Raw genomic sequence first — 72,089 nt, forward strand, 5'->3', positions numbered from 1 at the left:
AATTCGAAATGATTTTGTTACCGATGTCTTCGTATATATGTTAGTTAAACGGTGAAGAAAGAAAAGAAGGAAAGAGAGAGAAAGAAACCGACAGTCACAGAGAAGAGGGTGGCGACGAACAAAGAAAACGACGGTTGAAGAAAGAAAAGACGACAGAAGAATAAGAGAACAACGGTGAAGAAAGACGAAGAAAGACGGTCGACATCGCAGAGAAGAAGAAAACGACGGTGAAGAAGGAGAAGAAGGAGAAGAAGGTGGCGACGACAGCGACGGTCAAAGGAAAGGAAGCTAAATCGACACAGAAAAGAAGTGGAACGAGGCGACGGCGGTGATGGAGTCCACTGTCGCTGTTGGATCCGCAGAGCTGCGTCCTCTGCAGGACGGTGGCGCCGCCGTTTCTTCGCTGGTGAGTGCTGCGAATTAAGGATGGTTAGTTCTCCCGCTTGGATATACTTTATTTTGTTGTTTGATTGGTTGAAAACGCTAATTGAAATTGAATATGGATTTTTGTGTTAATATCTTCAAAATGACGTGCTACATTTAAAGAAGAGAACGGTGAAGGAGCAGTTAGCAGCAAGTTGATGACACCGGTGAAAAGAACGGTGAGCTTTGATATCCTATCGTCGGCGGTATTACAGAGGTCATTTACTTTTAGGTTAGAATAGCGGTATTACAGAGGTCATTTACTTTTAGGTTAGAATAGCCACACAAAATCAATGTGTCTCTGTGAAATCAATGAAACTAAGGAAGTATTTATTTGACTTTTAAATCTTTTTTTTCAGTGATAGCAGGTAACTAGGAGCTAAAATCATGTTTAATAGATAGACTATAATCAGTTTTGCTTGCCTGTGATGTGTTTTGCTAAAACTATAACCAAAATTTTCATTATTATCTCAAATTGCTTGGGTTGTTGACATTCATGTTGCAATTGGGAATTTAGATATATTTTTCTTTTAGCAATGACAGTGATTGCAAGTAGAAGATAGTTACTTGAAGTTTGTCTTAAGGCTTCTCTTATTGGTAGTGTCTTAAGGTGGGATGTCTTTGGTCTCATATAACCAATTGCAAGTGTTTGCTTCAAAACTTATGGCTACATTAGCATGTCTCAAGCCGTTTCATTTTTCAGTAATTTCAAGCTTGAACACTACATAAAAATCCCCTCAAGATCAATGTCTTGCTGCAGGTATATTCTTTATGAACAATTTCAGTCCCTTCCTCATCAAAAAGTTTTGCAGAGTTTATATATTAGTTTAACTATGATTGTTTATTTACTGTGATCCAATAAGAAAATAAGAAAGAAGAAATGACACTCATAAGGAAAAATGTATGCACATTAGCTGATAATAATTGTCGCATAGGTGGGAGACGTTGTCAGTTCTGCATTGTATTGCCCATATATGTAGTTCTACATTCAAGATAAGAACATACCTGCAATATAATGCTGAACGAGGTCTATTTGGTAAATATTATGATTGGTGTGAATCATTTAGTATATATCCCATGACAAATGATCTCCTTCTTGCTCCCCTATTTTTGAATAGTGCCACAGGTTTGATCAAATTCATTTAAAAAATTTGTAGTCTGCTATGATTATTTCATAATTGCAGCTGGATTATTAGCTAGCTTTCTTTTCCCCATTTTTGTATAGAATGATCCGTTTCTATGTAAGTTAAATGCCTGAAAATACTTTCTTAATATAATTTTATCATTTTGTATTAAAGAAGTTTTCTTTGAGTGATAAATTGGGATACCGTAACTGATATAGCTGCATGCTTGATATTATATTTTTAATAAAATTTAAAAATGGGTTGGTAGGACAAAGGATCTTCCAAAACCAGAAGAGGTAATTGAGTAGGTGAAACGAAGAATAGTTGTTGCATCTCCGTTTAAATATATTTTGAACTTTGAACTGAACTTAACAGCCTGATCTTTTTGCTTTGCATATCATGTCTTTGATGATTGGACTTAACACCCCTTTGGTTGAAATACCACTATCTTTTATTCATTTATAGACTTTTCTGTATCTTTGTGGCCAAACAAAATTGATTTTCTTTTCCTGAATATTTATGTCACCATAATCTTCTTCTACATAGTGTTTCATGTAGGTATATATGATGATAAATGTATTTTGTTTAGTGCAGGATTTGTGAATTTGCCTTGGCCTTTGTTTTCATTTGTTTATTTATGTCGATTTTATACCGATGGTGTTTGAATTTGTTTCGATCACTATGCATATATGAAAGCATGTGGTGTTTTACCTGTGACTTATAGCTGCTGTGTTTTCTGATTTTTTTTAAATTTGTTTAATTTAGGTACTCTTTGTGCTTCTCATAAATCGATAGAAAAAAGTGAGGCTCACAAAGTGGTATGCCGCATGCTCTCGAAAGGAAAGATCCAAGGTATATGGCCATGTGATTAAATACAAAGTTTCACATTTTTAATTAATTATTATATATTATATATTTTATAGAAGAGGATCAGAGTTCTTTTGTTAATTTAAATTATTTGATCTTGAGCTATATATCATCATTTAGGCAAAAAGGTTTTATGAGGGAGTAGGAGATTGTAATTGTGTTTGTTGCAATAAAAATTTGTTACTTAAAATTAATTTGATGAAATCCATTACAAGCTATTGCAAACGGCAATTGCAATATGATACAATTGTAATATAGACTACAGACATAATCAAATTAGTGTAGAAGAAAGCAACCTGTCCTATTCTATAATTGTGATCCTCTAATTTGTTTAAAAAAAAAGTTACATCTGTATTTTATACTGCTTTAAAGCTACATCAAATTAGGACTTTAATTTAGTTTCCATATTGTTCTACTAATAGTTAATATAAAGATAACTATGTGCAATTAAAATATTTGACAATTAGGATCACATTATATAAAGATAACTTATCCCTCACTTTTCTTAAGTAGTTATTTGTAGATTAATAAAGGGGTATACATATCAATAAACATCTAACTCAGATTGATTTCTTTTTAATATAATTATTAGTTTCTATTTTGGGTGTGTTATATATATCAATTAATGTAAAAGAATATAACCTTCATATAATGATGGGAAAAGATCAACCATGGAATGTCACAAGAGTAGATTATGGTATACAGAAGATAGATGATAACAAAATGGAGAAAGTAAATTGTGCTGTAAAGGCAAAAATTTTAGCAAATGAGAAAGATGACCAAATTCGAGAACTAGCTTCTTCATTGATAGAAGAGCAGGCAATCTCTTAGCACATAAGGTAGTTTCTTAGGTTCCTCATTCTATTAGTGATGGGTCTCAGAAACATATTTTTTGCTTTATCTTGCTTCATCATGGAAGTGTTTATTTACTTTTGGTTTTTTGGAAAAGTTTTGTGCTCTTTGGTGTTATTACTTTGTAAGTGTTTTGAGTTTTATTGTTTCACAGTACTAAGTAGTAGTATTACTGATCTGAAGTTGAATCATTCCAATTAAACTGAATTTAGCCCGGAAGGCATGAACTACAAAATGATAACTTTGAAGTTTAGCTATTTAGATAGTAATATACTAATATGTATGTATTGCTTAGGTTCGTTTCATAATATGCGTTTGCAGGACACACCAAAGACAACGACTATGACCTTGCTGGTGAGAAATGATTTTTTATAGTTTTCTTGGTAGTTTTGTCAATAATCCTATAGCATATGTTATTGGAAAAAGTAATAGAAAGTTGAGGACATCTCTTTCATTTTTTATTTCTATGAACGGATGGCTACAGATAACTCATGTATGTACATACCAAAAGCAATGGATTCCATTCATAATTTCATTTTCAATCAAATTTCAATTAAGCAACAAGTCATGTAGCTTTTATTGAGATGCTGATAAATTATGATGAATGTGAAAGCCATGATTTTATAGAATGAATAAATTCTCCGTGTTGGTGCCATTTTAAATTCTCCTTCTATTCTCTTTGGTAATTGTTACAGTATTTATGGAAGAAACTGCATGATGTTATGCTTTTTTTATTATCCAAAGTTATCTTATTCTTTTATAATTGTTATTCGATGGTAGTATAGTTTCTTTATTCTTTTGAAAAATTTGGTTTTAATCATTATAAGTAGTTTGCTGTTAATATTTTTGATGTATTTTGTAAAGTACTTTGTTTACAACTAGAGAAAGTAAATTAAATAAATTGTTATCGGTCTAATTTTAAATGCTGCAAGGAAAAACAATTGTGTATTTTATAAGTAAAAGTAATTTTGAAAGTAGTTGCTATCATTACAAACAATAGATTAAATATTTTTGTTTATTCAAAATTTTGGTGAAAAAAGACATTATAATGCAATATATTAAGTGATTAATTTTTTTTATTCTTGCTATGTATACATATTTTATAATAAACATTGTTTTGCCACGAGTCTTTTTTGAACAATTATATACGTATTTGCTTTTTTTTTTTGGTTAATTAAAAAAAATTTAAAAATGTAATTAATTAGTAACGATTGTATTTTTATGTGTGTCAAAAATGTTTAGTATAGGAATAGTATTTTTTATTTTTTTCATGTGTTTTACATTTTAATTAATATAATTATTTTTATATTTTTCTACTAAAATAATAACCTTTTTTAAAATGATACAATATAGTAAGGTATATATATAGTAATATTTATTTTTTATAAACATATATCTGCTTAATAATGTATACATAGGACTTTAAAAGCTAACTTCATTTATTCAATTTTCACTTATAAATTATAGTATAATATTCATATACATATTAATTAGATATATTTTATATATATATTAAATATTAATTTAAAATGATTAAAAAAGTTGAAATAAATAATTCAAATATAAGTATAGTCTATTAAAGTATACAGAGAAAAATCTCGATAGTTAATTTTATTTTTATATAACAACAAACACATTTACTTATTTATTTTTTTTAATTAATTAAAATGTGCTCAAAACAAATTATTTGAAAAAATTATTAAAAAAATAAAAATTATTAACTACCATAAAATTCATATATACTTATTTTTATAATTAAATTAAATATCAAAATAATAAAAATATATTAACCACTCAATTCGTGTAACATGTAAAAAATGTTGTTATTCATATATGAGATCTTTTGCGCATAAATTAAGAAAATAACAAATAATATAGATGTATGAAATAACATGCACCAATAATGACATACATACTAGAAAAAACATTTGGAATGGTTAATTTATCTAACATTTTTAAAATTTAGTTAAAATATTTTTAAAAGGTTATCATTTAAAAAAATTTTAGAAAGATATAAATTAATCGGATTAAACATAAATAAATTATTTCTATCAATAAATATATATTATTTTTTTTAGTAAACAAACTACACATAATACAATAAAATTGATTAAATTTGGTTCTAATAATATATCTAAACGTCACTTAGATTAATTAATAAAATTGATTAAATATAATATATTTAAATATCACTAATTGATTAAATACGGTTCTAATAATATATTTAAATATCACTAATTGATTAAATACGGTTCTAATAATATATTTAAATATCACTTAAGTTAGTTTTTTTTTTTTTTTTATACCAAAGATAGGAGACTCGAACCCGCAACCTCTTAATTAAGTATGAGGAGTTTATGCCATTTGAGCTATTACTCATTGACAATCACTTAAATTAGTTAATATTCGTTGTGTGAGATTATAATATAAATTATTTTTATTAAAATGTTATTTTTTTAAATTGTATATCAATTAACAAATTATAACATTTATTTAAACATACAAACGTAATAACTTTTGCATTTAAATAGAATCCGTTAATATGAATTAAAAAATATCAGAATTATTTGGCTTCTGAAAAATAAGAATAGAAAAGTCTTATTACTATACAATGAGTTTTATGTATAAAAACTTTTTTAAATTAAAAGTAACACCTATTACTATTGATAGATAAGTACCAATCTATTATTGCGCTACGCGCGGTTTTACACTAGTTTTTATAAAATTTAAAATTTAAATAATTTGATTAAATAATAACTAAAAATGATTATTCACCATATCGTATTTTTAGTATCGTTCTTTGTATGTGTAAATTTGAACATATACAAATTACAAATCTAATATTTTTATTAAAAAATATTAAAAATAAAAATAATTAATTTTATATAAATTTAATAATTAAAAATTATTAAATAATTTAAATAATTTGACTAAACTTTTATTTAACAAAATATCTGCACATGGGCAAGTACGTATCCAAATTAAACCACTCGGACTCCAGCCTCTTTTGTCTTTTACTCTTATTCAAATTGTTAATGGCCTCTATAGTCTACGATGTATCTGACCAAATTACATAGTGTGTTTGGAAAAAATTTTTTAGAAAAAATAATTTTAAATTTATTAAAAAAATTTAATTCTATTTTTAATTTAAATTTATAATTTAAAATGATATATAATTTTGATAGAATTAAATTCTTATTGATTTTGATTTTTATTAATTTATCCTTAATTTAAAAAAATTAAATGTTTTGTAAAGATATTTTAGATTTTTAAATTTTTAAAATTATAACTATAAGAATGGAATTAAAAATCAGACAAAAAAATTATTTGATTTATAAATAAAATAATATAAGAATTATAATTCTTATTAGAACTGAAATTATTAATTTTTGTTTATTCCCAGACATAAAAAAAAAATCTAATTCTAGAATAAATTCTGATTCTTAACTTTCTAAATAAAAAATAATAAAAACAAAGTAAGGTGAAGGAGAAGGAAAATCGAAAATGCCAAAAGGTAAAGAAAGCCACCGCGGAGCTCGAGTTTTCCTGAAAAGATCAAAGCCATATACGGGTTATCATGATTATTTCAGCAAGGCTGTGGATGATTGCATCAACAGTAGTAGTTCTACTGATGCTGCTGCTGCTACCCACTCTGAGCACTCCATGATGAGTCTTAACACCAACAATAGCGGTGAGTTGAATCATGTAAAGTTGAATCATGTGCCGTTAAAGTTCTGAATGTTGATTGTGGATATGTCTATCTAAACATGACAAAAACAGATGAGAAAATTGATCGGATCGTTGACTTGAAGTCAATGGGTCTACAAGCAGCTGAGGAACTATCCAAGAGACCCAAAAATGGTGAAATCTATGCATCGGTAAAAGCAGATTTTGAAAGCATAAACGCACGCTTGAAGAATCTGTCCTTGTCTCTTGGAGAGCCCAGTTCCATCGATGAGGGAATTGAGATACATGATGCTGCTTTATTGTTAAAGCTTTTGGACAAGTCGAACCGTGAGATTGACATGGCTGGGGAAATGGCTCAAAAGGGTGCCCTTTTGATGGTTCATGCACAAATCATGCTTAAGAAAGGTCAGGAACTACTTGACCAGAGCAAACTCAAGTTACGATGTCTTTGACATGAAAGTTTATTTTTGAATAATTAGAAAATAAATAGTTAAATTTGTCTTGAAAGATTTTTTTAATTAAATTCGTCTTTTAAAAATTTTAAATAGATTGCATTAGTTTTTTTGACTTTTTGTCATTTTTGTTGGTGATGGCATTAAAATTTATTGATATAACTTAAGTGACACCACAACACATACATAAATTTTTATAAAATTAGATCAAATTAATTTTAAATTGAGAGATTTTAAAGTCTCAAAGTCCTCCTCAATTTAAGATTAATTTAATCTAATTTATAAACTTGTAATGTTAGCGGCCAATTAGTACCAAGTGTGTTGTGGTTACTGGTTAGTGTGATATCATCACATCTACAAATTTTGACGCCATTCGTAACGAAAGTGATAAAAGAACTAATATGATTAACTTAAAAACTTTGAAAGACGAATTTAATTTTAAAAATAAAATTTTAGAGACTAATTTAAAATACAAATAATCTTTCAAAAACAAATTTTACCATTTATTCATCATTAGAAGTATAGAATTCATGTTAGTTTATCAAAGGTGAAGTATCTTGCTTTACACCTTTATGGTTGGTTCGGTAAGAAGTGCGATAAGTTTTTACCTTTTTATACGTGAAATTCATTTAGGTAAAATTATCTCCTCTTTTATCCTTGACCAAACATGCATACGCTAACTTGAATTCGAAAAGAAAATGACTCAAATATTCAATAATCTCTTGTATTCGTTAGCTCTATTCTTGATCTTTGTGGTATTGAAGAAAAAGGAATTATGCTTAGGAGGCATTTATCATCAATATTGCTTTAGTAAAGCTAGCTAGTAGGGTTTGCCTTACCACGGATCTTATGCTCTTGTATTACTATTTCTATTAAGGGTTTTATTTTTTTTTACTATTATGTGAGGTATCATTAAAAAATTTATCTTGAAATATCTCTTAATTATTGGATAAGTAGGAGTTTTAAAGATAACTTTTATGAGAAAGATCATTTTTCTCATATACCATACATGTGTGATTGCATTATCCTAGCAGCTGATTTTAATTGTGAAAAAACAATTGTAAATAAACAATTCAACAAACTCTAAAATTATTATTGATTAAAAATTTTAAATCAACTTGTATGGATTAAAATCTTCATGAAATATGGTTAAAGAATTGAAGAAGTAAAATTTGAGTTGAAAACAAGAATCATTTATTTACTAGAAGATGTTAAAAATTTAAAGAATTGTCAAAAATGTTTAAGAGAGGTATTTGATTATTAAAAAAATGATGACAAAGCATACAAACTCTACAAGTTTCATGATCATCACCAATGTAGTCTTAGTTGTTAAGAAAAAAATTATTATTTTATTAAGAAGTTTAGTCTATATAAAGTCATACATGCTTTATGTATTACGTGTGTTTATTGAAATGAAAAAAATATGATTATGTGAAGTCCTTCTTTGTTTTATTATTTCATATGAGTATTAGTGAGTTTGAGAGATTAAAAATACAGTAGTATTACTTATGTGAGTGAGTGATCCTGGGGCCAATAAAGTGTGGGTATTTTACTTACATTTGGTATTAGAGCTGGTTAATCCAGCGTCTGGTGTTTGAGAGTTTGTGAGGAGTGAGAAAGTTCTCACATAGTTGTTTATTCATAGAGTCGGTATGGCAAACACTTTCAATATTGTGTGGTGACGAATGGATTTTTGATGGTATAGAATTTCACAAATGAATTCTCGTTGCAAGTATAGTTTCTAAACCAATCACTAATCCTTTCATACAAAAAGTTGTTTGTCACTAGTACAAACCCCTAAAATTTATAAGAGTAAAGTATCATTTTTGTCCCCAACGTTTGGGGTAAGTCCTATTTGTGTCCCTAACGTTTAAATCGTTCTATTTGTATCTTTAACATTTATAAAAGTGATTCAATGTTATCCTACTATCACTTATACAACAAATCAGATTATATTTTTCAATTATTCTCACTTGAATGTATTCATTCTCAATTAGGTCTCACTTGGATGTGTTCAATTTTAATATTATACCTACTATTTGTGTTTAGATTCAATTATGTCCCTAGAAAAGTGAATTATGTAAATGTTGTAGGAATTAGTTTTAACATTTGATGAACTATTTTTCGGCGTAGATCATCGATTCTATCCCAAACATTTGTATTCTAACTTTAAGAAAGATTTTTAAAACTCAAACTAAAGCGCTCATGATGTGTAATTGACAGCAGGATAACATTGAATCACTTTTACAAACGTTAAGGATACAAATAGGACGATTTAAACGTTAGGGACACAAATAGGATTTACCCCAAACGTTGGGGACAAAAACGATACTTTACTCAATTTATAAACCGAAGTATTGGACCTCGGGTCGTTCTCCCTAGGAATTGCAATAAAGTGTCTTGTTATTGGTTATGAGTTATTTTGGGGTTTTGGATAAGAAGCATGAAAAGTAAATGGCAATGAAAATAAACTAACAACTATAAAAGGCTCTTGGTAAGGTGTGAGAACTAGAAGTCCTATCCTAGTTATCCTTCTCAATTGTGATGAGAATTGTTCATTGCTACCACTTAGTTAACCCTTACTAATTAAAGGAAAGTCAAGTGGATGAATTGACTTGAGCCACAAGTCCTAGCCAACTTCCAAGGAAGGACTAGCTTTAGTGCACTCCAAACCAATTAGCAATCTCTCCAATTATCAATCAACAACGGAATTAGATAACTCAAGTGTCACTAATTACTCTACGTACCTAGGCCAAGAGGGACAAAATCTACACTAAAACTAAAAGAGACATTTCAACAAACACATAAAGTGAAAGAGGAGTAAACATTATTAAATGCAAGAATTAAAGGAATCTACAACTACAAAAATAAGAGATCAACAATAGAAAAGCAAAGGAGACACATTTATTATGAATTACCTCTTATTGAATTGGAAGAATGTAGAAGGAACAATACTAAATCTACAACAAGGTAAAAGAACAACATAAAGGAAAATTACAACCAAGGAATAGAAGAAGATTGAATGTAGCAACAAAGAATTGAGAAGATAGAAGTAGAAGAAGATGAATTAAAATCTAGGTCTAAGAACTAAACCTAATCCTAATCCTAATCCTAGAGAGAAGAGAGAGCTTCTCTCTCTAGAAACTAACTCTCACTACTAAACTAAGCTCAAACTAAACTAATGGTGACAAGTATGTCCATCCCTCTTCAATTCTTGGCTTAAATAGGATCAGAAATGAGTTGGATTGGACCCACAAGGCTTGTAAATTCGCTAGCCACGAGTTTGCATGAAGTGAATCACGTGCACCAACGGCGCGTATGCGTACAGTGCGCGTACGCGTCCTTATACGTATAGCAACTATGGCAAATCTTATATCATTTCGAAGCCCCGGATGTTAGCTTTCCAACCCAACTAGAACCGCATCAATTGGACCTCTGTAGCTCAAGTTATGGCCGTTTAAGTGCAAAGAGGTCGGCTTGACAGCTTTCCGGTTCTTTCATTTCTTCATGAGTTCTCCAACTTTTCATGCTTTCTTTCTTCATTCCCTTGATCCAATCTTTGCCTCCTAAACCTTAAATCACTTAACAAACATATCAAGGTATCTAATGGAATCAAGGAGAATTAAATTTAGCTATTTTAAGACCTAAAAAGCATGTTTTCACTCTTAAGCACAATTAAAGGAGAATATACAAAACCATGCTATTTCATGAATAAATATGGGTAAAAGGTGATAAAATCCCCAAAAATCAATACAAGATAAACCGTCAAATTGGGGTTTGTCATGTGGTCCGGTCCTAAGTTAGATGGAAAACTTGATTATAGTTATTGGAAGACTTTGATGTCTACCCATTTGAAAGTCTATAACCTGTGAAATTTCATTGAACCGGGTTTGCAAGAAGGAGCAGATGCTGTCCAACAGAGGAGAGATCAATTGGCGCTATCTCAAATTCATCAAGGAGTAGATTATACGGTGTTTGGCAAAATAGCAAATGCCAAAAGTGCAAAAGAAGCATGGAACACGTTGAAGCTATCATATAAAGGCATAAATTAGGGGTGTTCATAAAAAAACCAAAATGTGGTTAACCGGTTAAAAAACCATAACCACATTTTGGTTAACCTGTTTAATAAAACAATTTTAAAAACCATATCCATATTTTTTAGAATTGGTTAACCAAAACTAAATTAAAAAAAAAACCAGTTTTTAACCGGTTAACCAAAACCAAAACCAAATTAAAATCAAAACCTAATTTCAAAACCAAATTACATACTCTTTCTCTCTCTCTCTCTCTCTCTCTCTCTCTCCCCCTCCTTCTCCCCCTTCCTCTCTCTCTCCCTCCTTCTCCCCCTTCCTCTCTCTTTCTCTCTCCTTCCCTTCTTTCTCTTCTTTTCTCTCTCCCTCCCTTCCTCCCTCTCTCTCTCTCTCTCTCTCTCTCTCTTTCCTCTTTCTCTCCCTTCTCTCTCTCCTCCTATCTCTCTTTTTTCCATCTCTCCTTCCACTTTCTCTCTCATTTTTCTCTTTCTACTTCTCCTCTTTATCCTCTCCTTTTCTCTCTCCCCCTCCTCTCTCTCTCTCTCTCCATTCTCTCTCCCCTTCTCTCTCTTCTTTTCCCCTATTTCTCTCCCATCTCCCTCTCTCTCCCCCTTCCTTCCCCCTCCCTTTCTCCCTTCTCTCTCACTCATTTTTCTCTTTATCTCCCCTCCCCTTCTCTCTCTCCTTTTCCTCTCTTTCCGCTTCTCTCTCTCCCTCTTTCTCCCCCTTCTCTCTCTCTCTCTCTCTCTCTCTCTCTCTCTCTCTCTCTCTCCTTTTTCCCTCTTTCTCTCTCTTATCTCTCTCTTTCCCTTTCTTCCTCTCTTTCTCTCTCTCCCCTCTCCCTCCTCTCTCTCTCTCTCCCTCTCTCTCTCTCTCTCTCCCCTTTCCCTCTTTCTCCACTTTGTCTTTCTTTCTCTCTCCCTTGTCTCTCTATCATTCTCTCCCTCTCTCTCCCCTTCCCTCTTTCTCTCTCTCCTTCTCTTCCCCTCTCTCTGTCTCTCTCTCCTTCTCTCCGCTCTCTCGCTTCTTCTCTCTCTCCTTGCCCTCTTTCTCCACCTCCCTTCTCTCTTTCTTTCTCTCCTCCCCTTCCCCTCTCTAATCATCTCTCCCCTTTTTCTATCTCTCCTCCTCCTCTCGCTCTCCTCTCTTTCTCTCTCTCTCTCTCTCTCTCCTATATCTCTCTCCTTTCTCCTCTCTTTTCCCTTCTCTCTTTCTCTCTCTCTCTCCCTCTCTCTCTCTCTCTCTCCTTTCCCTCCCCTCTCTTTCTCTCTCTCTTTTTTCTTTTCTCTCTTTCTCTCTCTCTCGCTCCTCTCTCTTTCCTTTTCTTCTTTCTCTCTCTCCTCCTCTTTCTCTCTTCCTTTTCTCTCCTCGTCTTTCTTTTCTTACTCTCTATTTTCTCTTTCTCTTTCAACCTTCTCTCAATCTCTATCCCTTTTCTATCTCTTTTCTCCTCTTTTTTCTAAAGCGAGAGAGAAAAGAGAGAGGAAGAGAAGATAGAGGAAGAGAAAGAAAAAAAAGGAGAGAGATAAGAAGAGAGATGAAGGATAGGAGAGAGAGAAGAGAGAGAAAGAGGAAGAGAAAAAGGACAAACAGAGAGAAAGAGAGAGGGGAGAGAGAGAGGATGGGAAGAGAGAAGGAGAGAGAGAGACAGAAAAAGATAAGGAGAGAGAGAAAAGAGAGGAGGGGAGAGAGAAAGAGAGAGAAAAGAGAGGAGGGGAGAGAGAAAGAGGGAAGCGGAGAGAGAGTGAGAGAAGGATAGAGAGAAAGAAAGGGGATGGAGAGAAAGAGGGAAAGAGGAGAGAAAGAGAGATAGATAGAGGGGAGGGGGAGAGAGAGAAAAGAAGGAGAGGAGGAGGGAGAAAAAAGGGAGAGAGAGAGAGAGAGAGAGAGAGAGAGAGAGAGAGAGAAAAGGAAGAGAAGAGGAGAGAGAGGAGGGAGAGAGAGAGAAAAATGGGAGAGAGGGAGGAAGAGAAAGAGAGGGGCGGGGGAGAGAGAGAGAGAGAGAGAGAGAGAGAGAGAGAGAGAGAGAAGAGGAGGTGGAGAGAAAAGGAGAGAGATGGAAATAAGGAGATAAGAAAAAGTTACTCATATCATTTAGAAAGAAAATTATTTATATTAGAAAAAATTATTTATAGAAAATGTTGAAAAGAGATAAGAAAGAAAAAGGAACGAAAGCAATCGAAGGGATTTCATTATTTACAAATGTTATTCGTATCATTTAGAAAGAAAAAAAATTTTAGATTAAAAAAATTCAATTAAAAAAAGGTTTAAAAATTTAGATTTTTGTATGTAAAAATATTAATTTGTGTAAAAATCTATTTTTACATGTAAAAACTAATTTAATGGTATAAAAACTAATTTTTTAGTATAACAACCGATTTTTTAGTATAAAAACCGATTTTTAATGAAAAAACTGGTTTTTTTTTTTATATAAAAATCGATTATTTTTTAAAAACCGGATTTTGCTTTAATAACCGTTTAAAAATCGGTTTTGAATTTCACTAACCGGTTTCATCATGTAAAACCAATTTGGTTAATTAACCAATACTATATTTTTGGTTAACCAAAAAACTGGTTTGGTTTTTGGATTAACCAAACCATGAACACCCCTAGCATAGATAAAGTTCAAAAAGCAAAGCTACAGTCTTTCAAAAAAGAATATGAAAGGTACGAGATGTCTAGCTCAGAAACTGTTGAGCAATATTTTACTCGTATTATAGATCTTGTCAATAAGATGAAAGTCTATGGAGAAGATATTCCCGATAGTAAAGTAGTGGAGAAAATTCTTTGTACCATACCGATGAAGTATGACCATGTGGTGACTACGATACTAGAGTTCCATGATATGGATACCATGAAGATTGCAGAGTTGCAAAGAACTATGAAAAGCCACATCAGTAGAATATTGGAGAAGTCAGAAAAACCAACTGAGGAAGCCCTGAAAAGTCGAGTGAATTTAAACAATATTGCATAATCAAGCCGTACACAAGAAGGACGAGGTTGTGGTTTTAATTTTCAAAGTAGAGGCAGAGGAAGTTTCAGAGGAAGAGGTCGTGGCAATTACAACTAAGAAAGTTACAATAATTCTACACCACCTAATCAAGGTGGAACGAATTTCAGGCCTGTCAACCGAGGAAGAGGTCGAGAAAATTTTTATCAAGAAAGAAGCAATTTTAACTACTTTCATTGTGAAAAATATGGGCACAAAGCAGCAGATTGCAGATTCAAAATGATGAACAATAATCAAGTACATGTTGTAGAAAATCAACATCAAAATACTTATGATAATCTAGGTACTCAAACTTTATTTTTTACAAGTAATTCATGTGCTGAAGATGAAAATATATGGTACTTGGATAATATTTGTAGTAATCATATGTCTGGTAGAAAGGAGTTATTTTTTTCACTAGATGATTTAGTTAAACTATTATTGAAGTTTGGTAATAGTACAAATATCCCTATTGAAGAAAAAGGACACATACCAATTAGATTGAAGGATGATTCTCTGAATTATATTTCTGATGTTTTCTATGCTTGTGAACTTGATTACAATTTACTAAGTATGGGGCAATTATCTAAGAAGGAATATAAGATGATAACTTATCGTGAATATTGCACTGTATTTGACAACAATGGAAGGTTCATAGATAAAGCAAAGATGACTTCAAACAGAATGTTTCCGTTAAAATTTAACATGTTAATCCCTCTTGCTTGAGTTCTGTGATACTTGATGATAACTGGTTGTGGCATATGCGGTTTGGATATTTTCATTTTTCTGGCCTAAACTACCTGTCAAGAAAAGGACTTATTTTTAGTTTGCCACAGATTCATATTTCCAATTGTGTTTGTGAGATTTGTCAACTTGAAAAAAAAAGCATAGAGATCCATTCCCTATAGAAAAATTATGGAGAGCCAGAAGACTAATTGAAATTGTGCATTTAGATATCTGTTTTGTAGAAATTTCAAGCAACAATGGTAGCAGGTACTTTATCACTTTTATTGATGATTTTAGTAGATATACATGTGTATACTTTTTGAAGCAAAAAACAGAAGCATGCGATGTCTTTAAGACATTCAAGACATTTGTCGAAAAATAAAGTGGTTATAAAATCAAAATTCTCATAACAGACAGAGGAACATAATATCTTGTGTGTTCAGATTACTTTAAGCAACACAAAATTCAACACCAACTAACAACTAGATATACTCCTCAACAAAATGGTAGGGGTGTTCGCGATGCGGTATGGATCAGTTTTGAGTAAAAAACTCATCCGATCCGAATACTAATTTTACTTGCGATGCGGTTTGGATTGGATGCTTTTAAAAAAAATCCGATCCGATCAGATCCGATCCAATTTCAAGCGGTTTGAATTGAATTGAATTTGCGGTTTTATAAATTAAAAAAATTAAATACATATAACAAGTCTCAACATCAAAGTTTAAATAATCAACAATGACATAACAAGTTTCAACAATATCTTAAAAAGCCAATGATAACATAACAATAGAAATAAAATTATAGGTTAGTTAAAATAAATAAATAAATAATATTTTGAACATAAAATATTTATTAAATAATAATAATACATGAATAATATAAAAATGTATAAAAAAATTAAACATGTTATCTATAACAATATATAATGCCAATACATGGGTTTGGTGTCCAAAATTTTTTTCCAATTTTACCATTCCTAATAATTTATCCCACTATATGTCAGTTATTCCATATTAAACACTTCCATTACCTCATCTTCTCTCTTATCACATACATTTCCGTTTCCTCTTATCTCATTAATTCACAATTATAGGACTTCTATAATTATCTCTTTCCTCTCTTATTATCTATCATCTCAAATTACTGTTTATGCATAATAGAAAAACTTTTTTCTTTTCTTATTCATCTTCTCTTGCATCCTTCTCACTTTACTTAGATATAACATAAAGGGCAAAAAACCATATTAAGCCACATGCAGAAAAGTTTAACCAAAATACGCCAAACAGAAATTTGTTTCAGCAATAAGCCAAGAGGCATTTTTATATAAATCGAACCAGCATGGTTCGAACTGTATTAACTAGTAATTCGAACCAACATGGTTCGAACTACTACTGAAAAAGTCTGAATAATTCGAACCAGATTGGTTCGAACCAAGAAAGCATGTAATTCGAACCTGGTTGGTTCGAATTATGGGGAGAGAGCTTGGTTGTAGTAATTCGAACCAGGCTGGTTCGAATTACATGCTTTCTTGGTTCGAACCAAACTGGTTCGAACCAAAGAGAGGTTGGTTGTAGTAATTCGAACCGGCTTGGTTCGAATTACATGTATGATGGTTCGAACCAGGTTAGTTCGAATTAGTAGGAATCAGAGCTCTATATAAACGCTGTAAACGTGAATTGCTCTCATTAGAGGACGTAACATGGCTAGTGAGGAGGAGAGTTTTGCTGTTTTGGTACACCACAAAGGATCCATCAAGAGGAAAACTCGGTCCGGAGTGAAGTTCACAGATAAGAATCCTCTCTATATTGTGGTGAATCGAACGACAAGCTATGATGACCTGGTTAGAGCTGTGCTGATGAAACTTGGCCTGGAAGGTGCGAAGCGGATTAAGAAGTTTTTCTATCGCATTCCAGTCACGATCCTGCACGATACGGTGAAGTATGATTGTCTGACGATTGGTAGTGATGAGGACCTCCAAGTCATGTTTCTTTGTCGGAGGCAGTTTCCGGAGGTCCGCACACCAGAGTTGCTGGCAAAGCTGGTTGATGTGGTATCCAGCTCAGGGGGTTCGAACCGGAATACCGCCAATGTAGCCACGGCAGCTGGCTCCAGTTCGATGGCTGCTGTGGCCTCTTCCTCCGTACCAGTTTACGAGCCAGCGGCCCAACTTGTCGCCTCTCCGTCATTTGCTGTTGATTTGAATGACGGCGTCCGCGACGAGGTAGGATCCTTTGATGTTCTGGCAAACGCTTTACAGGGCGTTCCACCGGTTGGCGTCGGAGACGGAGAATTGGGTGATCCTGATGAGGACGACGTTGAGCCCGAAACGATTGAGGATGATAGCGGGGACGAGGTTCAAGCGGCTGGGCCTGCATTGGCTGGCGGTGGTTCTAGCTCTGGCACACAGCAGTATCCACCATATTTTTCTTCTCTGGACCTGGACGCCATGACGCATGAGGGTGCGCTAGGTCACCCTGTTGGATTCGGAGCTAGAGATGCGGAAGGAAATGCTGGTCTCACAGAGTTCCAGGTTGGTCAGCAATTCCAGGATAAAGATGAGGCCCTGTTAAGTGTGAAGACTTACAGCATCCGGCGAGGGGTACAGTACAAGGTGGTGGAGTCCGATCACCGCCGGTATGTGGGCAAGTGTTCGGAGTTCGGGAATGGGTGCACATGGTTGATTCGGCTCAGTCTCCGGAAGCGCAAGGGCATTTGGGAGGTCAAACGGTACAATGGCCCTCACACTTGCCTGGCCACATCCATATCAAGTGATCACAGAAGTTTGGATCATTCTGTGATTTCGGCGTTCATTATGCCAATGGTTAGGGCTGACGCATCGGTTAGCATAAAGGTGCTCCTGAACGCCACGGCAGCGCATTTTGGTTTTAGGCCGACTTACAGGAGGGTTTGGATGGCGAAGCAGAAGGCCGTTGGCCTCATCTACGGTGACTGGGATGAGTCATACAGCGAGATACCTAGGTGGGTGTTGGGTGTCCAGCTGACGATGCCTGGTTCTGTTGCGGTCCTTAGAACGAGCCCGGTTCTAGTTGGAGGACAGGTGGACGAGTCTCAAGCTTATTTCCACAGACTTTTCTGGACTTTCCCTCCATGCATCGAGGCATTCCGGCATTGCAAGCCGCTAGTCAGCATTGACGGCACACATCTATATGGTAAGTATGGGGGAACGTTGCTAATTGCGATTGCACAGGACGGGAACTCCAACATTCTACCTGTCGCATTCGCACTAGTAGAGGGTGAGAATGCGGAGTCGTGGACATTCTTTCTCTCGCACCTTCGGCAGCACGTGACCCCGCTTCCCGGTCTGCTGGTTATATCGGATAGGCACAACGGCATCAAGTCTGCGCTTGAGGCCCCGGACGGAGGTTGGTTACCACCTTCTGCGTACCGTGCATTCTGCATACGACACGTAGCGGCCAATTTCGCCCTTACCTTCAAGGGTAAAGACGCTAGGAGGCTTCTCGTGAATGCAGCGTACGCGAAGACTGAGGTTGAGTTTGATTACTGGTTTGATATATTGAGGTCTGAAGACCCGGCGATGTGTGAGTGGGCGAACCGTATTGATTACTCCTTGTGGACGCAGCATCGCGATGAGGGGAGGAGATTCGGTCACATGACGACGAATATCTCCGAGTGTGTAAACTCAATCCTCAAGGGTGTAAGAAATCTTCCTGTAGCATCCCTGGTGAAGGCAACATATGGTAGGCTGGCCGAACTCTTTGTTCGCAAGGGGCGAGAGGCTGAGGCCCAGATGGGCACCGAACAGCAGTTCAGTCAGCATTTGGTGAAGTGTATTGAGGCCAACTTGAAGACGGCCAGGTGCTTCACGGTGACGTTGTATGACCGTGATAACTCCGAGTTCACCGTAGCGGAGACCACTCCGACTGGTACTTTCTCATTGGGTACTTACCGAGTATCGCTTGCCTCCCGGACATGTGACTGCGGGTACTTTCAGGCTCTTCATTTCCCGTGTCAGCACGCACTTGCATGCTGTGCCTACGCACGTGTGAGCTGGAGCTCCTATGTTCATAGCGTCTATCAGATTAGCTCGGTGTTCAATGTCTATCGGATGGGATTCACACCTCCAATCCCGGAGGGCTTCTGGCCACCCTACGATGGACCCACGGTGATTCCGGACCCAAACAGAAGGCGTGCGAGAGAGGGGAGGCCTAGATCCACAAGGATACGGACGAATATGGATGAGGCAGATCCAAACAGGCCAAAACGGTGTGGCCTTTGTCGCCAACCCGGTCACATTAGGCGTAGATGCCCACAGGTAGTAGGATCGTCTCAGACAGGGCGAAATTAGTTTCCATGATGTTATTGTTAGTGTTATTTACATTTAAGTTGTCTTGTTATATGCATTGCTTGAGCACGAATGTAACTTGTTGAGATTAATTCTTTGAACTTTGGTATTTGTGAGTAGTAATGAATATGTTGTCTTTCATTTGAAGTTATGCTACAGGAATCGTTGATTCTCATTTTAATAACTAAAAGAAAACGTTATACCTTATCATGTTTCATTTAATACAAATAGTCAACGTCCCGGAACACAAGTTACGAACAACATACATAAACACAGCACTACATAACAAGAAAACTACACCTAACTATCATACATGACTGAGATACAGGAAACAAAATACATGAAATGTGATAATACAGGAAACAAAATACATAAATGTGACTCATCTAAACAGATGCGAACCAGTACCACAGCGACGTGCTACCCGTGCCCTCTGACCACGACGGACATGCGGCTCCTCATCCTCTATCTCATCCTCCTCCTCCTGCGGAGCAGGCTGTACTGGTGGCGCAACACGCAACGGTGCTGCAGAGGATCCTGCGATAGACTCAGATGCAGCGGTGAAGGCGGATGTAGGGGTACCTCCAAGACGAAACTGCTGACCAGCGGATGAGGATGGAGGCTCGTTCAGATCAACATCTAAGGGGGCCTGGATCCCTGAGGTCTGGCCAGCTCTGCGGGGGGTCACCTCACCCTGCATGATGGCGCTGATCTCATCTAGGAAGCGTGGACTCCCGAAGTCCCCAACAAACGAGTCTGACCCAACAAAGTCTGCCCACTGTGATCCTGATATGCGCCAAGGTGTACCACCCTGCTCAGCCTGATCATCCGCTGGCACACCAACGAAGTAATCTCCAAGCGGGCCCGGTCCAGGTCCAGCGTCACCAGTATCAGCCCCGTCACCGAGCCCTGTGCCATACCACTCACCTCCATGACCGCCATCGTGCGTACTAGTACCTCCATCGTGTGTGCCTCCTCCAACGTGGCCCGGCTGGTCGTCATCGTCGTCCCCAAGGTCAGTACCACTCCTCGCCGTATGATCCGGCCACCTGAACTGACGCTGGCTCCTCCGTGTCCCTACACCCATCCTCCTCTCAACCCTGCGCCTGTCAGGCACGTCATCCGGAGCATCCATGTCAGGCACTCGCCCCGGACCCCGCTGTGAGGCCTCAACTGGGATAGGAACTGATCTCGGATCCCCCAGGTCAATGTCCGGGGCCAAGAACCTCTTCCCATACTGACTCCACCACTGAAGGAACTGATGAGACGGTCCAGGGTCGGCAACAACGTCGAACCTCAATACACTGTCATGACGAGCGTCCCAGTATGCATGCCACTTCGGCATGGAAGAGGGGAACCATCGATCGCCGCCTCTCCCGTCCTTGGACATCAGAAAGTCGATGTTCAAGGCGGGCCGCGGAGGGGCCTGTACCCCTCCAAACTGAGGAAGAACACGATCTATCTGATGCCACTCTATGACAGCAAAGTAGATCAGCGCGGTCACACTGCGCCACACCGCCATGTGCCGAGGCTCCAAAACCGCCGGGTGCAACACCTGAAGTACGTCGGGGCTACTGTACGGCATCCATATAAACTGCAGAACAAACCGACCCTTATCAGGGCAACTGTACGACCCAAGTATAAAATATTTAACTAAAATGCATCAGTTATTAATTAGCAGACTAACCTCCCTGGACTGTAACCGGTCTATCCTAAGCCTCCACGACCGCACTCTCGGACCCTTTTCGCTACCGGAAGGGTTGTAACCTGCCCATCTGCAACATACACATGAGTTACATATACTAATATCTGTGTTTACATTATGCAATAGAGTATTAACATACACGCAATTCTCTAAGTCATATTGAAAAAGAATAGGCCCAGTATAGTACCTCGACGCCAACGGCCAGCTAAACGTCTCATGTCCTGCAGGCCTAAACTGAGGAAACCGCCAAAAGATCCAAGACTGCAGTAGCTGGAGCGGGCCCGCTAACTTCACAACATGTCTGTTTGTCACTCTGCACATGCACCGGTACAACCAGGCCAGTGCTGCCGAACCCCAGCTGTACGTACCCAGCTCCTCCAGCCTCGCTACATATGGAAGCCATCTAATGTGAATCCGGTTGCCAGACTTGTCCGCAAACAACTGCGTGCCTAGCAACATCATGATGTACGCACGGACATATCGGCGAACAGTTTCATCATCTGCATCCTCAGGGCACTCACCAAAGGTCTCCTGAAACCAGCTGCAGTTCACTGCGTACTTCTGAACCTGACTGGGAGGAGGTATAACTCCTAGCAACTCCTGGAACCAGACCCAGGGTGGACGGCCTCCATCGATGTATATATGGAACTCTGACAGGCACCCGCTCACGTAACGGCCATCGACTGGCAAACCCAGCTGGTATGCCACGTCCTGGAGTGTGATCGTGCACTCTCCGAACGGCATATGAAAAGTGTGCGTCTCGGGACGCCATCTCTCAACGAATGCACTGACGAGCGCCTCGTCTAGCCGGAACCACCGGTCGTTCAGCCGTGCAAGATGGTATAGCCCTGCCATCTGCAAGTATGGAACGTATCTGTCATCAAGACGCATGCCCTGCTGCCGCCTCATGCTCCTAATGCATCGCTCGGGCTGCGCATGAAAAGAACCCCATACTGAGATATATAACTACACAGGTTTTACAGTAAACCGGTTCACATATACCGGTTCACAGTAAACCGGTCTACGTAAACGGGTTTACATAAAACGGTTTCCATAAACAGGTTTACATTAACCATTTTTCTAAATTAAACAGCATAACATTACATGAAAGATAACTAACTGGAAAACAAACCCTAAACCACACAACTAAACCGCTAGCATATACCACAATTAACGAGACCCATTAACAAGAAACAAATTCAATAAACCGGCTTACTTAAACCACCTACCATTAAACAACTACCATAAACCACATAAAAAAACCGCTTGCGAAAACCGCTAACAAAAACCGCTAACATAAACCACCAACATAAACCACTACCAAAAACCACTGACTTAAACCACTAACAAAAACCACTACCCTAAACCACCACCCTAAACCACTTACATAAACCACTAACTTATACCGCTAGCTTAAACCACTATCATAAACCACCTACATAATCCCCTCACCTAAACCACCTACATAAACCACTAACATAAATTACCGTCTAACCAAGATACAAAACCACTAAGGCACAACTAACGCTTGAATCAAAAAAAATTTCCGTACTAACCTCGTCGTTGATGACCCCGGCTATATGAGCGACTCCGTCCAACCGATATAACCGTGCCGGATCGTCCCCCATCAGCAGAGTAGTCCGTTCAGGTCTTTCTCGGAGAGAATCTGGGTCGTTTTCTCTGAGATTTTGTGGGGTAGGGGGGAGGGATAATGGTTCGAATGAGGGTGATTCGAACTCCTTATATAGTCGAATCACACATAATTCGAACCAGCCTGGTTCAAATTATGAAGGAGTGCATTAGGAGTAATTCGAACCAACCTGGTTCGAATTACATGGACTCGAATACAAAGCATAATTCGAACCACCCTGGTTCGAATTATGCATGAGAGAAGTTCGAACCTTATTGGTTCGAATTATGTGTTGGAGAAGTTCGAACCATCTTGGTTCGAATTATTCAAAAACGTGGAACACTAAATCGAACCATCTTGGTTCGAATTATGAAGGAGTGCAATTCGAACCAGCTTGGTTCGAATTGTATTAAAATACATTTTGGCTCATTGCTGAAACGAAATTGGATTTGGCGCATTTTGGTTACAAGTTTCTTGCTCTGGCTCAATATGCTTTTTTGCCCTAACATAAAACCTAATATAAGGATAATTTAAGTTTCAATATTACCCTAGAGAAGTTTATTATTAAAAAAATTTCTCCCGTACATCTATTAGTTACGTTGAATAAAAAAAATTTTCACATATTTTTTTACAGCAACTTTATCAAGAGTTTTCTATTGGATGTAAATTATTCATGTAAATTTTACTAATGTCATTTAACTTTAATTTTTTATTTTTATCATAAATAAAAATATGTGACTTTGAATGCATTAAATAATTAAAAAAAACTCATAATAAAAAAAGGTTAAATTTACTCATTTGTTACATTTATAGGAGTGTAGATGATTCACATAAGAGTTACGAGATTTTTTTTGAACTTTTATTTTTAAAGTAGTATTTTGTTCTGAGTGTAATAATTATGAACTAATATATGTTGGCAACTAATTGCGATTGAACAGAAGATAGAAAGAGAAAAAAAACCGAGGAAGGAAGAGAGAACAAGCTAATATAAGAGTGGTAGTGAGGCATATGTAGATAGATAATGATAAGAAAAAAGAATAATAAAAATAAAAATTAAAAATTCTAAAAGAATAATAAGACTAAAAATAATTTAAAATATTGAATATAAAATTATAAAAAATAAAATTTTTTTAGCTATTAAAATTATACGAGAGAAAGAATAATTTAAATATAAATTTTTATATCTGTTTTAAATTAAATATAATTGAAAAATAAATAAATTTATAAATATTTATATATTTATAAATTTTATCTTCATTGTTACACATAGTAAAATTCTTATAGTATTATACCTAAATTAATTTAAATTCAATTATTCTATATATTAAATAAATTAAATAAATTAAATAACAAATAAAATTTTTATTTTTTATTTAATTATTCTATACAAAAATTTTGAATGCTTGATATCTTAATTTTTTTTAAATGATAAAATATGACTTAACAAGTAAGTATGAAAAATAAGTATCTTTATAATAGTTATACATCTAGATATCTAAATCAAATAAAAAAATAATTTTTTTAACAAATCTTTAACAACTGAAAACTTAACACAATAGATATGTATGAATCAAAGTGACAAATTAAAATGAGAGCTGCGATAATGGTAACATGATATGGTAGTAATTGATTGCGGTTGGGGTTTATAACACCCTACCACACAGAACTTTACACCTAGGATGTAAAACAGAGGTGGTATGGTATTACAACCTCTAAAATAAAATATATAATACATAACAAACGATAAAATATACTAGGAGCCTTGAAAAACAGGTAAAGTAAGGTATTGCAAAATAAAAAGCGCAAGGCTCAAAGAATAGTATTACTTGCGAGCTAAGAAACTTAAAAGTTAAAGACATAAATAAATAAAAGAGCGAAAAGAGAGTTAAGAATACAGTGAAATTAGCTCCTGACTCAGCCTACGAAGCCAAGGCTGGCTAGAGAATATATACATATATATACATAAGTATTCCAAATACCCAAAATACAGAAAAAGGATCCTAACCCTCCTGTAACTTCTATGAGGAACAAAATAATCAAGTATCTTGGAGAGCAAACTAAGTACATATATACATATATAAGTAAACAGAAAACCCAAAATATCCCAGACTACTCCGCTTCAAGAAATCCAGACGCCTAGCGAGGAGCCTCTCGACCTACATCTGAAAACAACAACACAGTATGGGATGAGAATCGGAGGTTCTCGGCGTGGTAAAGGTGCCACGCGTATAATAATTAAGGTCCTAGGAATGCCAGAGGCAATCCTAGAACTTCGACATACAATTACAGAACTTAATTTCTAAGTAGAAGCCATAAAAAGTGGTAGGTAATCTAAGTATACTATACTCACTTGCCTTAAACCTAACACCTAACACTTAACCAATTCACCATTCCTTTGTCCCTCCATCATCCATAATTCAGCAGAGAATTCAGCAGAGACAAACAACCAAATAGATTCACAGACAAGTAAGAAACATATAGTGCAAGTAACAAGTATACAAGTAGTAGGATATATATGTTCAGTTAGGCAGTCCCAGGTAGCGCATAACAACCAAAACAAACAAATGCACATGATGTATGCTTGTCCTATGGCTGATGAGGCTCATCTGTCGGTTATCCAACCAACCCGATAAGTCTGAAAACCTTAGATTGTCCCCCGTCGCGCATCTCATGAGTCTATGCATAGATTTCATAATCATTCATCATTCAAACATTCATTCATAAATCACTCAATGGGGGCTATCCATACCCGAGAATTTATACGTGTCCAGTCACCCTTACGACGTAGGGTCAACAGAGTATCGAGATTCAACCTGGAACACATGGTGATGAGCCACGGTTCTATTATCCAGGAAAACTCGTATCTCAGATATCATCATTCATAAACCATTTAATATTCATAATCATTGTTTAGTCATTTATCAAGCCATGTCATCATTACTTCATTCAATAACCACTTCCCTTTCACATAACTCATCACATTTACCTCTTTCTTCATTCCTAAGTTACCTTAAAATCCTAACTTCTGCTATTTACTAAGCTTACTAGTAGACTCTAGGATTAACAAGGCAAAAATAGGGGTTTAGGGGTTCAAAACCAAGCTTAAATCTTGAAAACTCAGGTATTGAAAAACAGGGCATGTGCGTACGCACACACCTGTGCGTGCGCACAGCCCAAAAAGAAAGCAGAACGTGTGCGTGCACACAGATATGTGCGTGCGCACACGTCACTTGGTGTGCATGCGCCTCACCTGTGCTAGCGCCACCAACAAAAGGCCTATCCTGGTGTGTGCGTGCGCACAAGGGTGTGCGTACGCACACTCTATGAAAAACACCAGGTGTGCATGTGCACAAAGGCGTGCGTACGCACCGGTAGATTTTTGCTCTTATTGGGTGCGCGCGCACAGCTGTGTGCGTGGGCACACGTCAGAAAACCTGATTTTGCTGCAACTTCGAAAAATTCAGTTTTTCGCACCGAATTCCCGGCGTCTATAACTCCCTTTACAGAATTCGATTTTCCGCAAACCTTATATCATTTTCAAACTTTTAAAACCTTCTTCAATTTAAAACAAATCTCTTCTTCTTCCAAAATTTGTGGAGCAAGTTATGGACGACCAAAGTTCATAAAAATTCACTTTTTACCAAAATATACCAAAACCCCATTTTTACCAAAACTCACATTCCTTTTTTAAAGACCAGTCACATTCATGCTCAACATCACAAAATCATCAACATAACTTACCCTTCACCACCATACAACTATTTTGCATCCTTAGCTCAATCATAACATATTCCCCCAACTTTACACATTTTGTTCACAACCAACACATTAATCCAATTCCACATTTTATCATCATCATAAAATTTCTCAACCATTAGCATAACATTATTCATCATAATAATACCAACCAATCCAAATAAACATCCTTCACTATCTTAACCATACCATTACTTTACCACAATCATAAACCCTTCATTCAACACCATCATGCTAGCCTATATTCATACATGCATTTAACTCCCATTATCAATTTATTCATCAACATCACAAACACTAAATATTTAACTCATTTATCCATTTCAACTTATCCTACAGTGCTCTAGCCTAAGTTTTCACAAAACCTTACATGTTAAACGCACAAAACCTAAACCATAACTTGGCCGATCACCGCGTTTGGTCCAAGGCAGCCACTCAAGCTATACACACAGCTTCCACAACTCAAAGAAAATACCAAGGCCTTAGCACCAATCCTCCACCAAACTTCTAAATGTCCATAATGTCAAGTTCTAATTACAACACACCACCTAATACAAATATACAACACATACATATACCCAATTCAATATCTAATGCACCAATTCAGATTTTTAGATAGGTTTCGGTCCCCTTACCTTTCCCACGCACAGAGTAGCTCAAACTCGATAAGCTCCGCAAGCTAAATTGAACCTAAAACACCAAATTAGCAGAACCTCACTACAAGGGTTCAATTTCAAGAATAGAAAAGGGGATAGAAAATATGAGGTAGAATTGGAGCTTACCGATGAAATTGATCTGACAGAAATGTAGAGCTAGATGCGCTGGACGCGTGACCGCGAACGGTGCGGCAATCGGAACTCGAACAGGGAAGTTACGATAGTTGGAAGTGGGAATTAGGTTTTGGTCTCTACCTTTCTTCTTCTTCCATGGCTGCTGGACGAAATGAATAATGGGAAGAAAATGATGAGCTGAAGCTCATTTAAGTAATGGGCCCGGTTGGGCTCATGGGCCCAGTTTGGGCTCGGTTCAACCGGTTCGGCCTATCCGGTCTAATTTTAGGCCAAATTTTTTGAAATTGGTATCGAAGTTCTCGTTTTGAAGAACTCTATTCTATTTTGATATTAGTTTTGCATTTTAAATTTTTCTAATTAATTTAATTTATTGGCTAATTATTTACCGATTTTAGCGGAGTTTACAGGGTTAATAGAAGAAAAAAAAGAGAGAATAAAACAAGGCAACATAATAGTGACGACGAGACAATAATAGTTATATATGTAAAAAAATAATAAGAGAAAATAATAGTGTATAATATGATGAGATGATATAATCAAAATAAAAAATTAATAATTTTAAAATAATAATTAAATTAAAGATAATTAAAGATGTTTAATATAAGATTACAGAAATAATTTTTTATCTATTAGAATTATGTATAAGAAAAAGAATGTTTTGAATATGAATATAAATTTTTAAATTTATTTCAAATTAAATAGAATTGAGAAAATAAATAAATTTAATATATAAATAATTAATTTGTAAATAATGTTAATAAATTTTTATCTTGATTTTGTTACACATAATAACAACAAAATTCTTTTCTTACTTTTTTAATTTAAATTTATTTATTTTATATTTTTTATATATATTAAATAACTTAAATATTTTATTTTTTTATTTTTTAATTATTAATATTAAATTTATAAATTTAGAAATAAAAATATAAAAATATTTTTTTAACTCAATACAAAAGCGGCTAAACAAGCACGGCAGTGCCTGTTGAGCCGCTCGTATATATAAAATGGATTGATTATGACAGTTTGTGAAATAACATGAATTTAGTATGGAATTACACCTTATATATTATGTGCTCTTGATGTACTCTACATAAAAAATATAGCAAAATAACGTATTTTAATACAAAATTTATTATTAAAAAATTATATCAATATTTTTTATATGAATATTTTATTAAATTTTTTTTCTTTTGCAAGAACAAATTATAATATCATCGAGATATGATAAAGTAAACATAAATATTTGGCTTTACTTTTTATTTGGTTCGAATTTGGTCAATAATAAAATATAATATATATAAACGTATATACACATATATAGATTAGAATCATACAATATAGATTATTTAATATAACATACCTTATCATACATATATAGATGCCATTCTATTTTGTCCAAGAGTGCTACTTCTGACTGACTAGCTTCGGGCAACTAAAGATAATGATTCTGACCTGTTTCCCGAGCTTGATACTGCTTTATAGGCTGTTGAGGCTTCTCTTTTCTTTTGAAGGAAGAGGCAGGAGTTGAGCTTTCCCTCTAAGAGCTTTCCACCAAGCTTGTCACTTTTAGAAACCTCTTCACAAAACTTAATTTATAAGCTAAAGAAGAGGATAAGCACATTGTATTCGGGATTGTCCAAAAGCCCAACTTGTTTGGCAAGCTTTAGGGATCTCCGATCAACTAGTGGATTTGATGAGTTAGTTCTTACATAATAGCAAACAACGCCCTTTTAGATTCTTTTCTGGTCTCTGGTGGATTTGGTGTTCGAGAAATAACGAGATCTTTCATCCTCACGAGCATTGGACCATAGACAAGGTGATTGGTATGGCTTTGTCCTTAGAAAAGGAGCTCCGAAATATTTTTGAGTTGCAACCACTATCTATCCCCTCAACCATTAGTGGCTCTTGGATTCCCCCTCAGTGGGTACCTTTAAGATTAATTGTGATGCTAGCTATCTTGGCAGTGGTGCTCGAGTTGGTTTTACTTGTGTTAGCAGAGATTGGAAGGGAAGGTGGCAACGAGCTGGGAACAATTGAGAGTCGTAGCATTTTGCAAGGAGAGTTGTTTGCTATTTGGAGAGGCTTTCTTTTAGCATGGGACTCGGGACAAAGAGACATTATATGTGAGACAGACTGTGTGGAGGCTTTTACTATTGTCAATAATTTACAAGATTGCTCTGGGTTTATTGATCCTTTGGTGTTAAAAATCCGAGATATCATGTCTTGGAAATGGCGTGCTGATCTTCGGTTGATCTTGAAAGATGCAAATACAGTAGCAGACATCATGGCAAAGACTGCAATGAGGACTATTTCTCCCCAAGTGGAGCTTCCATTGCCTTGGAAGGAGTTTAAGAGTAGTATTCAGCGGGACTGCCTTTCTTAAGCAGTTTCTTATTTTTTTTTTCTTTCTTAGTTTTTGTTTATTTTCTTTTAAGTAACAAAAAAAAAACTAAGTTTAGCAAAATCCCCCGAGCTTTTCTCCTAAATAAATAAATATATATATATATAAAATAGATTGATCATGTCAATTTGTGAAATAACATGAATTTAGTATGGAATTACACTTTATATATTATGTACTCCTGATGTACTCTACATAAAAATTATTTATTAAAAAATATAGCAAAGTAACATATTTTAATAAAAAATTTATTATTAAAAAATTATATCTATTTTTTATATGAATATTTTATTAATTTTTTTTTCTTTTGTAAGAACAAATTATAATATCATCGAGATATGATGAAGTAAACATAAATATTTGGCTTTATTTTTTATTTGGTTTAAATTTGGTCAATAATAAAATATATATACAGACATATATACACATATATAGATTAGAGTCATACAATATAGATTATTTAACATAACATACCTTATCATGCATATGAATATATAAATGATAAATACATAAAATATTTAAAATATAGATCTTGTAAAAAACTGTTTTGACAAATAAATGTATTGTGTGAGAAAAAATCAATACTAGTTATTCTATTTTTGTTAATTTTTGTTATTAGCTTTTTTTTTAAGAAATTACAACATAAACTCTAACAGAATAATTAGAGTGAAATTAAACTACTGATCAGAATATAATGTACTAAGAACAGAACAGTACAAAGTACAAACTAAAATTAACATAAAACTAAACAAAATATAATTTAAATGAATATCTCAAAATATAATAAGATCTACCAAAAATTACTTATCACTACTGATGATGATTGAACACTTTCTTTCTTTTATCGTAATTATTCTTTTTTTTTTCTTTCTTTTCATGCATGTCTCGAAAATCAACATTTGGCATAGTCATCATTTATTTTATGAAATTATCTAAAAAATTATTTAAAGGTTGAAAATGTTAGAGTTGGGTAAGAGAAATAAATAAAATTAGAGAAATAGTAAAAATTAAAAAAAAAATGTTGATTATTTGAGCGAAAGATTGAAGAAGAAGTTATGCGTAAATTTTTTGTAACACTTAGCAAAATGCATAACTGCAAGGTTAGTTTTAAATGATGTTGGCAGAGTTAAAATAGAAAAAAAATTGAACACTAAACTTCATGTACTCACATTATATATTGACTAGCGGCTCAATATGCATTGCCGTGCCTGTTCAGTCGCTTTTGTATTGAGTTAAAAAAATATTTTTATTTCTAAAATTATAAATTTAATATCAATAATTAAAAAATAAATTATAAAAAAATATTTTAAATTATTAAATATATATAAAAAATATAAAATAAATAAATTTAAATTAAAATATTAAGAAAAAGATTTTGTTGTTATTTTGTGTAACAAAATTAAGATAAAAATTTATTAACATTATTTATAAATTAATTATTTATATATTAAATTTATTTATTTTTCAATTCTATTTAATTTGAAATAAATTTAAAAATTTATATTCATATTCAAAACATTCTTTTTCTTATACATAATTCTAATAAATAAAAAATTATTTCTGTAATTATATATATATATATATATATATTTTTTTTTTACCAAAGATAGGACTCAAACCCGCTACCTCTTAAATGAGTATGGGGAGATTATACCATTTGAGCTATAACTCATTGGCTTCTGTAATTTTATATTGAACATCTTTAATTATCTTAATTTTATTATTATTTTTATTAATTTTTATTTTGATTATATCATCTCATCATATTATACACTATTATTTTCTCTTATTATTTTTTTACATATATAATTATTATTGTCTCGCCGTCACTATTATGTTGCCTTGTTTTATTCTCCTTTTTTATTTTTCTTCTATTAACCCCAACCACAATCAATTACTACGATATCATATCTATAATCTATAACAATATATAATGCCAATACATAGGTTTGGTGTCCAAAATTCTTTTCCAATTTTACCTTTCCTAATAATCTATCCTACTATGTCAGTTATTCCATAACAATATATAATGCCAATACATAGGTTTGGTGTCCAAAATTCTTTTCTAATTTTACCCTTCCTAATAATCTATCCCACTATATGTCAGTTATTCCATATTAAAAAATTTTCACTACTTTATCTACTCTCTTATCATATATATACATTCACGATTCTCTCTTATCTAATTAATTCACACAATCACAAAACTTCTATAATTATCTCTTTCCTCTATAACTATCTATCTATCATATCAGGTTAGTATTACTGCATAATTGAAAAATTTTTTTCTTTTCTTATTCATCTTCTCTTACATTCTTCTCACTTTACTTAAATATATAACACAAAACTTTATATACAGATAATTGGTGTTTAAATTTAAGTTCCAATATTGCTCCTAAGGAAAGGTTTATTATTAAAAAATTTTTTTATCAGTTATGTTAAATAAAAAATCTTCTGTCCATTTTTTCAGAGTAATCTCATTAAGATTTTTTATATTGGATGTAAATTATTGTTGCAGATTTTTATTATTTCAATATATTTTTAAAAATAAAAATAAAATAATTCAATAGGAACAAATTTTTTAAAAAATAAATTTACACAAAATAATTTTTTTCTTATCATACTCTTCTAATATACTCTAGGTACCTATATAATATATAATGTCAATTAGCGTCTAAATTTAAGTTCCAATATTACCCTAGAGAAATTTATTGTTAAAAAATTTCTCCTGTACATCCATCAGTTACGTTGAATAAAAAAACTTTCACACATTTTTTACAGCAACTTTATCAAGAGTTTTCTATTGGAGGTAAATTATTCATGCGAATTGTTTTATTATGGATATGCTTTTAAAAGAATAAAAGTAAAATAGTTTAACAGACAATATTTTTTTGAAAAAATTTACACAGAATAATTTTTGTACCAATATATCAGAATTCATTTTATATATAATATTCATTCATTTGAGTTCATTCATAGAGTACCTTATAAAAATTATATTTAAGTAATTTTTTTATCTTATAACCATTTTATATTTTGGGATTCAAAATTTGTATTGTTATTTTTATGTTTTATTTTAGTTCTGTTAAAAAAAAGTATTAACATTAGTTTTAATGTTGAACTTTTAGGATAAATAAAAAGATGAGATTTTTTTATAAATTTGATGATTAAAAATTATTTATCATAAAACAAGTTAAGTCTATTTCTTGACTATAGGAATATATATAATTCACTCTTGAATGTAATCAAAATAAATATATATTTATTTAATTTTTTAAATTTTACATTAATTATTAAAATCATTTAATGGATGTATTCCTATAAAAAAATGAAAATAACTTTATAACTATTTTTTTGTTGGAAGAAAACACGACTCAATGGCTATAGAGTATAATTTAAACAACTCTAAATAAGTAACATAAGTAATAAAAAAAGGACATAAATTTTAACTTTTTTGTTATTTGGTACAAAAATAAATATAATAAAATAAATTACTGTTACATAAAATTTAACATTATCCTTTTCTAGAGTCATCTATTTTTTTAGTTTTTATTCTTATTTTTGTACTTTATTTTAATTTTATTAAACTAAAAAGTACTCATGTCATTTAACTTTAATTTTTAACTTTTATCATAAATGAAAATATGTGACTTTGAAGGTATTAGATAATAAAAAAAGCTCATAATAAAAAAAGTTAAATTTACTCATTCATTATATTTATAGGAGTGTAAATGAGTTACGAGATTTTTTTTAAACTTTTATTTTTAAAGTAATATTTTGTTCTGAGTGTAATAATTATGAACTAATATATATTGGTAACTAATTGCGATTGAAGAAGAGATAGAAAGAGAATAAAAACGGAGGAAAGAAGAGAGAATAAGCTAATATAAGAGTGGTGGTAAGGCATATGTAGATAGATAATGATAAAAAAAAAGAATAATAAAAATAAAAATTAAAAATTTTAAAAGAATAATAAGACTAAAGATAATTTAAAATATTAAATATAAAATTATAAGAAGTAAAATATTTTTAGCTAATAAAATTATGAGAGAAAAAGAATGATTTAAATATAAATTTTTATATCTACTTCAAATTAAATATAATTGAGAAATAAATAAATTTGTAAATATTTATAAATTTTTATCTTCATTGTTACACATAGTAACAACATAATGATTTTAGTATTATACCTAAATTAATTTAAATTCAATTATTCTATACATTAAAGAAATTAAATAACTAATAAATTTTTTAATTTTTATTTAATTATTCTATACAAAATTTTAAAATGCTTGATATCTTAATTTTTTTTAAATGATAAAATATGACTTAACAAGTAAGTATGAAAAATAAGTATCTTTATAATAGTTATACATCTAGATATCTAAATCAAAAAAAAAATAATTCTTTTAACAAATCTTTAACAACTCAAAAGTTAACACAATGGATATGTATGGATCAAAGTGATAAACAAAAATAAGAGCTGCGATAATGATAATATGATACGGTGGTAATTGATTATTGCGGTCGGAGTGAATAGAAGAAGAAAATAAAAAAGGAGAATAAAACAAGGCAACATCATAGTAACGGCAAGACAATAATAGTTATACATGTAAAAAATAATAAGAAAAAATAATAGTGTATAATACGATGAGATGATATAATCAAAATAGAAATTAATAATTTTAAAATAATAATAAAATTAAAGATAATTAAAGATGTTCAATATAAGATTAAAGAAATAATTTTTTATCTATTAGAATTATGTACTAAAAAAAAGAATGTTTTGAATATGAATATAAATTTTTAAATTTATTTCAAATTAAATAGGATTGAAAAAATAAATAAATTTAATATATAAATAACTAATTTGTAAATAATGTTAATAAATTTTTATCTTGACTTTGTTACACATAATAACAACAAAATGTTTTTAATTATTTAATTTAAATTTATTTATTTTATAATTTTTTATATATTAAATAATTTAAAATATTTTATTTTTTATAATTTATTTTTTAATTATTCATATTAAATTTATAATTTTAGAAATAAAAATATAAAAATATTTTTTTAACTTAATAGAAAAGCGGCTGAACAGCAGTGTCTGTTTAGCCGCTAGTAAGCGTAATTGTAAATATAATAAAAAAAATAATAATATTATAATACATTGTGTGGTTTGGATTGGATTGGATTGGTTATGAAAAGTAGATTCAAAATCCGATCCGATCCAGCGGTTTGCAAAAAAATAGAATCCAATCAAATCTGAATTAGTGCGATTTTAAACGGTTTTCGGTTTGGATTGGATTGAATGAGCGGTTTAATTTGGATCAGGTTGGATTTGAACACCCCTACAAAATGGAGTTGTTAAAAGAAAGAATAGAACCATCATGGATATAGTCAGATACATGCTTAAGTCAAAACAAATGTCTAAAGAATTTTGGGCAGAAGCAGTCGCAGCGGCAATTCATATTTTAAACAGGTGTCCAACGAAGAGTGTTCGAGATAAAATTTCAGAGGAAGCTTGGAGTGGAAAGGGATGCCTTCCATCCATCATTTCAAAGTCTTTGGGTGTATATATAGCTGATGCCTACATACTAGATCAATTAAGGAAGAAATTAGATGACAAATGCGAGAATTATATCTGTATCGGCTATAGCACATACTAAAAAGCATACAAGCTGTATAATCCAGAATCAAGGAAAGTGATCATCAGCAGAGATGTGACGTTTGACGAGAAAGACATGTGGGACTGGAACACAAAAGACAGAAAAATAGCTGACTATAATTCCGACGTTTGACGAGAAAGACATGTGGGACTGGAACACAAAAGACAGAAAAACAGCTGACTATAATTCCAAATATGTGTGATGAAGTAGAAGAAAGGCAACCTGATACAACTGAACAATCAGAATCATCTAGAAGATCACAAAGAGAGTGGAAACTACCTGCTAGATTAGCAGATTATGAAGTTGGCAATGACAATGATCCGTTCAATGAAAAAATCATAAATTTTGCTCTATTTTCAGATTGTGAGCCTTTGAACTTTGAAGAAGCCTATAAAGATAACAATTGGAAGAAAGCAATGGATGAGGAGATTCATGCCATTGAAAAGAATGACACATGGGAGCTGATAGATTTACCAACTAATAAGAAGTAAATTGGAGTAAAGTGGGTTTACAAAACTAAGTACAAATCCAACGGTGAAGTTGATCATTTCAAAGCAAGTTTAGTTGCTAAAGGATACAAACAAAAGTCAGGTATCGATTATTTTGAAGTATTTGCTCCTGTTGCTAGATTAGATACTATTTGTATGATTATTTCACTCTCTACTCAAAATAAGTGGAAGATACATCAAATGGATGTTAAGTCTACATTTCTAAATGGCACTTTAGAAGAAGAAGTGTACGTTGAGCAACCTACAGGATATGAAGTTTTTGGAGAAGAAGATAAAGTTTACAAGTTGAAGAAAGCTTTGTACGGGTTAAATCAAGCACCAAGAGCGTAGTACAAGAAGATTGATTCTTATTTCAGTTAGAATGATTTCAAAAGATGTCCATTCGAGCATACGCTTTATATCAAGTTCGTTGAACCTGGAGATACCTTGATCGTGTGTCTTTATGTTGATGATTTAATCTTTACTGGCAACAATTTGAAGATAATTGTAGAATTTAGGGAGGCTATGATAAAGCACTTTGAAATGACGGATATGGGCTTGATGTCTTATTTCCTTGGCATCAAAGTTCTTCGAAAAGATGATGAAATTTTCATTTCTCAGATGAAATATGCAAATGATATTTTGAAAAAATTTCAGATGGAACATTCAAAGCCAGTTCTTACTCCAGTCGAAGAGAAGTTCAAGTTGCTGGGAGAAGATAAAGGAAGAACAGTAAATCCTACATATTACAAAATTTTGATTGGAAGTCTAAGGTACTTAACTGCAACCAGACCAGATATTGTGTTTGGAGTTCGTTTGCTTAGCAGATTTATGGAGGAGCCTTGTACCAACCATTTGCAAACGGCAAAAAGAATTCTTCGATATATCAAAGGTACTTTAAATGATGGAATTTATTATCAGAATACTAATGAAATAAACCTTGTTGGCTACACTAATAGTGATTGGGCCGAAGATATAGAAACAAGAAAAAGTATTTCAGGGTTTGTATTTCATCTTGGTTCTATTGTAATTTCATGGTCGTCAAAGAAATAACCAGTAGTAGCACTCTCTACAGCAGAAGCAGAATATATAGCAGCAACAAGTTATGCAACGCAAGCAATTTGACTAAGAAGAATTCTTGAGAAATTGAACGAGAAACAAAGTACTCCAACGACGATATTTTGCGATAACAAGTCAGCTATTGCACTTTGCAAAAATCCTGTGTTCCATGGACGATCAAAGTATATTGATATTCAATTTCACAAAATCAGAGAGTTGGTAAATGAAAAGTTTTGATTGAGTACTATTCCACTAAAGATCAAGTTGCAGATATATTTACAAAGTCATTGAAGATCGAGTCATTTTACAAGTTAAAGAAGATACTTGGAATGATTAATTCTGCAAGTTTGATTTAAGGGGGCAATGTTGATTAAAAATTTTATATCAATTTGCATGGACTAGAATTTTTATGAAACATGGTTAAAGAATTGAAGAAGTAAAGTTTGAGTTGAAAACAATAATCATCTATTTAATTACTAGAAGATATTGAATATTTGAAGAATTACCAAGAATGTTTAAGAGAGGTATTTGATTATTAAAAGAATGATGACAAAGCATGTAAGCTCTACAAACTTCATTATCATCACCAATGTAGTCTTAGTTGTTAAGAAAAAGAAATTATTATTTTATTAAAAAAATTAGTCTATATAAAGTCATACATGTTTTGTGTATTATGTGTATTCTTTAAAATGAAAAAAAAAACATGATTATGTAAATCCTTCTTTATTCTATTATTTTATATGAGTATTGGTGAGTTTAAAAGTTTGAAAATATAATAGTATTATTTATGTGAGTGAGTGATCCTGAGACCAATAAAGTGTAAGTATTTTACTTACAATTATAAACAAAACAAGTGTGTAATAACCCGTGTCATGCACGTGATAAGATTGAAATTATAATTTTAAATTCTTTTGTTAAGATTAATTTGAATTATAATAATTTGATTAATAAAAATGTAACATATTATGTATTGTTTATTTTTTTTAATCTAGTATTAAATGTATTAACTCTAAAATAGTTATTAATTAGTTTTAGTAATTTACTTTTTTCAATAAATCAAACATATATACTCAATGTTACCATAAATAACCTAGTAATACTTAGACCCACCAACAAATTTTTATATATTATTTTACTATCAAGTAAGAACATATCAAAATCAGTTCAAAATAAATAATAAATTATTAGACAATTCTAATGCACAAAATTCTCTAATAAATAATAAATAATTTAAACCCACTAAAAAATAACTCAACACTTTTCTTTGAGACCTGCAAAACATATACTTGAAATAATATTATATCAATGTTTGTATATAGTTTTACAATCATCATCGACCGTATTTATTATACATGACTCCTTCTTAAAAGTTATTCTACATACGTGTGCAGTCGAAAGATAAATTACTGGACTTTATTTTATTTTTCTAAATTATTATAATTATGCATTATTCATTAAATGCTACTTGTAATATAATTGTAATATTGTAATATAATTATAATAAAGATATTTTTCTAAAATAAATTTAGAAGAGAGAATAGTGCTTTCATTTTGGAGAAAAAATGAATTCATGAGGAATTGACACTTTACTTTTATTAGTTGATAATGTATTAAATATTGATTTTATATAATTATAATAAAGATATTTTCCTAAATTAGTATAATCATGCATTATTCGTTAAATGTTAATTGTAATATAATTATAATAAAGATATTTTTCTAAAATAAATTTAGAAGAGAAAATAGTGATTTCATTTTAAAGGAAAAATGAATTCATGAGGAATTGACACCGTACCTCACTTTTATTAGTTTGAGTAAAAATCCAGTTTTAATATATTTCTCGTTATTATATCTTTTTCTCTAATCATATATCCACTATTTTCTTTCCTTTGTTTCAACATTTTGAACCTGTGTTTAACTTATCGTAGTTTTCACTTCTCAGTCATTCTCTTAGATGTAGTTGATAACTATTGAAATTCTTTGATTAACATAGGAGAAAAATATATTATTATATGATAAAATTAATATGAATATATTTTGTTATTAAATACACAAAGTTAATGTAAAATAAAATTACACATAAAAAAAGCAAATAAAATAAAATTAAAATAGCAAAAACGATAAAAAGATTATTTTTACAATTTTGTTGTCATTTTTATGTATAGAAAATTAGAAAATAATAAACTTTTGACTAAATTAATTTTGTATTTATTGTATTCAAATTAAATAAGTAATAAATTATATTATTTTAATTTATTCCTTAAATTTATATATGTAGCGACCTCAGTTTTAAAAATATAAATATAAATAAGTTATAATTTATTTTATAAAATTAGAGTTCCTTATTTTTAAAAAATTACTTTTATTATCAGTAATTGAACTAATTTTATAATAATTTAAATTTAATCAAATCCATATTATTATTATTATTATTATAAACATTGTATATAATTGCCGTAAGTATTAAATTGCATTATAAGTTTATATATATTATATTCATTGCATTACTATTATTATTATTATTACGTTTATTATTATTATTACATGATCATCAATTACTATCTCTAGTATTATTATTACTATTATTAATTATGAAGCATGAAAATCAAAGGCGATTTTGATTTTACATTAAGTTACATATATATTAGTAATATCATATTATATATATATATATTATAAAGAAAGCCAAGGCGGCGTATTTAACATATATATATATATATATATATATATATGATTAGCGTATGGGAGAGGAGAAAAGGAAAAGAAAATGGCGAGAGAGAAGAGCGTGATCGATGTAAATTCTTTCGAACTTCCGGCTTCAATTTCTTAAAATCCGTAACTCCAATAAAAAATTTAATCCGGTAAGAGTATTCGTAACCTCCTCCTCTACACGTTGGCACCATTTTTTATTAGTGGAAGTTGACAGTGACGTAACTCCTCTTTCCTTTGGGTTTGGCCAACGGGAATTTTAGGAGGCACAGACGATTCTGGACATTTTCTTCTTCGATAGCTCACTCAGAAAGCTTCTGCGGAACTTTGAATATTTTGATTCCGTATGAAGGTATGATTTTGGTTTCTCGTAGTTAATGTTTAATGTCACGTGAAAATTTAGGCTAGAAGACCTTAAGATAGGAATGAATTGAATGTATAATTGATGGATTGTGCATATAGAATAAAATGTGTGGTTTAGCTATTGTTAATAATTTGCTGTTGAAGTGGGTCGGTTTTGAAAAGATTTAATATTGGTATTTGTTTGATTTTGAAATGATTTGTTATCGGAAATAATTTGAAGGACTGAGAGGTGTTTGATTTGATAGTTGGGACCTTGAAGGGTGGCAGAAATTCGAGCTTTAGAGGAGATACTGCCAAAACTTCTATAGGAATTGGAGTTTTGATTTGAGGTGATATTTTAAAAAGAAAGAGATTATTATGTGGCTTGTGTATTTGAGACTATTTGTTGACCCTCTGTCACAAGATGTGACCGGGCACTTTAACTCCCCGGATTCCCCATGGGCATGCATATATATGAATATTGAATATTATATTTGAGTTTGGAGTTCGACTCCATGGAATACTATATTGTTGAGCTTGGAATTCGACTCCATGGAATACTATATTATTGAGCTTGGAGTTTAACTCCATGGAATACTATATTATTGAGCTTGGAACGTGACTCCATGGAATATTATATTTGAGCTTGGAGTTTGACTCCATCAAATATTATTGAGCTTGGGGATGCACGCACAGAGGGACTGTCCAATGGTTAACTACCAGGACATGTCGGGTTGGCTGTATAACCGACAGATGAGACTCATCAGTCATAGGACAGGTATAATCATATGCATTTGTTTGTTTGCTTGAGTGTGCATTATTTTGGTTTGCTTAACTATTTAATTTTACTTATCCACTACTTGTTCTACTTGCTGTAAATGCTTTTCTATCTGTGTTTTCCTTGCTTGAACTGTATGTGTATGTTTTCTGAGAAATCCCTCTTGACGAAGGTGTGAGGGGAGAGGGTTGTTCCACCAGTAATTTAGAAGATTGGAGGCGACAGAAAGTGAAGTATTAAGTTAAAGTTAGATTCAAAACTAGAATACCTTAGACAACTTACCTAATTTTTGGGTTAGTTAAATTCTTAAGCTGAAATATGAGTGTCGGAGTTCTATGAATGCCTCTGGCTTTCCCGAGACCTTTTATATTAACTATGCGGGCACCTTTACCATACTGAGAACCTCCGGTTCTCATCCCATACTCTGTTATTGTTTTTCAGATACATGTCGAGAGACACCTCGTTGAGCGTCTGGCCTTACAAGCGAAGAACTATCTTTTGGACTGTCATATTTTGTTTTATGCTACGTATATATGTTTATAGAATCTCCGCATGTATATCTTGTGTTTTGTTCTTCCTAAAGGTTGACTTGGAGATGCAGGTGTTTATTTTGTAGTTTGAGTTTTATTTTGGGTTGTACATAAATATATAATCATATACTCTGGCCGGCCTTAGCTTCGCAGGTCGAGTCTAGAGCTTGCTATCTGTATTTTGAAACTCTGATATGTATATATTTTCAGTTTTCTTTTGATCTTACCTATCTGTTTTATGAATATCCACGCGTGAGTCATACGATATTTCTGTTTATTGTTCTTGTTTAGCTAATTCTTCAAGGCTCCTAGATATAATTTCTTTCAACTATATTTATATGTCTTTTCTTTTAGAGGTCATAATACCTTGCCACCTCTGCTTTACGACTTAAGCGTAAGACTCTGTGTGGTAGGGTGTTACAATATATCAAAAAATCCATTCAATATACATAATTTTAAATTGTGTGATACTTAAATATCTAATCAAATCAATTAGTTGATATAATTAATGCATCATAATTAATTGTATTTAATGAGTTAAACAAAATAAATTAAGAAACACTCTCAGAAACATGCTACGTTGACTCAATCATTAAATGTAAAAAATTAAATTTTATATTAGAGAATCGATAATATAATAGACGGCGAGAAAGAGAAAGATAAGTATTTTAGATTCTAGGTTGTTTTATTTGGATGTTGTAATGTGGGTATCACATTATTTTACTTATTCTACCCTATGGACCTTTTTGCAACTTTATTTCAGTATCAATAGAATTTCACTACCTTTTAGTAATAAATTAAAATTCAAAATAAAACTGAAAAAAAATAAAGAATATAAAATTATTTATTGAAATTTTATTTTATTTTTTGTTATTATAACTGGTAATTTTATTTAATATACCAACACTGTATAAAATTAATCGTAAAAAAGTATAAAATATAAATAAATATACTGAATTAAGAGATAAAATTATATTTGTTATCTCATTTTTACTTTTAGCAGCACAATAGAATATCATGTACTCAACATAATTTAAGATGCAAATTATAATTAATTATACTTTTTATTTTAAAATATTTAAAATTAATCTTAATATAAATAAAAATATTTTAATATATTAAATAAATTAATAGAATAATATAAGTTAACTATTTTTTGATTAATTTTATTTTTTTTTCTGACTATCTTTAAAATTACAACTCTTTTTTTTAAATTTGACCGTGAAATAAAATTAGAGTTGTTGGTCCACACCATTAAAAAAAGTAATACTATGCCATTACATTTGTACATATAACATGTTCCTAAATTTTTATATGCAAAACTTGAGATTCTATATTTCTTTGTTTATGTCATAAATAAGTATTATTTACAATGATTCGTATTAATTTAAAAGTTTAAAAACTTTTGTACGTATTAATTTTATATTTAATATTAAAACATAAAAATTTATTATGTTATTTTACTATTAATGTATGTAGTATTACATTATAAAATATAAAAATTAAAATGATTATTATATAGCTTAGATGGATTGAACTAAATATAAAAATATAAAACAGTATTGTATTATTAAATTTTAGTAATTTTAATTAGCTAATAATATAAAATAAGATAAAAGCGACTATTTATAATTGAATAATTTTTGTTGATTAGACTAAGAAAATCGAAAAACACACTAAATAAAAAGTCAAATTAACTTTAATATTAAATTCATTAATACGATTTTAATTTTATATAATAGCTTTGATAATAAATTAGTAAAAACAAATGGAAGGATGGCTTTAATTAGTATTTGATAAAATATTTATTTAGAATAATTAAAAAAGGTAAAAGTATGATATTATTTAAAAAAATACATTTTCATGTTTAAAATACATTTAAATAAAATATTTGTAAAATATAAAATTTAGAATAATATAGCTTCATGAATATTAATCATTAATCAATTATGAACTAACATAAAATTATAATACAATTTATTGACGAAAAATAATCAACAATTAATATTAATAAATATAAAAATCATCCAAACACTTTGATTAAAAGTATGAGTGGTTAATTATTATTTATTATTAATAATATTTTGTTCATCACTAAAACTAAAAATATAATTATTCAGAATTAGATTTTAGAAGAATAAACGTATAAGTAACAAATAATCTATTTTATCATGCATATTATAAATTAGTGAATTAAACTAACTGATATAATGAATTATAATAATTAATTGGTATAAATTATAATAAATTATATGATATTTAAAAAAAAATAAAATGAATAAGAAGAAAATAAAAAGAAATAGAATAGATAAAAGGCTACAATAAAATAAATTGAATGTGAGAGTTTTATTTTTTTTTACAAATTTTATATCACATCCGTTTCAATAATAATAAATAAAAATACATCAACTTGATATCTAAGAGAAAATGATGAGATAAAATCATAACACAGTTTTAAAATAAAAGCTTAAATTAAACCATAATATCATTGCACAACACAAATTGAAAGTAATTTCACAAACAGGTAAATGACTGAAGCTTAATTACGAAAATTTTTTTATTTATGCATACATGATAACACCATGGTCTATAAATGCTTCATGGATAACATATCATATATTGATGTGACTGATGAGCATGAGAGTTGAAGAGTATGTGGTGGTTTGTGTCCACGATAGTTACCTTCTTGCGACAACGCCTCATAGGAAAAAAAAGAATTGTTGTAAAAGCTACCTAATGAAAGAATAATTGGTAAATGAATGATATTTTCTTCTAGCATATATGGTATTTTATAGTGGTAAAATAAAAATAGAAGGAATAAAATTTTATATTTTTATATTCGAAATAGAATTTGATATTTATTGTAATAAAATTAAATAACTAATCAGTTATAATTCATGTATTTAAATAAATAAAATAAGTTAAATAAAAATATTTTTAAGAATTAATCAAACCAGTTAGTTGATACAAATAATTAGTATAATTGATTTTATTTGATTTATTGAATTCAAAAAATAAATTATAAAATAATTGATTGAATTAATTAGTTAATATAATTAATTTATTATAATTGATTGGATTTAATAAATTAAAAAAATAAATAGAAAAACATATGAGACAATGATTTTTTTAACTAAATTAATCTGTATTTACTGTATTTAATCATTATAAGTAACAAATCATCTATGCTATTATGTACCTTATAAATTACCGAATTAAAATAATTGATATAATAAATTACAATTATTTGATTGATATGAATTATAATAAATTATGTGATATTTAAATATCTAATCAAATCAATTAGTTGATATAATTAATTTACTGTAATAAATTGTATTCACTGAATTATAAAAAATAAATTAAGAAATACGCTCAAAAGTAGTGATGGATTCAAAAATTTTAAATAGTGGAAGTAAACATATAGCATATAAAAATAATAAAAAGTATTTATAGATATATTAAAATATATAAAAAATGAATAATATAAAAATATTAAATATTAAATAATTTTTATATAATCATTATCAATATTAATATATTGATAAATAATAATATGGTTATTAATTTATCTTTCTATAAATTAAATATAGTAATAATAATAAATGAAATTAATCAAAATATAAATAAATTATCTTCTAATCAATAATAAAAGTGAAATATATTTTTTTATAAATTATATACAATAAATGATATTTAAGAAAAAAAATCTATACTACATTTCTCATATCCTCATTATATATTTTATAGATTATTTAATTATTTAATAAAAGAAAGACAAAAAATTAATTTCAAATAATAATAATAATAATAATAATAATAATAATAATAATAATAGAATTAGTTACTTAGATAGATAAAAGTATAAAATGCGTTAATATTTTAATTAATTTTTATTTTAATTTATGTTTGAGAACTAATTATCAAAATAGATATCCAATACAAAATTCTTTAATTTATTGACAAATATTAAAGTGGAATTGAAAAAAAAACAGAAATATAACTTTTAACTAAATAAATTTATTAATTAAATAATGTTACGATAATATTTTGTTTTTATTAAGTTATTTTAATATATAATTTTATCTTATATTTTTAGATACAAATTAGAGTCTAATTTTAATTATTGATAGTATAAAATATTTTATATAATTGTTTAATTATGTCTATTTTTTTGGATTATCATTTAGGTGAATGCAATCAATATAAAAGATAGTTATTTTTTATAATTTGATATTACGTCATTGAATATTTGTGTAAAACTACTTTACACTAATAGTGTATCAAAATTATAAATTGTACCTTAAAAGGATCAACTTCGATGAAAAACGAAAAATACATTCTTATTCTATGAAGTAGTAAAAGAAAAATAATAAATATAAAATTATGAGTTGACTCTCAAATTTAGATTCATATACCACAGAAAAATACTATATATAGACTTTAGTAAAACAAAAATAAATATGTAAATTATTGATTATTAAAGTAATTTTTTATTATATACAGTAATTACACATCATATATTAATTTTATTAAAATTATATAATTTTTCATAATATGATTAGAATCATTATCTTCTATCATAATCAGAGAAATCTCAGATAATAAATAAAAATATTATACCTGATATACATAAATTGAAATAAAAATATATGTCTTGAAATTTAGAAATATAAATTCTATTATATCTTTCTTAAAAGATTGAAAATATAATAATATTATTTATGTGAATGAGTAATCCTGAGATCAATAAAGTGTAAGTATTTTACTTACAATTATAAACAAAATGATACTACCGTGCCGTTATTGTGCAATCTTTTATATCTCATCTCTTCCATGGCAATCAGTTTGAGTAAAGTACGTAGTGCTAGGAGATGGCTACATGATGTTAGAAATATGCAAACTAGATTCTTATAATCAAATTCTATGAACAATACCATTAACCCAGTTTTACAATTATAATAAACTGGATTTGCAATTATAATCAAATTCCATAACTATATATAATCAAATTACATTCACATTTATAATCAAACAAATTCACGGTTTAAATGAAGATTGTACATGAAACATTTGTTTATATATATATATATATATATATATATATATATAAAGTATTTATTAGATAAATTATAATAATATTTTAATATTTTATTAATATTGAAATATAAATAAAATTTTTAATTATTTTTAATAATATAAAATATTTAAAATAAATTTTTATTTTAATAAATAATAATATATACTATTTCTAAACTTATTTTAAGAATATATATTAAAAATAAAGTTGACCACGTTATCTAGGTGTATCCAAATATACTGAAAAAGTATTTTTAATTTTTTATTAAAGCATAGTTGGACACGAAAACTGCATGTCCGACAAATGTTGGATGAGCATCGGACGAATGTCGAACATGAAAACTTAACAAAGTGTTCGTGCTTGGTAGGCACCAACTAATGCAGGTTCACAAAACTCGAGTTAAACACCAAAGTAGTCCTTGAGATTCACAAAATGTACTGATTTGGTCCCTGACTTCCCAATTGCACTATTTATGTCCTCGACTTTGGAAAAAATGCACCTAGTTAGTCCTTTCCCCCTTTTTCGTCGAAACTCCTTCCCGGCGGAGTGATGTGGCAATTTTTTTGCCATGCTGGATTATGGAAAACGACGTCGTATTAAGATTTGGCGCTAAAAAATGAAAACGACGCCGCTTCAAGAAGGGAGTTAAACACCAAAAGTTAAGACCCTCGAGATCACTTTGCCACTTCATCTTCTTCATCTCGTTCGAATTGAAAACTCCATACCCCGTAGTTTGCTAGTTTTGCTGAGGTTTTTTGTGGTGACACAAATTGGAGACGGTCGAAACGTGCTAATCGGTCGTTCAAAATTGGGGAAGGAAGGAGCAAAGCTTCCTCGTGAAGCCCCCTAACACAGAGGTAGGCATGCATTGAATAAAATATTTTTTTAATTTATTTTTTATTGTTAAGGTATCCATTGTTGTGAGTTTGAGTTGGAAATTTTGTGTTGGTTGATAAAAAATCATTGAATGCTATATTATTAGGTAAGATTTCTTGCACTAGGTGGTGTGGGTTTGAATTTTGTGAATGCTCTATTTTTACATAGGGAATGAGGGTGTTTCTATAATGGTAATGTGATGAAGTATCTGTTTTTAAACAATATTGGATTATTTTTTACTGTAGTTTTTTTATTATGTTATCAATAGCATACATTAGATAAATTGTTATACCTATTTTCAGTATAGATGGAAAAATTGTTGGATATCATGTTCTACAATGGTGGGACGTTTAAGAAGAATGATGATGAAAAACTGGTTTACTCACTTGACAACCGAATAGAACTCCCGTCTCCCTCATTTGCACGTCCAATCATCCTTCTACCCAGCACAGCAGTTAGGGTTAAAAAGGGGTTCAGGGACCACATTGGATTTCAAATTTTCCATGGCCATGTCATGTAACTAGGGGTGGCAAGCGGGGAAGCCCGTTCCACCCCGCCAGAAGCCCGCCCTGCCCCGCCTAGTAAGGCGATCCCAGAATTCCAGCCCGCCTCGCTTAACGGTGGGCTGGCGGGTCAGCGGGCTAAGCCCGCCAAATATCCTTTTTTTTTTTACTTTTAACTATTAAATAATATATATAAAGGTATAAAAAAATCTATTTTGTTTTTTACTTTTAACTATTATAATTTTATATTCACAAACATTAAAATCTTTGTAATTATAAATATCTAATAAACATAATTATAAACTAAGTTTTCATCCAAAACATAATTATAAATATTGTTCCCAAAGCAAAATAAATATAATCCAAAACATAATTATAAATATTGTCTCTAAAACAAAATAAACATAATCCAAAACACTCCATTTTCATCTTCATTCTCTTGTAAGTTGGGTTGGAGAAAGTTGGGTTTTGGCAAAAAAAATTGTAAAAATACCCCTTACCAAAAAAATACTAAGCCCGGCGGGGAAGCCCGTCCCGCCCCGCCAAAACCTGCGGTTTAAGCGGTGCGGGTTAGGCGGATTTTTGCTATTTGGCGGTCCCAATTTTGCAGCCCAACCCGCCTTTTTTGGTGGGTTATGCGGGCCAACCCGGCGGGTTTAGGCTCGTTTGTCACCCCTACATGTAACCGTTGAACCCTCCAGCAAGGCAAAAAATTGCTACATCACTGCCGCCGGGAAGGAGTTTTGCGGAAAAAGGGAAAGGGACTAACTAGGTGCATTTTTTCCAAAGTCGAGGACATAAATAATGCAATTGAAAAGTCAGGGACTAAATTAGTGCATTTTGTGAATCTCAGGACTACTTTTAGTGTTTTACTCCACAAAACTCCAACACAAAACCATGCCCTTCCCCTCTTTTCTTTGACATCCTCCGGCGGCAGTGTCTTATAGGCAATTGCATGGTGGTTCAATGGCTATTATTACTCACAGTGTGCCACTACGGTGCTTGATGGGGGTCACTAAGGTTGGTAAAGGTTGAAAGGTGATGCAGTTTGAACACCCATCATCCATCACCATACCATCTTTCCCACAAAGGAGTGCAATTAGAAAACAGTGCAATAAAATAACTAGTCTATTCGTGATTCATCATGTATGTTATGTTGGAGGTGAAAATAGAACCGAAGTTATTATGAACAAATTTAATTAAGTTTACATATATGAAACTCGTTCAAAAAAGAAATAAATAGATAAATAAATTGATCCCATCATTTTTAATTCTAATATACTTCTAGTGAATTTCTTTGAACTTGTGGATGGTTAATGGATATAACTTTTTTAGATACGAGTTTCAATATTTAGAAAATCATGTTATGAATAAGCGTTGTTCATAAGTATGTTTCTGAGTTCTGACTTCTAATCATAAATCTGGTGGTAACCTGAAGGCAGTTATGTGCTAATTATTACTTGGGATAGCCGTTAATTCATTTAAGGTTGCTTTGATTTGCTGTGTTACAATTATTGACCTTCTAGCAGAATTGTGGTCAATTGAGAAAGTGGTGAAAATTCATGCTCACTTTATTTCTTTGGAAAAATTATATGTTGATCTCACAAAATTAGTTCATTAATTTTGCTGTAATTGTAAGAATATAAGGATCATAATAGAGTTGCTTGATTTCTTTGACAATCTCAAACAGAACAAGACAAAAGATTTCATTCACAATAATTTCAGGAAAACACCTCTTCAATGTTCAACATGGACCTAAATCTCTTCCATTAACATACACAAGCTTCAATATCACAATTGTGCATTCAATTTTAAACTTGAAAAAACATTAAGAAACACAAATAGCACTTTTCTTGCTGATGCCTTAAGAGCCACTAGTTGCATTATGTGCCTGCTCAGCTGAATAATGTGTCTGCTTAGCTGAATAATATGTCTGCATAATTGTGAGAACAAGCAACACAATCGCGGCCACAACGCCGAAAAATTTCCACACTGTTGGGATATGATCGCGTATCAAAATCGCTAGCCAGTTCCACCAATAGAACACAAGAGTCTCAAGAACATGCCTGCACCTATGCCAAGTGATTATAGGCCATTCGCGAAACGCTTTCGTGACCAATGTAGTCCGGTGTGCATTAAGTTTCATACAGTGGTCACTGTAACTTGAATCCATGTGATCAACACCATCAGAGATGGTGCGAAACATTGTCATAATTTCAGCATTGCTCTTCTTGAACTCATTCACTATCACTCCCTTTTTCTCCAGAAACTTGAGGTCATGCTCACAGCATATCAAAGTTTGGAAGAACAAAGCATAGGAAGTGTACTTGCCTCTTATCCAAATTCTGCTCTGCTCCCAAGCAATCAAGTTTCTCCATCTCGCTTCCGTTGTTTCCTTAATATGCAAAGCCGGTATTTCGAGTATCTTGTCTTGCTCATTGAAACTTATGTTAAAATCAAATATGTCCACAAGCTTATGCTGATTGTTAACACTAGTATTAGCATTGACATTACCATTTGCAATGCTGTTGCTATTTGTTGGTTTAATGGTTATTCCTGCAGCTCGAAGCCTAGTAGCGCATCGCTTTAGTTCTCGGCATGCTTGTCTCAATCGTTTGGCTTCTTGATTGTTGTCTTCTTCAACTGTGGACAAGTGCATTAAGTGAAGCATATGAGCCGAACCATGCCGGTCTTTTGAATTGTAACCAAAGGCTTTACGCATGACATCGGCCACACGATGATCTTCTGCAACCTTGTTACGGTTGTAATTGTTGTTGTTTTCAGGGAAGACATTATTGTACAACTTCTTGAGAACAATGAAAGGGATCTGATTTTCCAGCATCGAAATATCATTCAGCACACACTGCACCTTCTCCTCTGTCTCTAAGAATGGGTCATTGGAAAAAGTTTCGCCCTGGTTTGTATGTGGATCCATGTATTCCCCAAGCCTATGGAGAAGTTCTAGCAAGAAACAGCCATCCACCTGCAACATGTACAAATGGACCTTGTTCAATGAGTAGAGGTTGCATTTGAATTTCAACTGAGATAAAAATACAAAAAAAGCTAGTTTAGCTGTGGAGTCAGAGACAAATTTTGTCTTGTATGTTATGTGCACTTTAAAAAGAAAAACAGAAAAGATTTTGTCTCTATCTCTTCTATCTTAGTCTTTCCATCTCTGTAATCTTGTCTCAGTTAAAATCCGAACACTTTATTGTAAATGTATCTCCTTTCTCACACATATTCTTATGTGCCTATAATTATATTTTTGTCACTTTTCAACTACCAAACAATATGACCTTGGAAACCAGAGAGTCAACCCCAGAGAGATTTAGTTCACTTTCTACTTTTTGTGTAACCTATGGCAATATCTCCTGCTCCAATTAGAATTATACAAAACAGGAGACACAAAAATTCAACATCCGGTTATTTCCTGACTAATCAATTGACACAACATGTCATAACAAAATCATTTAATGTGTTGGCGACATGTGAATGAAACAAACGACACAGATAAATACTAGGGAGATAATATCTAAATACATAACATTGGTAATTACATATTTATTACATCTAATATTACACAACTATTCTAACGATAATTAATGAACGTTAAATAAGTTAACTGTGGGTTGTTTGGACTAAGTTCTTTCTTGTCTCACAAACGCTATTGTTATTTTCACAAGAGCAATGTTACATGATTAACAAAATTTATGATTTTCGAACAACACCTTGCTAACAAAATCTTAAATCTTAAATCCTAATAGTATAAAAATAAGGCGTTGGCACAAAGTGTTGCTAATATTAGCCTCTAACTAACATTTCTCTTGTCGCAAAAAAGTAATTAGAGTAGGGCGATTACCAACATGATTTTGGCGAGGTCCTGGGGATCCAAGTCGAGGTCACCGCCGTAGGAAGCGCGAACCACCTTGTCAAGCTTGAGAATTTCCTTACCCCACTCTCGGGGTCCTGGTTCTTTGTTTTTGTGTCCTCCTTGGTTGTTTTGCACCTTGTGGTCAAGGAAGGACTTGGCGTAGCGCCATTTGGGTTCTTCCATTAAGAGAATCTGCCTTGTGGCTCCCCTGTGTAAGGGTCCTACAGACACCAATTTCGGCTTGTAACATTCTTGTTTTGGGGCTCGAATCTCGTCTGGGATTCTTGAAATGCTGCACGCTTGAACTTCTCCGTGATCAAGAGAACCCAGCATCACTTCAACGGGAATCATCCATTCACTTTCGTCCTTCGACTTCAAGTTAGAAAGAGAAAACGATTCATTATTGGTATCGAATTGAACAGAGAAGATAAAATACCGGAAAAGGAAGAAGTTATACCTTGTCAGGAGTCATGTTTATTTCTTAACAGCAAACTCGTAGATACAATAGCTCTGGCTTCTGAGTTCTGATTGCTACAAGTTTCTCAGCTTAGAAATGATTTTCCATAGGACGAAGAATCTGCTATGTTTCTGAGTTCTGACTTCTAAGAAAGTTACAACTCACAACAACGGAGCAAGTCAATCTGAAGTCAATTTAAATTATTGTAATAAAAGCATGGCCCAAGAATCATATTAAATTAATTAGTGACAACTATCTAGTTCAATAATGGTGTTACCGTCAGTGATATTAGGAAAAAGACTAGGATATATATTTTAAATTAATAAAGTAAGAAATTACTTATATATATGACTCTCATAATTTTGATCTAAAGCTGACTAAATTTTTATTTTTTACTTTATTAACATTTTTATTAAAAAAAATTTTGATCTGTGATACTAATAATTATTATTTGATAAATTTAAAAAATATAATCACCAAACTGTTTTTGAATAAAATATTTTTTATACTATTCTTAAAATATATTATTAAGATACATGTTCCCAAAATTTTTATTATTTTCGTGTAAAGTATATAAACTTGGTTAATGAGCATTTTAGTTTTTAAATGTGCAAGATCTAAAATGAAAATAAAAAAATTTAAATTTTAAATTTTAAATTTTTAATAAAATCCAATTAAAGATAAAATATTAGGTTTTTTTTTATTTATATACGCATGGAAAAAACATTATTTTTCATAATGCGCATACCTTAAAAGTGTTTTTGAAATGCGCATGGCCATTTTATGCCAAGCATTTACGAGATGGAATTAACCTTCATTTTAAGGGAGGTGCACATGAAATGAGTGAGGAGTACTGTACGCATAAGAGAACCCATTCCAAGAAAGGCAGACACAAAATGGAGCAACTTATGTATATCAGCTACGAAATGGAGCAATTTGTGACGGACACACGCAAAATGGGGACTTTAATGGAGCTGAACACGAAATGGACCACTCCTGAACTTCAATGGGGCTAAACACGAAATGGACTACTCATATATGGGTGATGGATCATATATTATTCGGGTGCGTGCATAACTCATTCTATAGTTAATGTTCAATCTTAAATCAATTGAATTTCTTACTCCATATATGTAATAAAATGTGATGATGATTATAAAATTAAAATTTTCCAACATTACACCAATTTGATGAACTTTATTACGATTATACCTATTATTATATTGCACATTCTCATAATTTGATGAGTTTTATTAAGATTATTCCTATTATTATATTGCACATTCTCATGCTCTTAATGGATAACATTATAAAATATTATATAAATTTAATTTTGGATCATTTATATAAATAAAATAAATGAAGCTCAAAATTATACATACTTCTATACATTGAAATCGAATCAACTTAATTCGATTTATACAATATATGATTTTAAAAGTAATTAAAATATTATATCAATTAAATTATCATTTAATTTGTAAAATTAAGTGTAGAATGTAACACCCTCACTATCAGAAGTCACGCTTCCGGCTGCGCTTCTCTGATAGAAAGAAGTATTACGACTACTTTACATACTATATTAAAATAGGAGCCTGTGACTCGATACTGTATCGCTGATTCCTTTAAAAACTGGAAATAAATACTTTATCTTAAGAAAAATACAAACAGGCATAGATTCATATATATACAAGACTCCTTACATAATATCTCATAATATATATATATATATATATATATATATATATATATATATATATATATATATATATATAACATACAACTCATATCCCTCTTACAAAATTGTAATAACAAAGACGAGGGAAGAAAATAATCTAATTAATTCAACAACATATAAACCGAACGCAGTATAACTTCTCTTAAAGCTTCTTCTTCCGGTTCCTGAAAAAGTAAGCTGTAGGGGGGGTGAGAACCTAACCACACGGTCTCACCATGGAGTTTCAAAGTTGTCATAAGGAGATATTTGATAGGAAAACTATTTTCAAACTTAGTGATTATCATTGCCTTATGAATCTTTTAAAAAACCAATAGGTAATCATTTAAAACCTTTTCAAAGAAACAATGTTTAATCTTTCAGAAATCCGAAACCTTTCATTTCTTATAAGAAAATCTCAATCAGAAACCAACCACGCAATCAAACAACACAATCATTAATTCAGCACCAAAGTTCAATCTCAAATGTAGCACGCCAGGACAAACACAGGCAAGGCAGACAAGGAAAGCACAATTAGGCAGCAGTTACAGCAAATAGTTCAAGTAGCAGTTACGAACAGTTTAGCAATTAGGCAAACCAAAATAAGTTCAAACTCAAGCAAAGTATACAAATGCATATGATGCATGCCTGTCCTATGGCTAATGAGGCTCATCTGTCGGTTATCCAGCCAACCCGACAAGTCTGAATTGTACTTAGACTGTCCCCCGACGTGCATCCCCAAGAGTCTATGCATAACTTTTTCTCAAATAATCAATGTTACTGGTGCACGAAATTGTGATCATCAACAATGGTGCCAAAGGACTTGGAGCTCTTAAACGTGAATCACACTTTGTCACAATTCCGCACAACTAACCAGCAAGTGCACTGGGTCGTCCAAGTAATAAACCTTACGTGAGTAAGGGTCGATCCCACGGAGACTGTCGGCTCGAAGCAAGCTATGGTCACCTTGTAAATCTCAGTCAGGCGAATTCAGATGGTGATGAAGAATTGATAATTAAAAGATAAATAAAACATAAAATAAAGATAGAGATACTTATGTAATTCTTTGGTTGGAATTTCAGATAAGTGTATGAAGATGCTTTGTTCCTCCTGAACCTTTGCTTTCCTATTGCCTTCTTCCAATCATTCATACTCCTTTCCATGGCAAGCTTTATGTTGGGCATCACCGTTTTCAATGGCTACTTCCCATCCTCTCAGTGAAAACGTTCCAAATGCGCTGTCACCGCACGGCTAATCATCTGTCGGTTCTCGATCATGTTGGAATAGGATCCATTGATCCTTTTGCGTCTGTCACACGCCCAACAATCGCGAGTTTGAAGCTCGTCACAGCCATCCCTTCCCAGATCCTACTCAGAATACCACAGACAAGGTTTAGACGTTCCGAATCTCAGGAATGGCTGCCAATAATTCTAGCCTATACCACGAAGGTTCCAATCTTAGATTAGAAACCCAAGAGATACACATTCAAGCTTGTTTGCATGTAGAACGGAAGTGGTTGTCAGTCACTCGTTCATAGGTGAGAATGGTGATGAGTGTCACATAATCATCACATTCATCATGTTCTTGGGTGCGAATGAATATCTTGGAGAAGAAATAGACTTGAGTTGAATAGAAAAATAATAGTACTTGTATTAATTCATGAAGAACAGCAGAGCTCCACACCTTAATCTATGGTGTGTAGAAACTCCACCGTTGAAAATACATAAGTGATAATAGTGTAAGCATGGCTGAATGGCCAGCCTCTAAGGTCTAGGGACTAAACGTCCAAAGATGAAAATACAATAGTATAAGGTCCTATTTATAGAGAACTAGTAGCCTAGGGTTTACAGAAATCAGTAATTAATGCAGAAATCTTCTTCCGGGCCCACTTGGTGTGTGCTTGGGCTGAGCTTTGAAGCTTCCATGTGTAGAGACTTTTCTTGGAGTTAAACGCCAGCTTTTATGCCAGTTTGGGTGTTTAACTCCAGCTTTTGTGCCAGTTTTGGAGTTAAACGCCAGAATTCTTAAGCTGACTTGGAACGCCTGTTTGAGCCATCAAATCTTGGACAAAATATGGACTATTATATATTGCTGGAAAGCTCAGGATGTCTACTTTCCAACGCAATTGAGAACGCACCAATTGGGCTTCTGTAGCTCCATAAAATCTACTTTGAGTGCAAGGAGGTCAGAATCCAACAGCATCTGCAGTCCTTTTTCAGCCTCTGAATCAGATTTTTGCTCAAGTCCCTCAATTTTAGCCAGAAAATACTCGAAATCACAGAAAAATACACAAACTCATAGTAAAGTCCAGAAGAGTGATTTTTATTTAAAAACTAATAAAAATATAATAAAAACTAACTAAAATATACTAAAAACATACTAAAAATAATGCCAAAAAGCGTATAAATTATCCGCTCATCAGTTACTCAATAGGGGGTAACATTCCCAGGAATTTATATAGTGCCCGGTCACACACTTACGTCGTAGGGTCAACAGAGTATCGAGTTTTCAATCTGGTACACGTGGTGACAAGCCACGGCACTTAATCCATGGAACCTCGTATCTAAGATATTTTCAAATTCATAAGTCATGTGAATAATTCAAAGTTCACATCTCAACATTCTCAACATCATAATCATTCATCAATCTAAATCTCATTTCCAAGTTCCTTTCAAAGCCATATTTCAAATAAAATCCTCATCATCCTCTTTTTCATTCTGTTCATTAACAATCTCAATTCCAAAACAAAATTCTTTCTTTGATAGACAAATCAATCTTAAAACTTATAATGCTTAAAAACAAATCTTTTAATTAATTACTTTAAATAAAACTTTCAATTTTATAAAATTTCGGCAGCATCTCCTCTAAAACTCGGACACTGCCATCCTTTTTGGGTCCCATCCAAACATCTCTCAAACCTTTTCTCAACCATTTCAAAATCTCAAACATTTTCCAGAATTGAACCAGTGCCAATGTCAAATTATTTTCAAATCAACCAATTCTAACAATAAAACTCTTTTTAAAATCGAATCAGCTCAAATATTAAATCATTCATAAAATCAAACCAACTCACAATCAAACCGCTTCCAGAATCAATTTATTTTCATATCTCAAATTATTTTCAAAATCGTTTCATTTATATTACTAAGTAAACTCTAAAACCAAGAAAATCAACCTTTCTTAATAATCAAGTAAATGACATTCCAAACTGGTTTTTATCCACAACCACACACCACTCACGCAATCAAGCACCCAATAATTCAGTCCAACAAACCATCACATCCATAAGACAAATATAATCACAGAAGTAAATCTCTTTGCATCAATATCTATTTATCACAACTCTGTAATATAAAATAGATTTTAAGAAAACCCCTACCTCGTTTGAAATTCAACTACGCGACAAATTGCATTTCTATTCTTATCCCACAGAGAAAACAGAGCAACAGCAGCTCCGGTGACTACGCAGCACCTTGATGCCGTACACAACAGTCATAGAACTCAGCAATTAAGACCCGTAACTCGATTCTATAACACCAAGACCTTAGATCCTCAAATAACTTAAAACATAAATACTAATTTAAAGGTTTCGGAACGCATCGCTTACCCAAACAAGGACGAACGGCTAATGTAATACCCGGTCTAACCGAAATTAATTAAATAATAAGTTAAATGGGAGCAACTATGGTTGGAAGATTTGGCAATTGAAATTTGATGATTTAAATATGATATTTGGATTCAGTGAATTTTTCCGAGTCGAAGAATATAGTTTTCTGCGCAAAAGCGCGCAGTAAAATTTTGACCGGCAGTACCAGCTGAGATCTGTCTGGTACTACAGCTGAGGAAATTGATTATGAATAAATAAGATTAAGAAATGAGGAATTATAATTAGGGAAGGTAGAAATATTTGAAGTGCGATTTAGAGCGCTAATCTTAAAGGTTTTGGTCCAAAATTGGGCCAACGGACAAAAATAAGTGAACCGGGCCTAAGTGGGCCCAAGACCCAACATATATAAACATTAGTTATGAGTATTTCAGCTCATTTTGCCCTAAAGAAGGGGTGTTGGGCGCTGATTTGAGAAGAGAGAAGAGAAGAGAGAAAACCTAACTCTCTTTGATCTTCAAACCACCATAACTTGAGCTACGGAGCTCCGATTGACGAGCCGTTTGCGGTCACGCGTCGCTCTTCTCATCCTCTACAATTCTATCTAAGTTTTGTGGTGAGTATTCCATTAATCTCTGCCCAGTTTTCGAAATTCTCCACTGTTACATGTTTTTGGATAATTAGTGTTGAAATCTTGTGATTTTGGGTGTTTAGGGATACTCCAACATGGATTCTAAGTGGGTTCTATCCCTACTTCATATGGGCTGAGGTAAGAAGTGCTCAAACCCTTGTGATTTGTCATTTTTATGAGCCCTAGGTTGATGTATGTATGTGATATTGGTTATGTTAGTGTATTTGGTGATGTTGGTGCACAATTGGGAGATTGGTATTGCTTGAGGAGCTTTGGTGAGGCTTGGAGCTAAGGTTGGTGAAGACTTCCATAGAAGAGGCTCAATTGGTTTGGCTACAAGAGGTACAGTTTAAGTTTCATTAAGTACCGTGTGTTGTGATGAGAATTCCTAGGCTAGATGCCCCTAGGATTAAGTTTGGATTGTGTAAATGGTTGGTGCTAATATGCATAGTTGGTATGTAATGTGAATTAATGATTTGGGTTGAGAATTGTGTGGCCTTGTATACTTGGTGTATTGAGAATTTGATGTACTGGGTAATGAGTATTGATTTGTGGTTTATGCATTTAAATTATGAAATTGGGCCGGAGGCCGTGAATTTTGGGCCGGAGGCCGGAAAAATGTAAGAAAGGTAAGTTGATGTGTGCATTGTATGATGACACAAGTGATTGGATGAATTTCAGATAATGAATATATGAATGATTGGGTTGGTTATTGAATAATAAGGTTTGAGGAGTTGAGGTGTGGGATTTAGTAAATTTGGGTGCAATTATATAGATGAGGTATATTTGGTTTTGGTTGAGATATATTATATGGTCATATATGTAATTATGATTATTGATGCCTTGATGGTATGATGATGCATTAGAGATATGTATGTCGTGATATATGCTTGAGGAATGATTAAGGTTGATTTGTGGGTGAAGCCACGTGATAGTGAGTACGATATTGATTATGTATAATGATGGTTGATTGGAAATAGTGTTGTTGAAATTTGGCATGAGAAAGAGTATATGATATGTAAATGTGTTTGAGTTTGAGAAAGTGTCAACGTGCGAGTTGAGGAGACTTGATGTTGATTTTGGTATATTTTGATTGATTTCAAAGAAAAGGCTGAAATTGGCATGTTTTGATTGATTTTGAAAAGAGTTGAAAATGGCTTGTTTTGAAAATGGCACTTTGTGGTTTTGTATGAAAACATGGTTTTTGGGCATACTTTGACGGGACATAACCTGGACTACGGATCTCTGTTTTCTGCCAAATCTGTTTAGAAATGAAATTGGATCCGGGATGTCCATGCCGTTCAAAGAACGGGTGAAAAACGATTTAAAATGAGAGAGTTATGTCCGTCGGAAGATTGGGGGTTAAATCTGTGAATTCTGCAGCTTTTAACTTAGAAAATTTTTAGCAGAACGACCCTACGCGCGTAGGCGCACCTGGCGCGTGCGCGCCGTTCTTCCAGAAAGCACCATCCACGCGTGCGCGTGGTGTGCGCGGGCGCGTCGATGCGCTGTACCAAATGCCCAGCCATTTTCCAGAGAGTTGTGCCAGAGTTGTGCCAGTTTTGTGCCTGGACGCAAGAGCACCCACGCGTACGCGTGGTTGACGCTTGCGCGCCGTTTGGATATTTTTCAACCCGCGCATTCGCGCGTATAACGCTTGCGCGTCGATGAGTTTTTGGCCATCCACGCGTGCGCGTGGAGTACGCGTGTGCGTGGCTCTGTTTTCATGCCAAAGTTGATTTTTGAGTTTTTAAAGCCAAACCTCATACTTTTAAGCCTCCGATCTCACCCCTTATGTATTAAATCATTATGGTATGCCTAGCAATGAAGAAGGAGCTAGGGGATGTGGTAACTTGCGAGTGAAGCAAGGGAAAAGGTTATGATCAATGATGATCAGATATGATTATATGAGATATGGAGGATGACGGTGGAAGTACCGTGTAAGCCATGAGCCGAAAGGCTATAATTATTGATAAATGGCCGGTTCTTGATTGAACCATGGGCCGGATGGCTGAGTTATTGTCGGGTTACGGCAAAGCCATTAATGTTTATGGCTGAGTATAAATGCATATACGATTAATGAATGAATGTGTTAAATAGATAATAATGAAAAATGTTGAAATGTGATGTGTGACCCCGGGTAGTAGGCAGTGGCGTTGTCCACTTGCTCCGGGTATGAGACGGAAAAGGATGTTTATGATAAATGAGTTTAATTATGGAGTTTTGAATGAATGTATTTGTGATACCTGGGTAGTAGTAAGGGTTGTGGTTCGTCCCACTTGCTCCAGGTTAATGTTTGAGATTTGATAACAATGAGGATTTATAATATGAATTGAGATTGAATGAATAATGATGAAAAATGTCAAATGTAGGCATGCTTGTGTTTTCTCTCTGGTTGTAAGGGTGACAGGGCACCGATACCCTCTAATGGCGACAAGGCGCAGATACCCTCTAATGGCGACAGGGCGCAGATACCCTCTAATGGTGACAGGGCACATATTCCCTCTAATGATATTAATATGCAACAGAGAGACTGTGCCCGGGTTAGCTACCGGACATGTCGGGTTGGCTTGATAACCGACAGATGATATCATCAGCCATAGGGCAGGCATTCATCATTTGCATATGTTTGAATTGTTTGGGTTTGCCATTTGTTTTGAATTCTACATCATATATGCCATGTTACCTGACTATATGCTACTTGTTCTACTTGTACCATATTTGTGTATTACTTGCCTGTATTGCTTGTGTTTGTACAATTGAGATGCCCTCATGCTGGTGTCGGTGGGTGTGAGGGCTGTTCTTGATGGGATGAATTGATGATGCAATTGCATGATGATGATGATTATTGAATGAGATAATCGGAGCTCTCTGGGTAGACGCAGTGATGTAGTTTCACTAGCTCCAGGCGAGGGTATGATGTATTGATATAGAATTGCTGAGGCAGAACAACTAGTGATGGTTTTGCTTATAATTCTGAGTCTGATTTGTGAAAGAGTCAGCGAGTTGGGAAATATGTGAAACATGAATTAGATTTAGCACTCCCTTATGACAGTTGCCTATTCATGGATTAGCGAGAACCTAGGATGAATATTTGGTGAAGAAGTTTAGGATGCTTAGTGAGTTTTTATTGCAGTGCATTGTATCTATTTGGCACTTTTACCGTACTGGGAACCCATGGGCCCGGGGTTCTCATTCCGTATATATCTCTTGTTTTTCAGATACAGGTCCAGGTGCTCAAAAGTGAGTTGTGGGTCTTCTGAGAGACGGCGAAGATCTTTATTTCCTCTACTTTGTGTTTTGATTAGAATCTCTCCACCTTTGTTTTGAAAAGATTATATTATGTATTGAACTCTTTCGGAACTTGCCTATAGAGGCTCTTATGTTTCCTTTGGGAGAGATTAGGATATGCTGTTGTCATCTACTTTCATACTGTACCCTAGTCGGCCTAAACTTCGCAGGTCGCGACTAGTAGCTATTTACTTATGTTATATATATCTATCTCTTAATCTCCTTTATGCCTTGTCCGTATATCGCGTTTGGCTTAGCAGTTTAACTTTTCGTTGTCGAAACGTGAATGATACGCCTTCGCGATTTTATTTCTACTCTTTTCAGGCTTCTCGATTAATACTCTTTTCGAAAATTACCTATATTTATATATTAAAAATCCAAAATGAGAGTCGTACCACCGTAATATCATTGACTTATGACTCGAGCATAAGAATTTGAATATTAGGGTGTTACATTATGGTATCAGAGCAGTTCGTCCTCGTGAGCCTGAGGGATGGAACTGCTTATGCTTCAATGCATACTCTGAGTCTGTGCCTGTGCTAGTTAGGGTATCTAACTGATACATCTAGCATGAAGTCCATGAGTGTACCTTTGGTACTTTGAAGCACTATACTTCCGATATTGAGACTGATCAACTTAATATCGATTGTTTAGTGTGTATAGGAACCAGATGGCGCCTCGTGGACCCGATCGTAGACGTGAAAGAGACTGTACTAATACGCAGGAACCGGAAATTAACCCGAATAACCCGGTAAACCTTATGGCTGCGTTGGAGAATATGACTACTGCTATGCAGGCCACTACGGAGGCTCTTGGACAACAGATAAACAATAATGGCAATGGTGGAAGGGAAGCTCAGGGCCTGATGACACTGGCAACTTTCTTAAAGGTTAATCCACCTAAGTTCAAGGGAACCACCAATCCGACTGAAGCTGATACTTGGTTTCAGGCCATGGGGCGAGTACTGCAAGCGCAGTTGGTACCTGAAGAGCAGTGTGTTGAATTTGCTACCTATCTACTCACGGGAGAAGCATCGCATTGGTGGCAAGGGGCTCGACGCCTCTTGTAACAGGGGAATGATCTTATCACTTGGGATGCCTTCCAGGTGGAATTCTATAAGAAGTTTTTTCCGAATTTTGCCAGGACAGCCAAGGAATTGGAGTTACTGCAGCTAAAGCAAGGTGCTATGTCCGTATCTGAGTATACAGACAAATTTGAGGAGCTATTCAGATTTTTCCGCATGTGTCAAGGAGCTCCGGGAGACTTCGAGGAATGAAAATGCATTAAGTATGAAGGAGGGCTCCGGAGTGACATCTTAAGTTCAGTGGGACCAATGGAGATCCAAACTTTTTCAGAGTTCGTGAATAAGAGCAGAATTGCTGAAGAGTGTGTGAAAAGGAGGGTTGCAGAGAAAGGAAGTCATAGAAAGCACAACCAAGGATTCGCACCAAGGGGTCGAGAGTTTAAGGAGAGAGGATACGTACAACACTTTCCCCAAGGACAGACTAACTTTGCGATGAGTGAGAAAGGAATGGTAAGGAAAAACAGACAGCGACTGCTTCTGATGTTTCGAGCTGTCAGAGATGTGGGAGTCATCACCCAAATAGGCCGTGCCGATTGGGGTTAGGTATATGTTACAAGTGCGGGTTACCAGGGCATGTATCAAGAAATTGCCAACAAGGAGAGAGTCAGGATGCGGGCCGATTGCGACTGTAAGATTGAGGTAATTGCAATAATCAGGCTTAAAGGACAGTGCGTGATTTTATAATACCGCTTGTACAATAAAACTGGGAATGTCAAGCTTAATATTAGACTGAGAAGCAAACCGGATGGTCCGAGTAAGGATTTGCCTTACTACAAATGGATAAATGCCTGAGATGTAAATGATTTTCTGTTGAGAATGATGTGTTGTGTTTGTTATGTAGTTGGTTGATTTCTGGATTTTTGGTGAAACGGATTGAACCCGTGACTTTTAGTTCCTTTGATTTAAATAGATAAGGAATGGTCCTAAATGATGGTTTTGGAAACGTTGGTTTGAAATGCCAGTCATGCTAAGTTGTGGTTGTGAGGAAGTAAGTGATAGAACTCGTACTAGACGAGAGATCAGAATAAAGCAGCGGAAACTTGTGGAAGCAGTAACACAGGATAGCTACGAATAAGAGCTGTAAAAGTTTACTATAGTATCTTATGTTTGAATACTAGAAGGGTTAAGTGGGTTACTGCAAGTAATGATCCCCAATAGTTGGAATTGATTGCGACTGCGAGCTTTGATGGTTCTAAAGCGGATGAGGAAATTATTATTGATGCATAATTGGATTTAGATGATGAGAGAGTGCAAATTGTCGTGTTTGAGAGATGAGTATCATGATGTTTGGTCATAGTGACCTTGGAATTAGATTGAGATTTATAATGATTGGTTTTGAAGGACGAATGTGAAAACCACTAAATTGGAATGCTGATGCGGTACTGAGATTGGTTTGAGGGAACCCGTGACGGGTGGTAAACCCCAATTTTTGGGGAGGTACTGTTGAAAATTATTCCCCAACAATTTGAAAGAGTATTGGTTATGGTTTTGAAGATGATTTTTGATATGAGTAACTTTAACAAAAGAGATGTGTCTCGAATGCTTTTATAGATTGTTAAAGGAAAGCGGATTCTTATGATTTTGTTAAATTGTTAATTCCAACTCATTTGCTTTCTAGAAATGAAAGGGGTTTCTGATTGATGAGTCAGAGACTTTATAACAGCAAGTCATGTGGAAATTCGAGGGTTTGAGAATAAGAAAGTAAGTTTAGAGGCTATGCTTGGAGTTGAGCTGTGATTAGTGGTAATTGGCTTGGCAGAGAGCGAGGATAGTGATGGAGTATCATTAAGGTGTGGTGATGATCTTTGATTGATTACAGTGATGTGGGACGATGGCTGTGATTAACGACGATGGTAATATTATTGATGACATGATTTGAGATTTAATAGGGTGAGTTGATGAGACGATAAAAGTAAGGAACAAGACTATTGGTCGGCGTTGGACAAATGACCGAGGACCTCGAATATAGAGACGTCAAAGCGCGGCAATGGAAGCGCGTAGAATAAAAGGACCTTGGGACTGTTATGCGTTGGATATAGAGGCAGACTATGCTCGCGTACTCGCAGTGATGGATGGAATTTTCGAGGGCGAAAATTTCTGTTAGGGGGGTAGAATGTAATACCCGGTCTAACCGAAATTAATTAAATAATAAGTTAAATGGGAGCAACTATGGTTGGAAGATTTGGCAATTGAAATTTGATGATTTAAATATGATATTTGGATTCAGTGAATTTTTCCGAGTCGAAAAATATAGTTTTCTGCGCAAAAGCGCGCAGTAAAATTTTGACCGGCAGTACCAGCTGAGATCTGTCTGGTATTACAGCTGAGGAAATTGATTATGAATAAATAAGATTAAGAAATGAGGAATTATAATTAGGGAAGGTAGAAATATTTGAAGTGCGATTTAGAGCGCTAATCTTAAAGGTTTTGGTCCAAAATAGGGCCAACGGACAAAAATAAGTGAACCGGGCCTAAGTGGGCCCAAGACCCAACATATATAAACATTAGTTATGAGTATTTCAGCTCATTTTGCCCTAAAGAAGGGGTGTTGGGCGCTGATTTGAGAAGAGAGAAGAGAAGAGAGAAAACCTAACTCTCTTTGATCTTCAAACCACCATAACTTGAGCTACGGAGCTCCGATTGACGAGCCGTTTGCGGCCACGCGTCGCTCTTCTCATCCTCTACAATTCTATCTAAGTTTTGTGGTGAGTATTCCATTAATCTCTGCCCAGTTTTCGAAATTCTCCACTGTTACACGTTTTTGGATAATTAGTGTTGAAATCTTGTGATTTTGGGTGTTTAAGGATACTCCAACATGGATTCTAAGTGGGTTCTATCCCTACTTCATATGGGCTGAGGTAAGAAGTGCTCAAACCCTTGTGATTTGTCATTTTTATGAGCCCTAGGTTGATGTATGTATGTGATATTGGTTATGTTAGTGTATTTGGTGATGTTGGTGCACAATTGGGAGATTGGTATTGCTTGAGGAGCTTTGGTGAGGCTTGGAGCTAAGGTTGGTGAAGACTTCCATAGAAGAGGCTCAATTGGTTTGGCTACAAGAGGTACGGTTTAAGTTTCATTAAGTACCGTGTGTTGTGATGAGAATTCCTAGGCTAGATGCCCCTAGGATTAAGTTTGGATTGTGTAAATGGTTGGTGCTAATATGCATAGTTGGTATGTAATGTGAATTAATGATTTGGGTTGAGAATTGTGTGGCCTTGTATACTTGGTGTATTGAGAATTTGATGTACTGGGTAATGAGTATTGATTTGTGGTTTATGCATTTAAATTATGAAATTGGGCCGGAGGCCGTGAATTTTGGGCCGGAGGCCGGAAAAATGTAAGAAAGGTAAGTTGATGTGTGCATTGTATGATGACACAAGTGATTGGATGAATTTCAGATAATGAATATATGAATGATTGGGTTGGTTATTGAATAATAAGGTTTGAGGAGTTGAGGTGTGGGATTTAGTAAATTTGGGTGCAATTATATAGATGAGGTATATTTGGTTTTGGTTGAGATATATTATATGGTCATATATGTGATTATGATTATTGATGCCTTGATGGTATGATGATGCATTAGAGATATGTATGTCGTGATATATGCTTGAGGAATGATTAAGGTTGATTTGTGGGTGAAGCCACGTGATAGTGAGTACGATATTGATTATGTATAATGATGGTTGATTGGAAATAGTGTTGTTGAAATTTGGCATGAGAAAGAGTATATGATATGTAAATGTGTTTGAGTTTGAGAAAGTGTCAACGTGCGAGTTGAGGAGACTTGATGTTGATTTTGGTATATTTTGATTGATTTCAAAGAAAAGGCTGAAATTGGCATGTTTTGATTGATTTTGAAAAGAGTTGAAAATGGCTTGTTTTGAAAATGGCACTTTGTGGTTTTGTATGAAAACATGGTTTTTGGGCATACTTTGACGGGACATAACCTGGACTACGGATCTCTGTTTTCTGCCAAATCTGTTTAGAAATGAAATTGGATCCGGGATGTCCATGCCGTTCAAAGAACGGGTGAAAAACGATTTAAAATGAGAGAGTTATGTCCGTCGGAAGATTGGGGGTTAAATCTGTGAATTCTGCAGCTTTTAACTTAGAAAATTTTTAGCAGAACGACCCTACGCGCGTAGGCGCACCTGGCGCGTGCGCGCCGTTCTTCCAGAAAGCACCATCCACGCGTGCGCGTGGTGTGCGCGGGCGCGTCGATGCGCTGTACCAAATGCCCAGCCATTTTCCAGAGAGTTGTGCCAGAGTTGTGCCAGTTTTGTGCCTGGACGCAAGAGCACCCACGCGTACGCGTGGCTGACGCTTGCGCGCCGTTTGGATATTTTTCAACCCGCGCATTCGCGTGTATAACGCTTGCGCGTCGATGAGTTTTTGGCCATCCACGCGTGCGCGTGGAGTACGCGTGCGCGTGGCTCTGTTTTCATGCCAAAGTTGATTTTTGAGTTTTTAAAGCCAAACCTCATACTTTTAAGCCTCCGATCTCACCCCTTATGTATTAAATCATTATGGTATGCCTAGCAATGAAGAAGGAGCTAGGGGATGTGGTAACTTGCGAGTGAAGCAAGGGAAAAGGTTATGATCAATGATGATCAGATATGATTATATGAGATATGGAGGATGACGGTGGAAGTACCGTGTAAGCCATGAGCCGAAAGGCTATAATTATTGATAAATGGCCGGTTCTTGATTGAACCATGGGCCGGATGGCTGAGTTATTGTCGGGTTACGGCAAAGCCATTAATGTTTATGGCTGAGTATAAATGCATATACGATTAATGAATGAATGTGTTAAATAGATAATAATGAAAAATGTTGAAATGTGATGTGTGACCCCGTGTAGTAGGCAGTGGCGTTGTCCACTTGCTCCGGGTATGAGACGGAAAAGGATGTTTATGATAAATGAGTTTAATTATGGAGTTTTGAATGAATGTATTTGTGATACCTGGGTAGTAGTAAGGGTTGTGGTTCGTCCCACTTGCTCCAGGTTAATGTTTGAGATTTGATAACAATGAGGATTTATAATATGAATTGAGATTGAATGAATAATGATGAAAAATGTCAAATGTAGGCATGCTTGTGTTTTCTCTCTGGTTGTAAGGGTGACAGGGCACCGATACCCTCTAATGGCGACAAGGCGCAGATACCCTCTAATGGCGACAGGGCGCAGATACCCTCTAATGGTGACAGGGCACATATTCCCTCTAATGATATTAATATGCAACAGAGAGACTGTGCCCGGGTTAGCTACCGGACATGTCGGGTTGGCTTGATAACCGACAGATGATATCATCAGCCATAGGGCAGGCATTCATCATTTGCATATGTTTGAATTGTTTGGGTTTGCCATTTGTTTTGAATTTCTACATCATATATGCCATGTTACCTGACTATATGCTACTTGTTCTACTTGTACCATATTTGTGTATTACTTGCCTGTATTGCTTGTGTTTGTACAATTGAGATGCCCTCATGCTGGTGTCGGTGGGTGTGAGGGCTGTTCTTGATGGGATGAATTGATGATGCAATTGCATGATGATGATGATTATTGAATGAGATAATCGGAGCTCTCTGGGTAGACGCAGTGATGTAGTTTCACTAGCTCCAGGCGAGGGTATGATGTATTGATATAGAATTGCTGAGGCAGAACAACTAGTGATGGTTTTGCTTATAATTCTGAGTCTGATTTGTGAAAGAGTCAGCGAGTTGGGAAATATGTGAAACATGAATTAGATTTAGCACTCCCTTATGACAGTTGCCTATTCATGGATTAGCGAGAACCTAGGATGAATATTTGGTGAAGAAGTTTAGGATGCTTAGTGAGTTTTTATTGCAGTGCATTGTATCTATTTGGCACTTTTACCGTACTGGGAACCCATGGGCCCGAGGTTCTCATTCCGTATATATCTCTTGTTTTTCAGATACAGGTCCAGGTGCTCAAAAGTGAGTTGTGGGTCGTCTGAGAGACGGCGAAGATCTTTATTTCCTCTACTTTGTGTTTTGATTAGAATCTCTCCACCTTTGTTTTGAAAAGATTATATTATGTATTGAACTCTTTCGGAACTTGCCTATAGAGGCTCTTATGTTTCCTTTGGGAGAGATTAGGATATGCTGTTGTCATCTACTTTCATACTGTACCCTAGTCGGCCTAAACTTCGCAGGTCGCGACTAGTGGCTATTTACTTATGTTATATATATCTATCTCTTAATCTCCTTTATGCCTTGTCCGTATATCGCGTTTGGCTTAGCAGTTTAACTTTTCGTTGTCGAAACGTGAATGATACGCCTTCGCGATTTTATTTCTACTCTTTTCAGGCTTCTCGATTAATACTCTTTTCGAAAATTACCTATATTTATATATTAAAAATCCAAAATGAGAGTCGTACCACCGTAATATCATTGACTTATGACTCGAGCATAAGAATTTGAATATTAGGGTGTTACAGCTGAACTGAAATAACGGTAACTCCGATGGTGGTTCCAGTGATCACTGCCACTTTCCCAGTGACCCGAACGGCGGCAACGACGATGCAACAGTTCAGAACAACAAGCAGCGGCGGCAGATAGCTAAAATAAGCATGCAGTGACGATAAAGGTTCCCGGAATCCAAAAGAATAGAAGCCAAGCTTAAAACCCTTATCGGTAGTGCACACTCCGGTGGCAGCAGCGGGGTTTCGAGTTGTAGAAGCGGCGGTGGCTGGCGTGGGTCTCTTTTTTCTCTCCTCTGCTCACGTGCTTTCTCTCTCTCTCTCACTCTGTGCGACCCGACGGCTTCCCCCTCGACGATACGGCGGCGGCAGACATGGCTGGGAGATGCGGCGACCGCGGCTCGCTTCGCGTTGGACGGCGGCGACAGGAAAGGCGAGCAGCGACGACGAAGGCGCGGCGGCTCCAAGCCTGCGACCTCCCTTCACTCGTGAGCCATCTCTCTTCGCGATCTCAACGGCGACGACAAGCAGAAACCGCAGCTTCCTGGACGGCGGCGGCGGCGCAAGCAGCAGGATACAGCGGCAGCGGCAGTCTGCGAGGATGGTGCAACCTCCTCCACCGGCACTCCCCTCTCTCGAATCTCCCTCTTCTCTCTTTCCTTTCACCCTATTCTTTCTTCTCTGTCTCTGTTTATCTCTCTCTCCCTCAACGTTTCTTTTGTTTTCTGAAACACTTAGGTCTAGACTTGGGGAAAGGAAGGGAAGGCGGTGGGGTAGAAGGTTAGAACTAGGGTAGTTTAGGTAATTTTAATAAAATTAGGAGTATAGAATATTAATTAAAAATTTAGTTTAATCCTTTAAAATTATTATTTATTTTTTTTAAAAATATTATTTAGTTACCAATTTGTTAATTGACTTTCCAATCAAGTGTTTTAATTTAAAATTAGAGATAATATAATTAATTTTCTTTATCTATAAAAATTGAAAGTATTAAATTCCGAAATCTCAATTACTTAAATCAAATCATATAAAATTATTATTATTTTACAATTACTAAACTTTATAATTTAAATATAAAAAATAATTCAATAATTATAAAATTAAATAAGAATCTTAATTTATTTCAAACTCAATTAATCAAAATTTACTTTAATTATCTTTAATAAAGAAATTTCTGAAATTAAACCTATAAATAAATAATTAAACTTAAAATTAATTTATAATAAAATTTTCAAAAATCGTAGGACTTACATAGAACAAATGTTTTGATGATATTACACGTTACTTCTAACTCTGAAAAATCTAAATTTTAATTCATATGGTATTTTGAAGAGTTGTACTTTATATTAATTTTTTCAACATCAAAAGTCTCATTTATGACTCTTTAGATACTAATGAGTCAAAGAATAATTTTTAATAAATTTTTAAAAATCATTTATTGTTTCATTTTGAATTTATAAATTCATGAAAATGTAGATTTTTAGAATTTGAACTAAAATATAAAATTTGAATTTATATTTTTATTTGTTTTGCTTTTTTTAGTATTTTATTTGAATCTAAATTCAAGTATTTTTATTGATATTTATATTTTAAAGTTAATAAAAATAAATCATTTATATAAGTAGTAAATAATTTCGTGTTCAACTCTATTGAAGTTTCCATTTCGCGTGTGTCAGTCACAGATTGCTCCATTTCATGGCTGATATACATGAATTGCTCCATTTTGTGCCTGGCTCCCTTGGAATGGGTTTTCTGACATGCACAGTATTTCTCATTCATTTCGTGTGTATTTTCCTTAAAATGGAGACTAATTCTCTTTCGTAAATGTTTGGCATGAAATGGTCATGCGTATTTCAGGAACACTTTTTGAAACATACACATTATAAAAAATAATTTTTTCTTCATGCGTATATAAATAAAAACCTAAAATATTAGATCCTAAACTTTAAAAGGACACTTTTTATTATATTTAAACCTATTATAATTATTTTAAATTTTAGATACAATTTTAATAAATAATATTATTATAATTTATGATTATTAAAAGTAACTTTTAAAAGATAAATAACGTTTAAAAATAACAACAGCAATACCTAGCATATCATTCAAACTAAAAGTATAAATACGCGTAAATATTTTAATTTACTACATATATACAAAATGTTAATTTATAGAGAAAATATCACTTTTCTTTTTTCTAAGATTAAAATAAATAATTGTTCTTGATTTTTGACGGTATCTCTCAATCTGATAGATCAAGAACTAATTAGATCGAAGTTTTATTTAAGAATTTGCTGCTAGTTAATGGGTTGTTATTTGTGTAAGATGGGATTCAAATATTCGACACTTGTTTAAGTGAATTAGTGAGCTAACCACTAGACCAATTCAAATTGATTTTTAACTTATTTGACCTAAACATCTTTCAATAATTAAATACGTAAATATATATAAATTAATGATAATTATTTGGTTGATTTAATTAAAATAATAATATAAAATAGTTTAAATTGTTACAAAAATATTTATTTTAATATCTTTTATGTATTTTTGTATTAGTTTAGTTTATTTATGAAAAAAAACCCATAAATATATATTATATATTACTATGACAATTTAGACTAATCAATCAGTTATCACTAATATAATATATAATTATTATTGAAGAATGTTTTAGCCAAATGAAATAAATAGTAGCTTATTTTAGTTTTGAAGGAGAAAAAAAATATATGTTTGTTAAATAGAGAAAAGAAAGGTCATTTATATATCTCTCAGAAAAAGAAGGAAAAAAAAAATAACAATCTCTCTATTTATGTTTTTGTAAAAATACAAGCGCGCACACCTCCAATAACAAAAACTAAACATAGCCTTCTTTTATTTGCTTTGAGGTCCTGCAATTGCAATGGTAGCTTTGTTTCTGATGAATTTTTTCTGTACTTTATTTATTATATATTATTTTTTATTTTAATTAAAATTAAATATTTTTTTTAAAATTAAAGAGTTTTATTTTTCTTTTTTATTATCTTTTTTATTCTTTTATCTATTCTATTCTATTTTTTTATATATTATTATTAATGATTAATTATAAATTTGACAATCAAAATATGTAATATAATATTCTTTAATTGTAATTAAAATTAAATTAAAATTAAAATTAAAATATACTTATATTATATTATTAATTTAACAACTA

The 72,089-nt window shown here is 33.1% G+C and overlaps 3 protein-coding genes across 3 annotated transcripts; 2 read left to right on the top strand and 1 right to left on the bottom strand.

Annotated features, from left to right (window-relative positions):
* The first annotated feature begins 6,730 nt into the window (after positions 1–6,730).
* LOC112727970 (uncharacterized) lies at positions 6,731–8,305 on the top strand. Its single transcript, XM_025777928.2, has 2 exons — positions 6,731–6,957; positions 7,047–8,305. Exons 1-2 carry the CDS (start codon positions 6,771–6,773, stop codon positions 7,403–7,405), a joined length of 546 nt encoding a protein of 181 aa, XP_025633713.1. The 5' UTR covers positions 6,731–6,770; the 3' UTR covers positions 7,406–8,305.
* Positions 8,306–36,464: 28,159 nt separating this feature from the next.
* On the top strand, positions 36,465–36,974 carry LOC112730403 (uncharacterized mitochondrial protein AtMg00810-like). The gene has a single exon (XM_025780492.1). The coding sequence runs from the start codon at positions 36,465–36,467 to the stop codon at positions 36,972–36,974; it is 510 nt and encodes a 169-aa protein (XP_025636277.1).
* A 12,492-nt stretch (positions 36,975–49,466) lies between these two features.
* LOC112727971 (UPF0481 protein At3g47200) lies at positions 49,467–52,358 on the bottom strand. The gene is made up of 3 exons (XM_025777929.3): positions 52,127–52,358; positions 51,658–52,041; positions 49,467–50,781 (listed from the first exon to the last, which is right to left on the bottom strand). The coding sequence occupies exons 1-3, from the start codon at positions 52,139–52,141 to the stop codon at positions 49,663–49,665; spliced, it is 1,518 nt and encodes a 505-aa protein (XP_025633714.1). The 5' UTR covers positions 52,142–52,358; the 3' UTR covers positions 49,467–49,662.
* Positions 52,359–72,089: the final 19,731 nt, after the last annotated feature.

Source organism: Arachis hypogaea, chromosome 12 (genome assembly GCF_003086295.3).
Source record: "Arachis hypogaea cultivar Tifrunner chromosome 12, arahy.Tifrunner.gnm2.J5K5, whole genome shotgun sequence".
Taxonomy (NCBI): Eukaryota; Viridiplantae; Streptophyta; class Magnoliopsida; order Fabales; family Fabaceae; genus Arachis; species Arachis hypogaea.

What these genes read in the sequence shown, in the direction of transcription:
- LOC112727970 (XM_025777928.2), top strand. Translation starts at nt 6,771, where the DNA reads ATGCCAAAAGGTAAAGAAAGCCACCGCGGAGCTCGAGTTTTCCTGAAA. An exon ending in TCTTAACACCAACAATAGCG is followed by an intron (nt 6,958 to 7,046) that starts GTGAGTTGAATC and finishes TGACAAAAACAG; the next exon opens with ATGAGAAAATTGATCGGATC.
- LOC112727971 (XM_025777929.3), bottom strand. An exon ending in ACCTCGCCAAAATCATGTTG is followed by an intron (nt 50,782 to 51,657) that starts GTAATCGCCCTA and finishes TACATGTTGCAG; the next exon opens with GTGGATGGCTGTTTCTTGCT.
- LOC112730403 (XM_025780492.1), top strand. Translation starts at nt 36,465, where the DNA reads ATGACGGATATGGGCTTGATGTCTTATTTCCTTGGCATCAAAGTTCTT.